Source organism: Rattus rattus, chromosome 12, assembly GCF_011064425.1.
Source record: "Rattus rattus isolate New Zealand chromosome 12, Rrattus_CSIRO_v1, whole genome shotgun sequence".
Classification (NCBI taxonomy): domain Eukaryota; kingdom Metazoa; phylum Chordata; class Mammalia; order Rodentia; family Muridae; genus Rattus; species Rattus rattus.
Window position 1 is genome coordinate 84,167,303 of NC_046165.1, and position 72,089 is coordinate 84,239,391.

At 42.1% G+C, this 72,089-nt stretch overlaps 8 gene segments (V, D, J or C); all 8 read right to left on the bottom strand.

The window, feature by feature from the left end:
* Positions 1–8,860: 8,860 nt before the first annotated feature.
* LOC116913254 lies at positions 8,861–9,450 on the bottom strand. The segment is given in 2 exon segments: positions 8,861–9,180; positions 9,402–9,450. Coding segments are annotated over 2 exon segments (369 nt in total).
* A 6,959-nt stretch (positions 9,451–16,409) lies between these two features.
* LOC116913255 lies at positions 16,410–17,018 on the bottom strand. The segment is given in 2 exon segments: positions 16,410–16,840; positions 16,967–17,018. Coding segments are annotated over 2 exon segments (483 nt in total).
* An 11,036-nt stretch (positions 17,019–28,054) lies between these two features.
* LOC116913628 lies at positions 28,055–28,696 on the bottom strand. The segment is given in 2 exon segments: positions 28,055–28,388; positions 28,535–28,696. Coding segments are annotated over 2 exon segments (354 nt in total).
* A 7,375-nt stretch (positions 28,697–36,071) lies between these two features.
* Positions 36,072–36,748, bottom strand: LOC116913256. The segment is given in 2 exon segments: positions 36,072–36,373; positions 36,551–36,748. Coding segments are annotated over 2 exon segments (354 nt in total).
* Positions 36,749–44,765: 8,017 nt separating this feature from the next.
* On the bottom strand, positions 44,766–45,396 carry LOC116913257. The segment is given in 2 exon segments: positions 44,766–45,256; positions 45,351–45,396. Coding segments are annotated over 2 exon segments (537 nt in total).
* A 7,376-nt stretch (positions 45,397–52,772) lies between these two features.
* On the bottom strand, positions 52,773–53,361 carry LOC116913258. The segment is given in 2 exon segments: positions 52,773–53,092; positions 53,313–53,361. Coding segments are annotated over 2 exon segments (369 nt in total).
* A 4,192-nt stretch (positions 53,362–57,553) lies between these two features.
* LOC116913664 lies at positions 57,554–58,172 on the bottom strand. The segment is given in 2 exon segments: positions 57,554–57,939; positions 58,078–58,172. Coding segments are annotated over 2 exon segments (438 nt in total).
* Positions 58,173–64,125: 5,953 nt separating this feature from the next.
* On the bottom strand, positions 64,126–65,845 carry LOC116913259. The segment is given in 3 exon segments: positions 64,126–64,184; positions 65,138–65,565; positions 65,747–65,845. Coding segments are annotated over 3 exon segments (539 nt in total).
* Between the last annotated feature and the right edge of the window lie 6,244 nt (positions 65,846–72,089).

Here is a 72,089-nt window from a genome sequence, read left to right on the forward strand (position 1 = left end):
TTGTCAAAACAAAACACAACAAAAAGAAAACCAACCAAACACAATCCTCTCTCCATCTAGAAAAAGACAAGGGCCAGATGAATTCAGCACAGAGTTCTACCAGACCTTCAGAGAACTAACACTGGTATTCCATAAATCCACAAGAAAGGGATATTTCCAAATTATTTTATGATTGCAGTATTACCCTGATACCAAATCTAGTAAAAAATCAACAAAAAGAGAAAATTTTGACAAATTTCCATAATGCACATACAAGCAAAACTCTCAATAAAGGACTTTCAAATCAAACTTAAGAACTCTTCAAAAAGAACACATCAACCATGATAGATAGGCTTTATCCTACAAACTATAATTAGATCCTTGTATTTCACTCTGGACAAAGCTCAATTCCAAGTGTATGGAGAGCCTCAGCATAAGACCTGATGCCCTGAACTGTTAGAAGGGAAAGTAGGGATTTGCTTCAACTTAAAGGCACTTTCTGAACAGGGCTCCAGTGGCACAGGCACCAAGACTGTCAATCAATGATCAGGACTCTGTGACACTGGAACCTTCTATACCGCACAGAAGACCATCATGTGAGTGAAGAGGCAGCCTAGGGAATGGAAACACCTTTCTCAGACGCATACTGCTGAAGACAAGTACTAAATAGCAAGACAGAAGCAACCTAATTAAAAAATGAGATTTGAAATAAAGATAGTTTTTAAAGGAAGAAATACAAATATAAAATTTTTATATATCAAAATCATTACCCATCAGGGGAATGAAAATTAAAACTACTTTCTTGTTTTTTTTCTTGGATATTTTGTGTATTTACATTTCAAATGTTATCCCCTTTCCCCCTCTCCCCTACCTCCTCCTCCCCCTGCTTCTATGAGGATGTTCCCACTCCCACCCACCCACTCCAACCTCAACACCCTGGCATTGCCCTACATTGGGGAAACAAGACCTTATAGGAGAAAGGGCTTTTCCTTCTATTGATGCTGGACAATGGCATCTTCTGTTACACATGCGGCTGGAACTATGGGTTCCTCCATGTGTATTCATTAGTTGGTGGTTTGGTCCCTGGGAGCTCTGGTGGGGTCTGGTTGGTTGATATTGTGGTTCTTCCTATGGGTTGCAAACCCCTTCAGCTCCTTCAATCTTTTCTCTAACTCCTCCACTGGGGTCCCCATGCTCTGTCCAGTGGTCAGCTGCAAGCATCCTCATCTGTATCAGTAAGGCTCTGGTAGAACCTCTCAGGAGACATCCATATCAGGCTTCTGTCATCAAGCACTTCTTGGCATCAGCAATAGTGACTGGGTTTGGTGGCTGCATATGGGATGGATCCCCAGGTGGGGCAGTCTCTGGGTGACCTTTTCTTCAGTCTGTGCTCCATTCTTTTCCCTGTATTTCCTCCTGTGTGTATTGCTCTCCCTTCTAAGGAGGACTAAAGCGCCCACATTTTGGCCTTCCTTCTCCTTGAGCTTCATATGATCTGTTAATTTTTTCTCAGGTGTTCCTAGTTTCTGGGCTAATATTCACTTTTCAGTGACATGTATGTTCTTTTCTACTGGGTTGTCTCACTTAGGATGATATTTAAATTAAAACTATTTCACAGTTTAGTCTTATTCCATTCAGAATGGCAAAGATAAAAATGACAGATGATGATGTGGAGACAGGGGGATTCTTAATCACTGTTGGTAGTGTAAACTAGTGTCACCACTATGGAGACTAATGTGGGTGTTACTCAGAAAAGTAAAAATAGACCGACCATATGATCCAGCTTTACCACTTCAGGGCAGAGTCTCAAAGGACACTATATCTTACTACAAAGAGACTTGTTTATCCGTGTTCATTGCTACACTGGTCACAATAGCTAGGATGTGGAAACAGATTAAGTATCAGTTAGTGATTAGTGATTGAATGGATAATTGGCTGTGACACATGCACAGGATCTATGCAATCAAGCCATCCAAAATTACCACATACATGGGGGGAAAGCTCATGGAGTTCCACCCTAATTGACAAGCTATTGACAACCAATAGATGCTGGAGAAGGAGAGTCAGTGTTCTTCAGTCATGTTGCCATGGACACTATATTTGGTATATGGTTCCACATTCATCTACATACTGAAAATTCTAAGTAGACTCAGTAGCTCTAAACAAAAACAGGACTTGAGGTTTACGGGGAGGGTGTTATGAGTTGAATATAAAAGGATTTAGAAATTAGGGAATGAGGATTGGATATATATATGTATAATATATATATATATATAATGAAAAGATAGGTAAGATAAAAATAAAACAGAATCATCAAATAAATAATGTTAATGATGCACCTCAAGGTTCTAAAAAAAGAACAAAACAAAACATCAAAGCAGAAGAAGTAATAAAAGAGAAGTAATATAGTGCAGAACATGAAATGGAAGTTATAGGACAAAAAAATTAAAAATAAACCAAAGATAGTTTGCTAAAGGAAAAGATTGAAAATCCTACCCCAATTACACAAGAGATGCACTAACACTAATTCATAAAGCTATAGGTAAAAATGTTAGAACAGTTGTAAATAAATCCCATAGGCTGTTAAGGCTGTTTATTTTGAAAATATACTTCAAGAAGCTGAAAATATAAAATTAGATGAAAATATAAAAGTAGATAAATTCCTGGATATATATGAATTGCCAAATTTACTTCAGGAAAACATAAACCACATAAATAGATCCACAGCAGGCAGTGAGAGTGAAGCAGCCAGAGCCTCCACACAGAGAAATGGTCAGGACGGGGCACTGAACCCCAGATTCTCCCAGACCTTTAATGAACTATAGCCATGCTTTTCACAGTGCTTCACGTGTAGAAACTGAAGGAACTCTATGAAAATATCCTATGACATTTGCTTTATCTGCTACAAAACACAGGTAACACACACACACACACACACACTCACACACACATGCACACACACACCAGTGGTATTGGACTTGAGGACTTAGAAGTAAAACAACACAACTCAAGCACATGCAATGGTGAAAAGACACTTTCTTCAGTAAATGGTGCTGGTGAAAAATATTATGTAGAAGAAGGAAATGATGGCTGCCAGTCTGTGCAAAATTAAGTAAAAATGAACCAAATTTAAGTCAAGACCTTCAAACACTAATTACTGAAAAGATAAAGCAAGGGAAATCACATTAAGCATAACCAGGGATTTTTACTATGGTTGTATCATATGTACATTCTGGTTTTTGGTAGAATAGCAAGTTTTACAAGATTAATTCATATAAACCTTAAACAAAATTTCAAATCCATTTTTCATAGACAAAGAGAGAAAAATGATCTACAAGATTTGTATGGAGGTACGAAGAATCAAAGAGTGCTAAAGCATCACAAACAAAAACGATGGTGAGGGAGTTACAGATTTCAAATGAACTACAGAACCAAACAATTGAAACGGCAGGATGAAGATGTGTATACATAATTTCACTGGGGATCCAAGATTAAAGGAGACAATGGTGAACAGCACGGAGGACTTTAATGAGGGTGTAGCCTCAGCAGAAGTAGAGACTCTGACATGTTGAAGACATTAGGACTTGGGACTGTGGGACAGTCAGTCATCAGGTACAGTGGCAGCTGTAGGGTGGGCCCACCTTGAGCCTATGAAAGAAGCCACATGTGCTGTGCATGGCAAACCTGTTGAAGTGGGGATAGCCAAGCCCCTTGGAGCTCAGAAAATCATGAGTGAGTTCCGGACACCAATAATGAGCATTCATGCTGCTGGGCCTATCTTTAATCTGATTGTAGCTGTTCCCTGGCTTTAATTTGTTCTCATTGTTCAAGAATCCATCCTTAAGATATTCAGATGGATTCTTAAGAGCATTTAAAGGGTCTCTGAAAATGTAAAGTGTGAATTGTTTAAAGACGGTGAGCATTTTAAAGTCACACTCTGTTTTAGATTATGATATTAACATGAAATCCTAGGAATTGCCAAGAAACGAAAGCTTATGATTTTGTACTGATATGTTTATGTCAAATTGATGAGTGTTCAACTGTGGCATGTATATTTGGCAACATGATACAATCTACAGTCATTTGGGAAGAAAGACACTTTAACTGAGTAATCTCTTCACTCAGAATGGTGTGTAACCATATCTGTGTAGCATTTTCTTGATTAATAATGTCTGTGAGTAGGCCCAGTCCACTATAGGTAGTCCTCCCTTGGACAGGTAGTCCTGGCTTCTCTAAGAAAGCTGAGTGGGCCAGAAAGCCAGAAAGCCAGAAAACAAATTTTTTCTATAATGTTTATATATGATGCATATGTATATGATATATATGTATGTGTCATGAATGAATATATATATATATATATATATATATATATAAGGAGAGACAAATACAGACTGGGAACATTTGGAGGAAGATAACACTAGCAGGAGTAGGGATGGTACAAGGGATAATGTTGGGGTAAATATAAGCAAACGATATATTTGGATGAAAATGTCATAAAAACACATTATTGGGCACATTGACTAAAATAATTGAGATTCTCTTAGTGACTGTAGTTTCTTCCCCTGTGAGAACTCTAACTAGAATTTCATTGCAAAGTAATGCAGCTAAGCACATATGTGTCATTCATTAAGACAGCATACTTATACAAGAGCACAGGAAAGCCAAACTGTGATGGGCTTTTGTGGAACTTGACAAGTATTCATTTCCTGATACACACAATTTCAGTTTCTGTAATTGACTTTTTCCTCTTTATGACATGGGCATAATGAATTGGCAGCCCTCATAGTGAACTTTGCAGTAGATATTACCAATAATCACATGCAGGAATGAGGAAATCAAGCACAAAATTCGTGAAGCAGTCTGCTCAAGTCCCCTCAGCTATTAAGTGGATGGTTCAGAACTTGAACCCAAGCCCTATTCTCCTGAACATTGCTATGCTGTACCAGGACGAAAGATTCAACAACTTTGGCATGTCTACTAAGTACTAAACAAGAAAGCACATGGAAACCACACAGCTCAGAAGCACCCCTACTTCAAAAACTTAACTGGATTTGCTTACCATGTACTCCATATAGACTAACAGGCATGCTCTGAAGTTCCAGTGTCTCTCATAAGATAAACTCATAGAGTCTTCTGAGGTCTGTTTGACAGTGCAACCTAATGACAGCTTTCATGGCTTCTCACAGATATCTGTGATCAGTCTCCTGTCCTACTGCCAATGGGGAAACTGTTCATTAAGTTGGAAGGGTAGATGCAAGATAGAAGGCAATAAGAGCTCACTATGATACACTACCTACAGCAGCTTCTTCTCTATCAGTGCATTGTTCCTAGATCTCAGGATATTTCTGTAGTACAAAGAAGGTCAAAATATAGGCATGAATTTTACTTAGCAAAGAAAAATGCCCCACCTTGGACAACAAGGCAAGCCCCATATCTTAAGTAGTCTTCTGCTAACCAGCCAGTGCAGAACATAGATGAGTCATACTTGACACTCCATGATTGTCACAAAATTCTAATTTCCAATCAGCAATGATAGCTACTGCTACCACTAGGTGTTCTTCCAGTGTAACTTATGAGCACTAGAGGGCAGCCAAGAGCTCAGCTCAAATATCAACAACTTCAGTTCGAGGTCTGGTGGTAGATTTGGTCAAAAACATATTTCTTTGTCAGAACAAACACTGTGTGATTTTTTAATGGATATTTTTATTTACATTTCATATGTTATCCCCTTTCCCCCACCCAACCACCCAACACTCCCCATCGCCCCACCCTGACATTCCCCTACACAGGGGGATCCAGCCTTGGCAGGACCAAGGGCTTCTCCTTCCTTTGGTGTCCAACAAGGCCATCCTCTCCATATGCAGAGGAGCAATGGGTCTGTCCATGTGTACTCTTTGGATGGTGATTTAGTCCCTGGGGGCTCTTGTTGGTTGGTATTTTTGTTCTGGGGTGACCAGCCCCTTCAGCTCCTTCAATCCTTATTCTAACTCCTCCAATGGGGACCCCATTCTCAGTTCAATGGTTTTGTTCAATGGTTGGCTGAGAGCATTTGCCACTCTACTTGTCATGATCTGGCAAAGACTCTCAGGAGACAGCTATATCAGACTCCTGTCAGAATCACTTCTTGGCATCAGTAATATTGTCTGGTTTTCGTGGCTATATGTTTATGGGATGGATCCGCAGTCTCTGGATGGCCTTTCCTTCAGTCTCTGCTCCAAATGTTGTCTCCATATCTCTTCCTGTGAATAATTTTGTTCCCCCTTCTAAGAAGAACTGAAGTATATGCACTTTGGTTATCCTTATATTGAACTTCATGTGTTCTGTGGATTGTATCTTGGGTAATCCAAGCTTTGGGCTTATATCCACTTGCCACTGAGTGCATACCGTGTGTGTGTGTGTGTGTGTGTGTGTGTGTGTGTTTCTATTTTTATGTGTGTGTGTGTGATTGGGTTACCTCACTCAGGGTATTTTCTAGTTCCATCCATTTGCCAATGAATTTCATGAAGTCATTGTTTTTAATAGCTGAGTAGTACTCCAGTGTATAAATGTACCACATTTCCTGTATCCATTCCTCTGTTGAGGGACATCTGGGTTGTTTCTAGCCTCTGGATATTATAAATAAGGCTGCTATGAACAAAGTGGAGCCCTGTGCTTGTTTTATGTTGGAGGATCTTTTGGGAATATGCCCAGGAGTGGTGTAGCTACGTTCTCAGGTAAAGCTATGTCCAATTTTCTGGGACATCGAATCACTGAAAAGCACCTTAGTTATCAGGGAAATGCAAATCAAAACAACCCTGAGATTCCACCTCACACCAGTTAGAATGGCTAAGATAAAGAACTCAGGTGACAACAGATGCTGGCGAGGATGTAGAGAAAGAGGAACACTATTCCGTTTTTGGTGGATTTCAAGCTGGTACAACTACTCTGGAAATCCATCTAGAGGTTCCTTAGAAAATTGGAAACAGTGCTACCTGCGGACCCAGCTATACCACTCCTGAGGAATCTTTAAAAAGGACAACTACTAACAAATTCATAGGATGTTACACTTATTTATTCATTAAAACATTCTTTAACATTTGTGTCCCTTGTTGACTGATCAGGCTTTTGCTTCTTACAGTAAAGAACATAAATTTTACATCTGCTAAGATTCTGTTGCTTGCATTCAGTGAGTTCTCTGAGTGCACATTGGCTTCCCTTCCCTGCCTGGGATTCTCCTGCCAAACTCAGAGAGGTGGACTTGCAGAATCTCTTGCTCTGAAGTTTCCTTGTTGGTTTTTAATTTAGGAAGACTTGCTAAAGTCACAGTGAAACATTGAAGTCTAAGATCATCACTGATTAGGGGCCCATGTGACATTTTCTGTCAATTAGAGTTTATTTTGTTGAACTGGGAGCCATGCTCCGTGTTCTCACATGCACAAGACTTACCCTCTGTGGCTATGCAGTGGCTCTCCTCAGATCTCTGACCAGCTGTGGCCTGAAGTCTCCTTTGTCAAATATGAGACGTGCAGTGCCATGTTTACAGCTGTCAATTACTTCCGATGCTGATCTCTATGGTTTGACTTTCAGTGTTTGATGTTCTTAGCTGTGGGAAGTGTTTCCTGGAGACACAGATAGTATTCTTTGTTAATGCCCCCAGGTAGCCTATGGTTTTTAATTGGTGAATTGAAGTTATTTACCTCCTTTATCATGTACAGTTTATGCAAATTACCTACAAATAGGACCTGGAACATACACTCCCTAATTAAAAGCAGTCACTGCTTTAGCAGAGGACTTAGATTCAGTGCCTGATATCCACATGGTAAATCCTTTCCTTCTATAACTCCAATTTCCAGAATCTAATATCCCCTTCTGGCCTCCATGAGCACCAGACTTCACCCAGTACACATATATACATGCTGACAAAAAGGTTACACACATGATATAAAAAATAAATCTTTAAAAACATATCTGGAAACACATTTCTCAGAATTTCCTTCTCCATGTTGCTGTGTTTTGGGGGTGGACATGGAAATGGCAACTGTAGAAGAATTAAGGAACAGGTGTGATATATTTAATTATTTTTATACAGCCCTGCAGATTCAGGCCCCATAAATATTTGATGTCCATTAGATTCCAGCTCACTTTACCATTAACTCTCTACTCCTCACTTCTACAGCTTTTCTTTATTCAGGTGGAGTCTGTGTGTATCACGTTGGCAAATGGCACGACTTCTTCTGATGCTCCCCCAAACCAGAGGGACTGAGGAGGTGAGGGAGGTTTATCCTTCTAGATTCCATTGGCTTTCTGGGTCTCACTGAATTCTCACAAATCTCAGGACAGCCAGGTGCTATGCTCATGTACCTGTCCTCCTCAACTGCTGGTTAAGCTGACCTTCAGTACCTCAGGCTCAGTACTAAATACAAAGGTAAAGATTGGTGGAGTAACCCAGTCACCACCAGTATTTCATGGAGAGAAATCCTTATAGTCTGTCTCTTACTACCACATTCATGCTGGATCTCCTTCTGAGTGTAACTTTCCCAGGAAATTATGTTCTTTGCTATTCCAGATGCCTCCTCTGAGGTATGTTCTGTTAACAAATTAAAGAGAAACTTCAAATTATTGTGGTGCAAGATCCCCAAGTGCAGAAAATATTACACATATTCTCAGCGGTCTATTTTTAGCTCTGTTTTAAGTCAGTGTAGTATACAAAGCCGCTCACGATAATTATTTCTAAATTGCATGCCCTGAGGTTTTACTTAGAAGCACAGTTCTGATGCAGACCACAGACGGAGCATCCACAGTTGAGATCTTCTTCAGGATGTGCAGGTGTGCGTCTCAGCTGGGCTCCCTCTCTCAGGGAGCCTCTGCTTAAGGAGCCCCAGTTTTTGTTCAGCTTGTGCCGTCACTTCAAACACTGTGTCAATTCACTGAGAGCACAGAAATACTTCCCCAAATCCTCTGGTCGAGAGGCTGAAATGACAAGGCTGATGGACTTGAGTGATTTCTGGAAGACTACAGAATAGCGGCCGCTCCTCTGGTTCTGAGAATCAAAAAAAGGTTGGCGGATAAGGAAAACCATCTCTCCACTATGAAGCTGCTTGTACCAGAAAAGATCATATACGTTCTGACTTGTCTCATATGAACAGTCCAGGGTGACTTCTTCCCCCTCCTGCCTGCTTGCTGTTGACTGAACCTGAGTCACTTTCTGGGCCATATTACATCCTGCAAAACAACCAGAAGAACGAATTAAAAGCTTACCCCGTGACAGTGTGAACCAAACACTGTTGGCATTGGGCACCTCAGGACCCACAGAGAAAGCTGACTGAGTGCACATTGTCTGGCTTCCCTCCCATCCTTCCTGCCCCCCGTGTCTATAGGAACCGTCATATGCCTGGGGCAATGCTTCCTGTTGGATACCCTTAGTTATACACGATGCATCATACCAGACCAAGCCAGGGCCACCAGCACACAGAGCAGGCTCCGAGGAGGCATGTGGCACTTGTCCCTCTGCAGGAGTGTGTCTGTTCTGCCTCAGCTCAGCTCTCAGTCTGAGCAACAGGCACTGTGCACATGAACTGCCTGTGTGTCTTTCATTACCTCAAGCAGGAAATGGGGTTTTGTGTGATCATAGGCCTCAAGTTCCATACACGGAGATCAAATGTGTAGCTCACCACAGACCTTTACTTGCTTCCTTGTTTTTCTTAGTAGTCAAAAGAGGCAGCACTTAGAAAAGGGAGCTTCAGAAAACTCGTGCCTACTGAGGGTGTAGCTGCTTTACACACGTGGGTGCTACTCTATTGTCAAATTAAGCTTAATAAAGAAAAAAGGTTCTCAAGGATCTCATAAATTACCCCATGAACCTTTGGGATCTGAAATAATCTTCCTCTCTTAGTGAGTGTGTTGATCTATCTAAATTCTGCAATGAACAAAGTTAGTTTAAAATCACATGGTGAAGGATATTAGATCAGAATTATTAAAGATCCCTCTGTTTATATTCTGTAAAATAGTAAGAGGAATGTCATAATAATCTTTAGAGGCTAAGTAGATGCTCAGTGTGTCAGGGGTCAGTTATGAATCATGAGTCCTCTCCAGCAGTCACACATGAATTCAGTTGCTGTGGGGGCCCCTGAAGTCTGAGCACTAAGAAGCAGAGACGAGAGAATCCTGGAATCTCACTGTCAGTCAGTCGGTGGGCTTCAGTCTCAGTGAAAGCCTCAACCAAAGAAACCAACCAACCAATCAATCAATCAATCAATCAAACAATTATTCAATCAATAAATGTAGAAAGCAATAGAGGAAGATACCCAATGTTGTCCACTGGTTTATACACACACACAGACACACACACACACACACACACACACACACACACACACAAACACAAATATACACAGACAGGGAGAAAGATGAACAGAGAGACAGAGATACACACACACACACACACACACACAAACATACACAAACACACATATGCACACAGAGAGACAGATGCACAGAGAAAGAGAAACATACATACAGAGATGGGGCAGGGAAGATTGACAGACAGACATTATACCAATTAAAAAACCCTCCGTTACAAAAAATGATTAGGTTTTTAAAGTCTAACATCAAGTTTTATTCAGAAGGTATGTTCATTTCTCTCCAAACAGAGAACTACACTTATTACATGTCCTTGAAGTTTCTGTCCCACTGACATGAAATATTCAGTCTTGCTTGTTAAATTCTGTGTATTTTAATTTACAAATGGTCTCATAATAAGCTTGCCAGGTCTCTCTGTGACTCAAACCTATTACATGTCCATGCTACACATAAACCTGTACTTAGAAACATGCTAATTCCAGGTGACTTGGTGGTGGAATTTTTGTGTACTGCTGTATCCTATTCTGAATGTAGCTCTTCATCTTCCAGTTGTAGTTGTTAATCCAATGGGTGAATTAAAATAACCCAGGAAGCAATCAAAAGAGAAAATACAAATAAGGTCTCTGAAACAGCTCCAGGCCTCTCTATGAGATTAAATGATCAAAAAGCAAATACATTGGGGACTACAGTTTGGACTCTGAGGTATCCTCCTCTGTCCATTTCACTGCTGAGAGCTGAGATCACATGCCCTGGACTGCAGTCCCTGTACTTAGCAGGAGACCATGGGAGCCACAGCAGCCTGGGGAGCTCAGGATGGCAGGGCTCTGCCCCTGCTCTAGTTCTCCACAGAGCAGGGGGATGTTCTGCTGCATGGCCGCAGCCTCTGAGATGTGGCTTTGGAGTGCACTGGGTTTGAGTCCTGGGCTGAACAACAGGTGTTATTCTAAATGCTCCTATGTCTTTCCTTGTGATTTATTGATAGACAATACTTCCTAGTGAAGATAAAGTTTAAGATTGGTAGAGAGAAAGCTCATCAGTGAACAGCACTTGCTGCTAATGGTAAAGGTAGAAGCTCAGCTCTCAGGACATTTGACAAGCTAAGCATCCTGCAAAAACTCAAACTCCAGCCTTGAGGGATTGGACACCATCTTTTGTCCTTCACATGCACACAGGAGTGACTAACCAAGTATATACACAAGTCTTTGTATACTCACACTGATGTGGGTGCCAGCACACACACACACACACACACACACACACACACACACACACACACACACAATCAATCAATCAATCAATCAATCAAATCTTTTAAAAAGAATAAAGCTTAACATTCAAAAGTCATAAAAAGAAGTTAATGATTCAGGAAAATTTGGATAATAGTGTGCTTAGTTCAGAAGTGGAAAGGAAGTTTAATACAGATGGAGAGAGAGAGAGAGAGAGAGAGAGAGAGAGAGAGAGAGAGAGAGAGAGAGACAGTATAAATGCCACTGAGGATGTTTGAAATAGCCTTAAAGATACTTATTGTTTCATGTTTACCTGAACTACATTCTGTATTTTTTAAGGAAGTTATCACACTCAAGGTGGCAATACCCCTCAAGAGACAGATCATCTAATAAGAAACCAAATGCCAGGCATGAGAACTTTCTTTCCATATGTGGATCATGGGAATCCAAGAGGCTCTAGGAAGAGTGCTGGCTATTCTGGTTGCCCTTGGATCCCAGAGATTGAAGTTAAGTCCCATTGAAGATACCATGCACGTTGTTCATAGGACTTTAAAGACTTGAACTGGATCTGACCTGAAAACCTCACTGCTGACCGCTAACTTTCATAACATCAAAAGGTGCCATTCAAGTTCCAAAGAAGGGAAGACACCAATAGTTCTACCTTGATGTGATCCTTATGAATCACATTAGTGAACAACCCTGCAAGGTACTTAGAAAGGTGCAATGGCGGCACTAGTATCTTGGTTGTAAACAATGCCTCTCTAGTGGGACTTATGACCCACTCAACAAGAGGGAAATCAGGTTTGGTACTAAAATGTAGCTAACTACTCAGACCTCAGGACGTTATGGGTCTCAGAGGAGAATCTACTATTACCACTTACTAAATCAGAGACCTTTTAAACTGTAATCTAAATACTCCTCCTTATGCCCATGAGTAAGTGTAGCTCTCCTATTTCTCAAGGAAGCTTTCCTTTGCAGCAGATGGAGACTGTTATAGGAAACCACCCCTGGTCAAAATATAGAGAACAAGCCATGGGACAGCCAGCCCCTTGAATACATCTACAGCAAGACACTGTCTCTCTCTCTCTCCATCTACATCTATGCTGAATGCTCAGAAAACACTGGAGAAAAGAAGGCAGCAAGAAAGTCTAAGAGTCCGAAGGCCAGGAAGTCTGCTGTAAGACCGTCTGTTAGAAATGACAGGGAAGCGATGCTCTTGGTTGATACCACAACAGATTGCATAAATAGTCCTGAACAATGATGGTGCCCATAGACATAGTAAATGTCATGGGGCTCCATCCCTAGACAAAGAACTACAGACAACTGAGTACAGGGACAAATGGACATCCCCAGGGAGGAGCATTTGATGAATGCTACAGCATCAAGTGGTCAGCACAGAAATCACACAAGCAACACCAGACACAACAGGTTGTCTTTATATAGTCATGTACACACACTAGTGGGGTGTGTGTGTGTGTGTGTGTGTGTGTGTGTGTGTGTGTGCGTGTGTGTGTGTGAGAAAGGGTAACCATAGAAACAGTGGCCATGGATTTGAAGTTACTATTGGAGAGCTTAAGTGAAGCTGGAGGTGGAGGACACAGAAGGTGTTTCAGGGAGGGAAGAGAAGGGGAAAATGAAGTAAATATGTTTTAATTAAAATAAAAATAATAACTTAAAATATCAAAGTTAATAAATCAATCTGTGATCTGTGATAAGGCCTGAGGGGCCATCTCAGAACAAAATTTTTTAATTTTTATTTATTGCCTCATAAAACAAGTTTTTCATGCAATATTTTTTCTTTTTCTTTTCTTTTTCTTTTTTCTTTTTTTCGGAACTGGAGACCGAACCCAGGGCCATGCCCTTGCTAGGCAAGCGCTCTACCACTGAGCTAAATCCCCAACCCCTCATGCAATATTTTTAATCATATTTTTCCCCTTACCCCAACACCTCCAAAGTCCTTCCCCCTACCTTCTACCTAACCCAACTCCATGATCTCTCTCTCTCTCTGTCTCAAAACCATTTTTTTTAAAAAATGTAACAGATTAAAAAAAACAGTGAAAAGACAAAACCAAACCAAAAATAAAAAGAGTATTGTAATCCATTATGTGTTAGGGGTCCTGCCCTGTAGTGTAGGTGGAATGCAGACTACCATGCTAATTAGGGTAATCAAGATTATAAGAGCCCTCTAATTTTTGGCCAGTGACTAATAAAATGGTAATGCCTTAGAGTCTCTTGGTGTCAAAGGTGTCAAAGTTCAGGACAGCATTTTTATAAAAACAATGAATGAAAAAGTTATATCAAAGTTCAGCTAGTGTCTTAGTAACATTGTAACTTCTATTTTGACAGAACATAGTAGGAATTTCAGGCACAACACAACATTTATTTTGACTCTGTCTTCAATTATTTTATCTCATATTTAGTCAGTATGAATATCATTTTGGTTAATATGTCTGGACCAAGGTCAGGGCTACAGAGATTCCCAATGTGTGGTCAAGGCAGATGTGACTGAGAAATGTGAATACGGACATAAAATGGAGTTAGGAGACAGAGCTGCCTCGCTGATGTCGTGGTTGACATGGAAGAAAAGTGGTTTCATTTAGCACCAGGAATCAATTACAATAGCTTTTTACAATCAACGCTTTTGTTCATATAGCATATTTATTCAGGTTTTCCCCTCCCATTACGCCTGCCATGTCGGTTTTGCTTTGTTTTGGCATGTTTAAATTTATTGGCCTGCTTGTTGTTTTGATCATTATTTGGTGGGTTTTGTTTTTGTTGTTTGGGGTGGGTGATACTTTTGTTTAATTTTGTTTTTTGAAGCTGAGAGATGGAGAAAGAACATGAAATTGTTAGACTGGAAAGAGGAGTTGGGAAGATAAGCATGAGTCCCCACTCTATTGCCTATACTCACTCAACTTTCAACTGTTCTGACGCCAGTCTGATTACAGGTGAAACATGATCACCAATCCTGGCTTCCCTGCAGAGACAAACCAGAAATCCTTACCCTTCCTTCCTCCTTACCCCCAAACCACTGGGAATTCACATCCGCAAAACATCACAGAAAAGTAAAATCAAAACAGATTTGTAAGACTGAACTGTTGTGTTGGGTCCTGAAGAGCCAATGGCCCCGACAAAGGCTTATCCGATGACACAGCTCTGGGAATCTTGGCAGGAGTCTGGAGAAGGAGAAGCATGAGAGTGAGGAGCTTCTGTATCTAGATGTTCAGTGATGCCATTCACTGTCACAGGAGCATGACCATAGTTGGTGTTGTTCTTCAGTTATTGTTAGAGTTTTCAGAAAAAGAAAACTCCTCTGTAAATCATCTTTCTCTCATAAAACCATGACTATGTCAGCATCGCCCCTAATAACATTTCTCTCTCTACACAGGGGTGAGTGGCCAGCAGAAGGAGAGACACTGAAGCATGGAGACCCCCACACACAATTGACTGCAGACTGAAAATGCATCTGGAAAAGGAATTTATTTCAAACCTCAAACCCCAAAAGCAGACGTTTGCTTGCCCACTGCAGGAAGACACCGAAGTGGTTATTGTTATGTTATACTTCATCAATCTGTCATAACTCTCTCTCAGCTCTCTTTAAATAATTCCCAGCCTTTCATTCCAGAGGAAGCTCAGGGTTTGGCCTTAAGGTACCCAGAGTTTCCAAATTCTCTGTGGTACATCCTTAAGTATGCATTCCCTCTCCTGCTGATGTCCAGCTCAGTGTTTGCATTCTGTGACTCCTACCCCAATCAGATGCAAATACTGTTTCCAATTTCTGACTCTAGTTTAAAATGTGACAAGGATGGAAGATTTTGAAGGACATGGGAAGGTCACTTACTGGTATTTTGAGATATATCTCCTAAGCTTAATGCCAACTGGCTTTATTTTCCTTTGTAAGTTTCCCTTTTTGATACTGAAAATCTATTCACTGTGGATGAGAAAGAGAATTTATAGCGTTCACATTCTTAAATTAAATATCTTCCACAGTGCTTTTGATCATTTTGTTTTCCTGAGACAGAGGTCCACTGTGTTGCTAAGTCTAGATTCCCAATCCTAGGTACACATTCCTCCTCACTTGGCTTCCATCTTGTCACATCAACTCTGTGACAAGAAAATATTTAAACATATAAGACAATGAAAGTTATTCCATTAGAAATCTGGTTGGCATTTATTTCTACAGCACCAAATGAGTAAACCCAGCAAAGTGTTATGTGATGAGAGGTCCTTTTTCAATTCTGTGCATTGCAGATGGCCATAAAGATGGGAGCTGATTTTATACGATAGAAATTTTACATCCATTTGATATTTTGTTCATCTATGAAATATACATGTGAAATTATTTCTTTAGTGAAGGTTATGGATTTTCAGTATATGAGGAAATTGAATTCTTCCTTCTCCACTGATGTCTTCTGTCTGTTATAGACAGGACTGCATCCTTGTGAAAACCTCCTGCTTTGCCTACTTGAATTTTTTGGAGGTAGATGAGGATATGAGAGGCAAAACAAGAGGAAGTGGTCATGTGAATCACTGCTTCTCTGGTAATCAGAGGAAACTAAGGTAAAAGAAAACTCTGTGATTCCTATCCCAGGAGCCAAAGTCAAAATCTCTTGACACTGCACTGTAACACCACACATTCAGAACACTGTTGACAAGAGTGCAGGGAGACAGGGACTCTGTAATTTATAGTTGCCGCAAACCAATCACACAGAGAACTATTTATACAACCACTCATCTAAACTAGCTAAGGGAATAGATGGAAGACGCCAGCTGCTCTTGAGGGAGACGGGAGAAAGCAAGCCATGACTCCAGCTTGGTCTGTCTCTGGACCAATGGTCTAATCCTCACACTCACTGAGTGACCTCTTCACCTGCTCCTGCAAATGACAACTCCTGTGCATCTCTGCCAGGCTCGGCCTGCAGCAAGGCTTTGCTGGAGCCTCAGCTGCAGGTTTGGGTCTGGGCTGCAGGTGTGTGGAGAGCACTGTGCCCTTGCTGCACAGAAGTAGGTGGCTGAGTCTCCAGGCTGAGAGTCTTCGATGTGCAAGGAGAGCCGTTTCTCACTTTTCCTGAAGAAGATTGTGAATCTTCCGTCTTCCTTTTTATTGGACACTGAACTTATGGCCATCAGGAGTACAGGGCCTTCCCCAGGGAACTGCCGATACCATGGGAAGTAGCTAAAAGTGCTGTCCTCATAACTGCAGTTCAGAACTGTGGTTTCTCCTTCCCAGACTGTCAGAGATTGGGGACTTTGTTTCACCTGCTGCTGGTCACGTCTCTCCTGCTGGCCACTCACCCCTGTGTAGAGAAATAACAACTGTTGTTAGCTTCCCAGGAATGTACTTCCTGCTTATGATATCATGACTTCCTGGTGCCCCGGTATTCTTGTGCCTCCACATTAATCCCATATCCTCCATGACTCACCAGCCAGGTGAAGGCCTAGGAGTAAAAACAATGCTGTCAGGATCTTGTCCATTCCTCCTAGACTGAAGCTTGTGGGGAACTCAGGTGGCCTTTTATCTCCCCACAGAGCACTGTCTCTGACTTCACAGGCTCCTCAGTCCTTTCAGCAGGCTCCACCCTTCACAATCACTTTGTCTGAAGCTCTTTCTGACACAGGAAGTACTTCCCATTTTGCTCAAGAGATACCTGCATATGCGCATTTATTTTAGCACTAAAACCATTGCCAAAATGGAGGTGCACCTCATGCACCACCTGTCTACTGATGAATGGAGAAACCTTGTACCTAAAACAGCAGAGTGATATTCATCCACGAGGAAATAGCAACTCACAATATCTGTAGGAACATGGATGGTATTGAAGGACGTGATATTATAAGTAAAGCAGACATATAGGGATACACAACACATAAGTATTCTCCTGTATGAAAACACACACACACACACACACACACACACACACACACACACACACACACACACACACACACTCACAAATAAAAAAAGAAGGGGGAAAGTAAAGATGACCTAAAACTGTAAGTTAGACAAATGAGTAAGTGGAGGGGAACAGGGGCAGAGAAAAAAAAGAGGACAATGGAGAGTGAAGGCAAGATGAATATGAAAAATCTCACCACATATGTGTATATTAAAATTTCACAAGTCAGTAATTTGTACAATTAATGTGTGCTGATAGCGTTGATGATGATATGATGAAAGAAAGCATATCCTAGAAGCATAGACACACACACATGAGGTAAGAAGAATGCTCCTACAAGACACCACAGGCTAGCAAATAAAAAAGCCAGCGCAAAGAATGGGCTGCCTCTTTTGGTGTGTGAATTAGCTTTTTTTTCTACTGCCAAGATAAATATAATGACCAGAAGCAACTTGGAGAGGAAATAATTTCTGAGGTTTCCATTTCAGATTATTGTGTATCCCTAAATAAGTCAAGTCAGGATTTCAGGCTGAAATCGTGTCAGGAAACATAAACAGAAAGCGCTCACTGGCTTGCTCACCTCGCTTGCACATCTTGTTTTTTATACAATCAAGGACCTCTTGCCCAGGGGTGACAGTGCTAACAGTGAGCTGGGCACTTCCAAATCAATTATTTTTATTTATTCTTCCTTCATATATAACATCCCATGTACAGTTACCCCTTACCCTCTCTTCTCAGCCCCTCTCCCCACCTTCTTGTTCTCCAGATTCTCTCCTCCTGCATCTAACTTTGGAAAAGGCAAGCTTCCCAGGGATATCTACCAAAATGGATGTCAAACATGGATGTCAAGCTCATATCAATTGTCAATGAAGAAAATGTTCACAGACATGCCTCCAAACCGTTAGTAAGTCAAATACAAGATTTGGATTGTGGTTCCTTCTTCCTGGGTATCTACTTTGTGTCAAGTTGACAAAAATTATCATCACAACTTACTACTTGTCAACATGATACATAAAAATCATTATTAAATCATAATCTTTCTTTTCTTGTTGAGCTCCAAGTTCTCATTTTAGTATCACAATATAAAACAAAAGATAACTTTTAAATAACCAGTCTTTTAAAATTTCAAAGACTTTAAAGGTTCAAAACCTTTTTAATATCTAAACTTCTCTAACACTCTGTTCCTGTAAAATCCAAACAAGTCACAAACTTCTTACTCCAAGTGGTAAGAACCAGAGTCCACTTAGAGCAGACAAAGTAAATTCCTGGTGCTAAGCCTTAGCTTCTTCCATGTTCCCTTCTGTCCTGCAGCTTCTGCTCTGCAAACGGTGTCATATGTGAGACTCTTACACATTGATTGCCATGTTGAAGCCCTGATGTCCCCAGACCACAGTTTCTGTGTGTAGAACCTTAGGAGAGAATTCCAAGAAGATTTGCTTCAGTTAATCCCAAATCCATTACAACTGACTCTTCAGGCCTAGCTCATCAGAACCAATGGTCCCCCAAAAGCAGAGGTTTCATTTGCACAGATTCTTAATTCAAAGCATCTAATCAACCATCCTGGTAGGGTGTTTTCTTCTCTTTTAAATCTTCTAAGCCAGGCCTACACTGTCTGTACATCTCACATCATTCTTGTGTCCTAACACCCCAGCAGTAGAGCTCATTACATTCTGAGCACTTATGGTCTTTCTCTTCCAAAATTCCAAAACACTCCCATAATCTTCCCAAAAGGCAGCATAGTCAGGTTCGACATAGCAACACCCTCATGTTCCTGGGATTAATTTCTGTATTAATTACTTCCTGCTGGGATGAAACTCTTACCCCAAACAACAAAGGGTTATTCCATTTTACCAGTCCTACATTACAGTCTCGCACCGAGGGTCGTTAGGACAGGATCTGAAGCAGAGAAAATGGAGTCACACAGCACAGTGATACCTGAACAGTCCTTATGGTGACACATGGCTGCTTGGTAAAAAAAAAAAAAGTCCTATAACATGCACAGCAGGGAGACGTTGGCCAAAGATGCTTCATATCAATGGTGAGGGGTCTCTGATACTGCCAGAAAGGATGGGTGATTTCAACTGTCTCTAAGATTCTCATTGGATATTTTAAGACTGTGACTGAATACAGAGACTTGAAAACTGAAAAAGTCAAGCAAGGATAAGGAAGAAGTGCTATCATTTGCTGAGTGCCTAACGTCCAACTCTCTGGGTTGTGTTTCCGCGTCTTTCCATGACAGGCACAGTTCTAGACTTTGAAGTAGCCTCAGCACTCAGGAACAGAAAACTGAAGACGACCACAGATACCTGTGTGTCTAGAGAAGATGGTGAAGGAAAGGGTGTGGAGATCGCCTGCCCATCAGTCACAAAAGATCCTGATGGAGAAGAGTGAACTGGCTTCAAATGAAGAACAGATTTCCCAGTGGAAAGCACATGTAACAGACTTGTAGGCACAGGTCATATCAGTGTGGCATGAGAAGGACCACATGTGGGTGACAACCTTAGAGATGGACAATAGAGAAGTTAATGTGGCCTTGGCCTTGAAGGATAACGTGCATCTTCATAGTGTTCACTTGCAAATTCCTATTTGTTGACAAGGTGGGCCCAGGATTAACTAGATTTACTATAGGTAAATGACTGGATAGATCCATGGATTTGATCTCTAAGTAACCTTAGGCAACATAGGAGATAAGGCTTTACTTATTTTAAACAATTTAAATTCCATCTTACTGAGGGGTGCAGAAGAGCCAGAGCCCTCAGCTGCTCTGAAGCAGCACTGCCCCCCTGTGGCCACATAGGAAAGTCTTCCCTCAGCAGTTTTTTTGAGCTTAAGGCTCAGGCTTGAGGAAATGCATGGACACTCTGGGGGACAATATTTCTGAGAAGGAACGAGATTTTGCCTATTTTGAGGTCAGCTACAGGATGGTTTTCTTTCCTTCCCTTCCAGCCTTTTCTCCAAGTCTCCATCTCCCTATCTTGCCTAAAACCACTTCCTTCTAGAAAAATGAGAGGAACCACTCATAAGAACAAGGAAATGGAAATGCACATTAATTATATTAAACCATCATAAAATAAGTAAATGGTTGAATTTGACATGAGTTATATTTTATTTACCCTGTATACAGACCATGTGTACAAACGACGCTTATTAAATTATAAACATACCTTTTCCACTAATTTTTATGTTTCTCTTAGTTTTGAGGATTATATATAATCACATCAACCCTCCTTCCCTTCCCTCTTCCCCAAACTGCCCGTCTCTTTCTCCCTGCTATTTTGAATTTATGGTGTCTGTTTTCATTAAATGTTGTTACTGTTACATATGTGTGTATATACATGCTTATTCGTGCATACATAAATACAACTTCTTCAGTTCATATGTTAATTGTGTATATTCCTCAGGACTGACCAATCAGTATTGGATAACCAATTGGTGTGCTCGTCTCAGGGAAAGACCATTTCCCCACCATCGGCATTCCTGGTGTCCAGTAGTTCATTGTCTAGAATGGAGACTGTGTGTGCTTTCCCCGTCCACTTTAGCTGCTGTGTTTCAGCTCCTGTTGAGGCAGTTATGTTGGTGAGACCTCATCTGTGCGGCTTCCAACATTCTGAGGAGACACAGTGAGTTACACAGTGTCACCTGATCCTCTGACTCCCGCCATCTCTCCTGCTGTCTTCTCCAGGGTTTCCTGAGCCTCTGCAGGAGCAGGGGTTGTACTGTAGACACGTCCACCGTCACTAGGATCCACAGCTCCTCACTTTGATTTGCTGTGGTTTTCGGCAATGGCCTCCATCTTCTAGTAAAGTCATGGAGACCCCACAACCACGCTGTACTAAACCAGACAATCCCTAGCTGCATTCCAAGTATATGTCCTTATCCCGCACATGTGCATTTAGAGTCTGCTCATTTTGTTCAGTATAGAATGAGTCAATCATTCTCTTTTATTAAGTTGTAAAAACTTTAAAAACATTCTATTTAAAGTTATTTAAACTATGTGTAATAGTGTTATATATACTGTTTAATAACAATACATGGTTGAGTTCTTTTTTCATATTTTCTAGTTATTTTCTTGAAGATCTTCAGATGTCTGTCTAGAAAAGCTCAAAGCAGTGACAAGTAAAGTTAAATGAATGAAAAGATGACTCAAAATCATGAATTGGAAGGTTCAATAGCTTCAATATACCCTAAAGTTTTCTGTAAATTTAATAAAATAGCACTATAACGCCAAGCAGCATTTTTTGATGTATTGGAGACCAGCCCACTGAGGGTGCCACCATTTTGTGGGAAAGTGCCCAGGTCTCTGTAAGGACGCTAATGAAGAATGCGTCTGTGAGTGAGCTAGCAACAGACTTTCTCCACGGTTTCTATTTGAATCTCCTGTTTGAGTTCCTGCCTTGGTTACCACCAATGATGAACTATGACCTGGAAGCAAAAGTACAATAACATTCTTTCACCCTCTCGGTTGCATTTATTTCATAGCAGCAGTAAGAATGCTGGAGCACCCAGCTTTCTGTGCATCCTGTAGCTTACATGGCTTGACCTGGCTGTTGCTGCAGTTTGATTTCTCCTCACTAACCCTGACCCCATCCACAGCAGTTCTACCTGGGTGCCTGCCTTTGATTTCCACTCCTTTTCTCCTTACCACTTCTTGCCCTTTTACCCCTGATTAGAAACAGAGAAAGAAACACAGATGGCTGTCATTGCAGCATCCGTGAGTCCTGTAAACACTCCCATGTCCTCTGAGAAGGTGGGAGCTCTGCAGAACAATGGAGCAGCTTTCCCCACCTCTCCATTTCCTGAGCCAGATCCTCTCAGGATCCCTGAATGCTGACAGCCAGACTCACAGCAAACCCGGGTGCTCAGAAGCCCAGCAGAGAGCACAGCAGCTGTCTTTGCAGTGTGGCTTAAATGAGCACATTGATTCAATCCTCCTGTCAGCTTCTCTGTTAGTTCTAGAATGGACATTTATGCCTCAGAACAAAGCATGTATTGAACAATAAAGATAAAAACCAAAGTCCTGAACCTCATAGGCCAAAGCTTACCTGAAGTTAAAATTCTACAAATATAAATATAAAAAAATGATATTAAACCTGGCAGACATTCTGTGGTGGCTTCCTGATGTCTTGTGACTGCTAAGGCACTAACCCACCCAGCTGAAGGTTTGTGCACAGGCTGCAGGTGTGTGGGGAGCACTGTGGATTCATAGCACAGAAATAAGTGCCTGAGTCTGTGATCTGGGAGGAGAAAATGTGCAAAGAGCTGCTTTGTTCCTTAACCACTGTCGTGGATGTCAGTCTTCCCCTCTGCTTTGTCCCGGAAGGATTGTTCAACAGGCTGACCAGGCTTCCCCCAGGACGTTGGAAAAACCACTGCAGCTCAGTTGCTGTGGTGGAAAAAGTGCACTGCAGCTCGGCTTTCTCTCCCTCCTGCAGAACCAAGGACACAGGACTCTGCTGCACTTGCTGCCCCTTCACCCCTGATTAGAAACAGAGAAAGAGACACTGATGACTGTCATTGCAGTGCCCACAGAGCCAGGAACATGTCCCCTGAGAAGGTGGGAGCTCTGTCCTAAGCTGCTCTCCCCACCCCTCCATGTGCTGAGCCAGATCCTCTCAGGAGCCCTGAATGCTGACAGCCAGACTCACAGCAAACCTGGGTGCACAGAAGCCCCAGCAGAGAGCACAGCAGCCTCTTCATGGTGCTTGTGTGGCTGCTGGAGACAGAAACAAATAACCAACCCCTGGGCTGTGGTGACAGTGGGGATGGTGAAGTGACCCCTCCTCCTGAGACCAGTCAGCTCCACCCAGGAACCCTACCAGGCCACACCCTGTGGTGTTCCCTCCCTGACTTCAGAGCCTGAAGCTCCTCACAAACCAGATCTGCCTAGAATCTGGGTGGAGAACAGTGAGGGGAGGGTACATTTTGAGACGACCCTGGGGTTCTGTGTACTTAGGAAACCAGGAGCGGGGAGGACCGGGCACATCAGAGAGAACACGCTTCAGCCGCTCAGTAGCCTGGAAACTCAGAGAAACAACAACCAGGGAACAGGTGCATGCTCTCCCGAAAGAGCCCGAACTGGGGTCTGAAAGATGGGTCAGCAGATAATGGTGCCTGCTGTCCTTGTAGGACCTTAGTTCCCTTCCTAACATCTGCATCAGGTGCCTCACAGCTGCCTGTATCTCCAGCTCCAGGGATTCTGATGCTCTCTTCTGTCTTCCTCAGAACCTCTACATGGTTGACATTGACATAGACTCACTCTCACAAACCTTACAAAAGACGGTCTCCACTGAGAAATAATTTAAATGAAATCACTGCAGGAGGGAGAATAAAAGGGAGAACGAAAGGAGAAAGAAAGAAAGAAAGAAAGAAAGAAAGAAAGAAAGAAAGAAAGAAATAGAGATATAGCACAAGTGTAATGGTTTCCTAGCTTTGGAATGCATTTTAAAATGTGGGACACTCCTGTAACAGTCAAGATGTGTTCTAAATGCTGGAGAAAATGGCGACTGTGTACGAAGGAGGAACACTGGGGAAAGTAATGCAGGAGTGTGCAGTCTAGAGTGACAGGGGCAGGGTGGGGCAGCAGCCCTGGTGTGCTGGTTCACATGGTGACTGCAGGAAACCATGGGCTTGCGTTCATAACAACACAGGAGTGCATTTTAAAGTTTCACCATAACAAAGATTACTTAAGAAATGAAACTAGTAACAACACATACACACACACACACACACACACACACACACAATCTTCTCCAAACTAGCTCACAGTAAACTCATGACATCTAAGTTGTCTCATACAGTATTAAAAGAATTAATGACCTCTAATTTGATCAGAATTCAGTAGTGTAATTTTGTACAATTTTTACCCTTGGGTGAAAATGTTCCTCAAGAATCAGATTTTTTTTTCTAACAAGACACAAGTAAATGGCAGCTCAGATTTATCCCATAGGAATGAAGCACTTCCCAAGATTCCACTTTCTCTGCTTGTTGCTTTCAGGGACCATGCCAACTCCCTGACAGTGCCTGAGGCTGGGACCCTGGTCTCTTCTCTGCAAGGCTCAGGTTGTGTCCAGCTCAGCACTTGTGACTCAGGGCAGAGGAGCACCCAGCTCCCTTGGTCCCATTGTCAGGGGATCCTCAGGTGGAGAGATGTTCACCCTTCCTGCACTGAACATGAAAGCTCCCCACGCCTGAGACAAACCCAATTCCTGTGTGAGCTTCAGGAGGCACTGCTGACCCAGATGAGAGTGTCACACATGCAGGGAAGGATCCTGAGGGAGAAGGGATGAGCAGCTGCTCTACATGCACAGGTGCAGCCCTCATGCTAGGGCACCTCTTGGCTCTTTACCCTCCTACAGCGTTAGTTCTGTGTGGGGAACTCAGCCACAGTAAGGTCTCTGTTCAGACTGAAGCCACACACTGTTCTTTCTGTAAAGAACACCTACTGAGGCAGAGTGACAGTCACAGAGCTCTCCAAGCTTTTGTGTACACAGCAAGGTCACCAAGGTGAGCAGAAAGCAGCTCACTCCTTCCTGAGAGATTCCCAGGAAGCAAATAAAGTTTGACGAGGTAGACAGAGGTTGCTCCGAGCTGAAGGAGCTTTAGAAACCTTCATCCTAATAACACTGAAGAAACAACTAGGAAGAGACATTTTCTTTCTCTTGGCCTGCCTCTACCCTCTGTATAAGGTAGAGTAAATGTTCTATTAGAACATTTCCATATGAAGTGAATTTAGAAGTATATATTCAAATAAACATTGTGAAAGTACATTTAAAATAACAAGTCCAGCACAGACAATCTTCACTTTGGTGAACTCTAAGTCCCATCAACAAATGGTCAAGTGATGAGAGCCTTAGTTACCTGTGCAGTGCCTTCCTTTCTTATGAATTCAACATAACTTAGGATTGCCACCTGCCATACTGTAGGTCCTGCCTACAGGAGGAAACTATGCAGAGCATGGACACCAGGGGGCAGTGGTTATGAGAATCGACCTCCAGTTCCAGTACCACAACTCTCACTCTAGCAAGGGTTAATTTGTAACTCTTTCTCCCTCTCCCTCTCCCTCTCCTTCTCCTGCCTGCCTCCCCCAGTGTGTGTGTGTGTGTGTGTGTGTGTGTGTGTGTGTGTGTGTGTGTGTGTGTGTCCCTGTCATCAATCAAAATGAGGGCATTGAGAACCTTAACAGGTCCATTCTGTGAGGCAATTTTTGCAAAGGCAGCACACAAAGGACAAAATCCTCCTTGGACAGATCAGAGAGCACATAGTGTTGAAGCCCTGAACAGTGAGAGCAGAAAAGCTTATTAGAAGCAGTTAGGGAGGAGGGAGAGATACAGGTTCCAACACCAGACACTGTCTGGAAATAAACCACTTTGATTTGAGTTAAGGAACCAGGAAGCAAATACTCATAATGTAACCCAGCGTTGGCTAAAAACTGAGAAATGATGTTGGCAGCACCTAGGTGCACAATGAAGAGACCATGGGTCACACGAATACGTCCAACTCAGCCATGCAACCAAGCCAGATCCGAAATATGTTTATGGCCACTTCCTCATCACCTGGTGGGTGAAATTGTAATTGAGGGGTATTTGGTGAAGCACAGTCTTCAAAATGTTATACTTTTTAATCACAGTTTAAAACTCAAGACTATGCCATGTGACCACACCACTGGCACTTCTTATACCTGGAATCTATCTGGATAAGGGACTCTGGAGCACAACTGGGACTAGAGACCTCACAGCCACTTGCTCTCTGCATTCGGGTCAGTCGTCATTGCTGTAGTGGCCTCATCTGCATCAAAATGAAAGTTCTTTGATGAGGGCTGAAAACTACATTTGTCTGTGTGTGTAATTATAAATATTTTGAATACAGTTAGGAGCTATACTGACTTAGGAAAGCGGCTGTAGTGGGTTCTCCTTTAGCATCTATGACATTCTCAGCCATGGGGAGTTTACTAGGTTTAGAGTTTTAGGCTGAAGTTCCTTCCTACTGAACGTGCCTTAAGTTCAGTAAGGCATATGTTAGTTTCTCCCAATGTGGAAGTGCTGCTATTACACCCTTGTGGATATCCTGACATGTTGGTCATTGTTTTTTCTCAGAGACTTTACATTTTGTTATGATTATTCATTGCTTTTCTCCAGTGTAGTCTTACAGAGCACCTCTGCACACTGTGAGAACTCACCTCAGGGAGGAGTCTTCAGGGCAGTTCTAGTTATATATTCCTCCAAGCCCTATGTCTGAAGTACATGGTGTCCTAAACAAAATGGTCTTACCTTCATGTTCTATGAGGCAATCAATGGCAGTGATAGAAGTAATTGTATTTGGAAGAAACTCTTGAAAACCCCTGACCAACAACTTGAAAGGAGGGTTCCCTTGCCTGACACTGGAACTTTTATTAGATTTAGCTCTCATTCCAGTCTTAAGAAGCTCTCACTTGAGAGACTCTGTTCTATGCTGGGCCATTAGTAAGAGGTTTTTGAGTAGAAACACAATTTGACATTCCATTTTGCTCCATAAACGGTAAGATAACATGCACTTCTTTGTGTACAGAAAACTGAGTCTCTCTTAACACATACCACAGTTTTGTTTTGTTTTGTTTTTATTGTTAATTTCAGGCCTTTCTTCCCTTAGGAAGAGATAAATATGAATACTAGAGCATTTTAGTTTAAACTAGTATTTTGTTTAGAGAATTGAGAAGAACCAAAACCTTGGTCTCCTTTCCCATATTATCAGAGAACCCAAATCCCAGGTGAGTGACTACACCACATCGTCAGGATTTAGTCAAAGTGCAATGGAGGAAGAGAGTGGTTGTTAATGGGGAGAGCTTTCTTGATACACAAGCTCCCTCCTACACAAGATGTAGAACTGGGAAGGGAGGGAAGGAGCTCCCTCTCGGGCATCATCTTGAAAGCTCCACCCGCTGTATTTCATGAGCTCATTCACTAAGTGAAGACTGTCACGGAGTGTGGTGGTTTGAATGAGAATGGTCCCAATAGGCTAAAACATGTGGATGATTTGTTCTTAGCTGTAGACTGTTTAGGGAGGATCATGGGTGACTGCTATAATCCCCACCATAATGATCACCCTCTGATACTGTGATTAATCCTTCAATTAAATGCTCTTTTTGTAAATTGTCTTGATTGTGGTGTCTCTTCACAGCAATAGACAAGTAACTGAGACAGGGAATAAGGAGGAAATCGTTGTAAGATGTACCTAGGAGAGGAAGAATGTACATAACTTATGGAGTGAGACTGAAGCAGATTTTGAAAGCTAGAGTCTATGTTCTTCATTAGTCATAAATTCGTGGGGTAATAACAGAAGATTGTTGGAAAACTTAAATCACTCAATTTTGTAAGACTGCCAGGTAGAGCTAAATTCCATGTTAGGGTGTCCCTGGAGGTATTTGCTGGGAGAGGTCTGGCACTATTTCTGGGGATCAAAACCTGGGTTCTTTCTAGCACTGACATCTATCCTATCTTGTCAAAATAACCACAAATACCTACATTTCTAGCAATTTGACCTGTGACTTGTAGGTATTTTTCAAGCAGCTAGGAAAACAATCACTTAGCAAAACACATAGCCTTCCTCCCCCGGCCTTCCCTCTCCTCAGCCCTCCTGCACCCTTGGTTCATGTGCAGCTTCCCCTGCCGTCTCCCTCACTGTGTCTCCACAGCACAGTAGTACAGGGCAGAGTCTGACAGCTGTGCTGAGGGCTTCTGCAGATGGAAGGAGCGGCTGCTCTTGTGGAGAGTGGCGTGGAACCCTTGGTGCTCCGTCTTCTTGTTGTCTGTAGAGCTCCTCAGGAGTAGCTCAGGAGCTTTATTGAGATGTTGCACATACCAGAACAGGGAAATATCTGAATAAGTAGTCTGATAGGTACAGTTCAGCACCACAGGTGACCCCTCTGTGGGAGTGACCAGGCCTTCTGTCTGAGTCACTGAGTCTCCATTGCTCCTCCCTGAAAATAAATAATAAAAATGAATGAATAAGTATATAAATGCATAAATACAGAGGGATTACTTTTTTATTTGAGAAGGAACACTAAAGACTTCTAGAGTTGTAAGAAACGGACATCATTAACCCTTAGAGTTGAACATAACTTACTGAGCATTAGGAGGAGCACAAGAACAGAGCAGGTGTCAGGAAGCATGTTCATAGAAGAAATGACACTTGGTCCTTGAGTGCACCAAAGTCACAGGGCAAGTCCTCTGCAGGATCTCCTCAAACTCCTCACTCAGAGACAAGGACTTCTGTCTGCACAGTGAGTCTGTCATGTTAAGTCACCACGAGTCACATCTGAAGCGGCAGCGCCCTCTGCTGATTTCCCTCCAACCTGCACCACAGAGTTCTGCACAGCACATTATAAATATGGAATTTCACCCAAAGGAGGCAGGTCTCAAGTCCCCAGTGGATGCCTGAAATCACTAGTGTTAATGAACTATGTGTGTCCTACCGTATTTAGTGTGGTGAGTGTACATAAAAGAAAATGCACACACACATAGACTTCTGATATAATTTATGTACTTTTTGATTTTTATTAGTTCTTACAGAATATTATGCATAGAGTTTTGATTATTATACTCTGCTCCTTCCAGTCCTGAATTGTGTCCCATAATCCCATTTAAAATATAATACAGCTAGTTTTGTGTTATAGGTTGTACTGCCCATGTACTCTTGGATATGTGGCCTTCATTGGAAGGTAATCTTTGCACCAGGACCTGCAACTTCAATAAAAACAGGTAGGAACATCCGTCTTCCTTCTCTGTGATGGAATCTTTCTGGCTTGATCCTTTGCAAGACTTGTGTGTACTGTCAACCTCTGTGAATTCACATGTGCAGCTGCCCTGCTATGTGCAGGAAACACTGCTTCTGTGTAGTCATCCACCACTCTCACAGTTTGTCCACACCCTCTTCCTCGAAGATTTCAGAGCCAAGGGAGGAGAGTGTGGGATGTAGATGTTCCACATGGGGCTGAGTCAGCTACAGTCTTTTTGTCTCTGCAGCATAATGAGTTCTGTTCTCTCATAGGCTCCACGTGCTGCCAGAAGGAAAGTATTAAAATTATATTTCAATTTGAAAACTATTTTTAAAAAGAAGGATAGAGAAAATTGTCCTAAATGGATTGAGTTGAAACTGACATTCGAATTTTCTGTTTTTAGGTCTACACTGTAGCTGCCACTTAAAAGGAACCCCTGGCAAATGCTGCACTGGAAGGCCTGTGACACAGGATGTGGATGGGGCTCCAGGCCCCATGGCAGGTTTGAGGACGGAATACAGGAGCCATTGAATAGTGTGCACTTTCGGCACAGAAGCACATGGCTGAGTCTCAATGGCTTGTGCAGAGTGAAATGTTTGGCTTTCTTATTCAGCAAAACTATCAATCTTTGGGGCCGCTTTCTTTCCATATTTGAACGAATGTCAATGAGGAGCTTAGGATGCTTCCCAGGTTCTTGCTTGTACCAAGGGAAATAGAGCAGGGCACTGTCTACACAAGTGCAGTTGATTTGAGTACTGGTCCTCTCCTCGACTCTCAGGATGGAATGGAGCTGCTCTCCACCTGCTCACCTTAGCTCATCCCTATGCAGAGAGATGGAAATGATGGAGAAAGACTGTGAGGCCATCACTTTACAGACGTCTTCTTTTCTACAGTAGCTAGAGAAAGCCTGAGTAAGATAGCATACGCCTAGATGTCCCATTGATTACTCTGTGGGCCTAGAATATTAACTCATCATACAATACAGCCACAGAAATAGCAATAATGTAGGAATTATGTCTCCATTGTTCTTCCCAAATAAGGTAAAAGCCAATGTAGATCGTGATGACTAGTGGGTAATATACAGCTGTCAGGGTGTTGTTCATTGTTTTTTATTTAGTTTAGTTTAGTTTTTTTTAGGATTTTTTATTCATTTTTATTGGATATTTTCTTTATCTACATTTCAAATATTATCTCCCTTTCAGTTTTCCCTCCAGTACCCTCCCATTCTATCCCCCCATCCCCTGCATCTATGTGGGTGCTCCCCATACATCCACCCCTCCCTCCCACCCTTCCCCCTGCCCTGGCTTTCCCCTCCAATGGGCATCCAGCCTTGACAGGCCTCTCCTCCAACTGATGCAGCAAGGCCATCCTCTGCTCCATAAGTGCCTGGATCCATAGGTTCATCCCTGTGTATTCTCAGGATGGTGGTGTAGTCCCTGGGAATTCTGGGGGATCTGGTGGTTGATATTGTTGTTCTTATGGGACTGCAAACCCCTTCAGCTCCTTCAGTCCTTCCCCTAACTCCTCCATTGGGGACACCATTCTCAGTCCAATGGTTCGCTGTGTCCCAGTGTTAATCATAGGAGGTCAACATGATGCCCCTCTCAAATCAGGAAACCATCTCCAATTAACAACTGCTCACAAAAAAATTAGTTTTGCCGAGAGTCTCACTTAAGACTCACTTACACAAACCACACTGCGCAGTGGCAGATGGGCAAATTTTCAAGATTGTTTTATCATAATGCTTTATCTGGTCATTGTCTAAGGGAGGCGTCATTTGCCTGTACATTATATTTTCCAAGTTTGGTTTTTATGGATTCTTTATGGAGGCATGGGTATCATATGTGTGTGTGCTTCGTGTGATTTTCTTTTTATCTAATCTCTATTCTGGTTTGTTTGTTTGTTTGCCTGTATATTTTCTAAACAGAGAGAACTAAGGCATGGAATTGTTTCTGTGGGGAAGTGGGGAGGATCTGGAAGGAGATGAGGGAGGGGAAACACTGAGCAGAAAGTATTGCATGAAAAAAATCCACTTCCAATTAAAAACAAAAAGAGCAGTCGGGTGCAGCCTGATTCTTGCTGGCTCAAAACTCGCATGTTACACAGATTTGAGCTGTTGATGCTTGTGGTCAGACAGATTATACATTTCCTTTCCAGATTCTGCATTCAGAGCTGAAAATGGTGGATTTTCTACAGGATGATTGTTCCTGCAGGAATGAAGTGGAGACATAATGCTAATGAGGAAATCTGGAATAATTTTCTCATAATTTCTGTTTTGTAATGGAATTGGATAAGGGACTTCTATGAATTTTTCTGGCTCTGAAATTCTTTTGTACTACTGAACATAGAAAATATCCAAAGAAAGTAGTGTCAGGCATAGAGTATAATGGGACTGGGAGAAAGTGTCACATAATATGGAAATCTAAGACCATTCGTTCACATTTTTATGCATCTAACAAACCTGCTATTTCACTGACATGACTGTGGGCCCCTGAATTATCCGACAGGATCCTATCCACATTTCTAAATCTCCCACAACATAAAGGGATTGATAGTGGATCATTGGGAGATTAATATTTATAGTCAAAAAAATATAATTTGCTAAAAAATAATGATCATATGTGATATGATGTGGGGGTGGACTCTGTAGCCTAAACAGAGATAGGCAGAATGTTCCTTTATGGGGTGGTTCAATCACTAAATCTAACAGACCTTTCTTGTAAGAAATATATGTACCCTGCAACTTTAAAAACCTGAGAATGGCATATTGTTTATTAATTTAGGAGCAAAATCACGCTGGCGGTCTCATAGCTTTCTCGAGTTATGTACCCTCTTCACAAGGGCAACAATTTGGCTCAGATTCGCAACTGATAAAGCTTGTGATACCTGATGCAAAACAAAAAATTGTTTCTCTCTGCAGATCCAGAAAAAAAACAACCTTTTAAAACACAACAGAATTTGTACTCAGGAAAATTAGCTTATACACTGAAAATTCGGGATTGTAATTTATATAAAAATATTTATGAAGGGAAATGTGTCACCTGCAAGCCACCATTCGTTAGATTGTTCAGCCAGAGTGGGTGGGACCTGAGTGTGTGATGAGGGCTACAGGAAGAGAGAGACTGAGCCAGGGATAACCTAGAGAGGGGGCTGTTGTCAATGTGTGACTGCAGCCATTTGCAAGCCTCGGTGTAGAAGGTGAAAGACGGTGAAAGAATTTAAGATGCTCACTAATATAGACTGAGAACCATCACATTTGATCCAGATGTCCTGCCACTTCAAGAAAAGTTGGCAGATAAATTATTGATTGCTTCATCAAGAGTAGAAATAAATGAACTAAATATGAAGATGGAGCAAACATGGCGCATCTATTCATAATTATTCAGTCACTAATGAAGGTGACAGCTCAAGAGGCAGCCCTGGCTTTGGAGAAGATGAAAATTCTGGAAAATCAACTAAAGACTAAAGTAGTGAAATTGAAGATAGTCTAGTAGTCTGCAGGTGGACATGGTACTCGTTTTATGTGATGAAATTTGTTGACTTGAAAAACAATTGCAATAAAAAGATAAAAACTTATAGAGTGTGGAAAATTGTTGAATAGAAAAAAGTTAATGCAAACTTGGCTCTGTGAATGGGGATGCAGAAAATGGAAACAGCTAATTAAGAAGATAAACAGCAGCTTTGTCGGACATTACTGAGGACCAGAAATATGTAGATTCATAAAAGTAATCCCTTTGATCAGGAAGAGAAGACAGTGACAGCCACTTCTAAAAAGAAGTGTAAACTTGTTCAATATTTGGTTGAAGTTCAGACCTTAATGGAAGCTAATGAGAAAACTGAAATTCAAAAATAAGAAATGAGAAAAAGAATCAATACAAGAAATGGAACAGAGAACAGATGACTATAACGGGACGGTGTTAATTGTGCATCACACAGACTCTATTTATGGTAATCCAGATTTAACAAGAGAATGAGTGTTAATCACCTTCAAGTGTGAGAGCTCACAGACCTTCTGAGAGCACGGGATGAAAGGGACGCAGTCACGATGATGGTCGATGGGAACAGCAGAATAGAAAGTGCTTTTCTCAATAAATAAAACCTTCTCTCATTTTCTATTTTTTATTAATGTTAATTTTGATTTTATTTTAATGATTTCCAGAGACCATAACATTTATATTGCTTTTCAAAATTCAATTGTATGTCTTGACTAGAAAAAGTCTTAAACTGCTGTCTGCAGTTCTCAGGCATATTTGTATATTAAACAGGAATCTCTGAGTACAAAATAATTAGGAATGGGATTAGGAAAAAGTTCTAGCAAGATCAGTTAGAACGCCTTATCACTGTATCCCTGTGTACACCTAATTGCCACATCACCATCTCATCTAATTCCACAGTCATACCTTATAAAGGAACTAGGATTGGGGAGGTGGCAATTTGGGAACTCTCTGAGATGACTGAATCAACAATTCTTACTGCAAAGGCTGCCACTGTAGTGACACAACTTCTAGACACGCTTCCATAAATCTTACTGGTAAATAGGAATTGTTTATCATCTGGGAAGCTCAGATAATCTGTATTTTAAACAAGGGTTGTAGAGAGAATCTCTCATAAACATCACCTGTCAATAAAAAGATGATGGCCAATGAACTGAGGCAGGAAATAGGAGGTGGGATCCTGACAGGAAGAGAGGATTCTGGGAAATAGCAAGAGATCAAATGGAGACATGGAGAGAGCTGAGAGGGATGAGATGAGAGATGGACCTAGGAGATGGATGTGAACTAGAAGGGAGACGCTGAGGAGAAATGAAGGAAGAAGCAGGCAGGGACTGAAGGCGAGGTAACTAACCACATGGCAGACATAGAATAGTTTAAATGGGTAAATAAGTTCTGAGCTAGTCAGGGAATGAGCAAAAGCTTGTGGCCTAGGAATTTATTAATAGATAGTTAGCCTCAGAGTTGTCATTCCAGGAGCAGGACTGGGAAAGAAAATCAGCTATAATTTTTTAACATATGGTGCCGTACATGGAGCACCATATGTAGGCTTGGATTTTTTCAAAACCTCCTTTAATTGGAGTTCTTTAACATTTCAGCTTCCCTTCTAGGCCATGAACGGAAAGAGAAAGATAGTTACTAAGGCAAGGATGTGGACCTGTTTAGAAGTCGTTCTTTGGGTGCTTCCAGTCTTTGTTCTCAGGATCTCAGCAATCCAGTCCAATAGCAAACATCAACCATGAGTCAGTAATGGGGTCCAGCAACAGCAGCTCGATCCAGCAGAAACCTTGAGTGAGGCTCTGTCAAATCAGCACAAGTCAGCAGAAATTTCAAGAAGCAGTCAGAATACCACGAGAAGTTCTTTAGCACATTTCTCTATAAAATCAGGAAAACCAAGACCAATCAACAAAGACCAATGAGGCATTACAAGGTACACCAATGCAAGAGTGTTCTTGGTGAAGCCCAGTGAAGCCCTGCTAAGTGTGGGACACTAAGAGAAGACAGTCCAGTGAAGACCAGTGAAGTGTTTCAAGGCATATCAATGCAAGAGTATTCTCTTACTGTTTATTGGGTACCATTTAGACTCTTCCAAATATCACAAAACCTCTCAAGTGTCCACTCCAGCAAAACACCCTCTCACATGTCTGCTTCAACAAAGAATCCTCTCATAAGACAGCTTCCAGAAAAGCATCACATAACACAATCGAGTCTCCAAAGAACCAGAAATTTTCACTTCAAAATACAATTGCAATGGGGAAGAATCTGAGTGAATCACAAGGGGTAAATTAGTTAGTGAAGCTCAAGAAAGGAGATGTTTCGATCAATCAACTCACTGTTGGAGCCACTCAGCTCCTGGTTCTAAATGACAACAGCAATGGACAGACAATACCTGAGTGAGTGAATGGCATGGCTGTCTCTAGTTCCTTACAGAGACTAGGATAGGCAAGGTTCCTTCAACTGCAGTATGAAGTCAGCCACCACTTAGGAAAAACAATTGTTTGTCTCGCACTTAATTATGATATAATGACTTAATCCCCTATTGTGATATTTAGAAAGTTTTCAGTTTTCTTTTGAAAACAGTGTTTTAATGAGAAGTTTTATATATCTATTACATTGCAAATGTATAAATATTTCAGAAGAGTCAATTGCTGTAAATACTACTGTGATAGGAATTGCAAATACATCACTCTCTAGTGAGTCATTTGTCTTTCGGCTCTCATAATTTTTATGTGAAATATTTGTTTCATATTACATAATTAAATGTATTATTTTTTTCTAAATGCAAAGACATGGTAGAAATGATGTCTTTTTTTTTCTTTTTCTTTTTTTTCGGAGCTGGAGACTGAACCCAGGGCCTTGCGCTTGCTAGGCAAGAGCTCTGCCACTGAGCTAAATCCCCAACCTGAAATGATGTCTTGATTAAATAAGAAGATTAGTTTACTCTCCCTTTCTACAGCTTAAATTATTAGATCTAAATATTAAACTTTTATCAACTTCATATTTGACAAATTATCTGAGAGTTGGTCAGGTGCTCTCTAAACAAAGGACAGAAACAGTTGCTCTCTGTTTCTGATCCTGAGAAATGACCCAAATGATTCTGGAGTATATATGGGGAAGTGTTATTTTGTGACATTAGCACAAGTAAAATGAAGTGTGTATTTTAGTGTTGCGGGCTGATGATGATTCTGAGCATTTGACATACAAGCAGTCAGTGTCTCGTAAGTCTGAATTTAGGTAAATCTAAGTATGAACTTCTGCAAAGATGTTATGTTTCCTCACATCTTCTCTGTAATTGGTGGAGATCTGATAAGGCCACAGCTGTACAAAGCCTCCTGCACAGTCTTCCATGGCAGGGGTTGGAGCTGCACACCCAGCTGCAGTTTGGAGCCAGGCTTTAAGCTTTCTGAGAGCACTGTGCATAAGCAGCACAGAAGTAGGTGCCTGAGTCCTCCAGCTGGGCATCACTGATGTGCAGGGTGCTGTAGCGCTCCTTAGCATCGAATGTTGACTTTAACCTCCCGTTCTCCTTTGTTCCTGGAGCCAGGAAGAACAGATTGATGAGGCTGCCCCTGGGATCCTGTCGGAACCACTGCACAGTTGTCATGGCAATAGAAAAATTGCATCTCAGAGAAGAATTGGTTCCCTCATGGAGACTCAAGAATGATGGACTCTGCTCCACATTATTTCCTCTCACCCCTGTTAGAAACAGAAAAAGAAATCAGAATTAAAGAGAGGTATCTACCCATATCACTGAAATACCCCATGAAACACCCATGAGGAAGAAAGCACAGTAGATTTTCATCTTCTTTCTCCCCCTCCACCACCGACATTTCTGGAGAATCCCACATAGGAACTTAGCTTAGCACAACTCACAGCAAATCTGCACCCACAGAATCCCCAGCACAGCTCCCAGGTTCCTCTCCATGGCCCCTGTCCACTTGCTGGGATGTCTTCTCTCCAGCTCTGAAGGGGGTCAGCCTTGTGCCCAGACAACTTGTGCTCACAGACTACAGGTTCTCTCTGAGTCACTGAGCTCCCTCATTCATCTGAACAAGGAACTCCACCCACCTCCACCTCAAGACTCTGCATTGTAATTGCTCCAGGACATTGATGTAGAGCCCAGGACACTGTGTTTCTAATGTAACACGTAATATAAGAGAGTGTGAGGGAAATGTGTGAGGAACGGGAACACATCAATGACGAATGCCAATAGGAAAACCAATGGCTCAGTGGGTAAAGCAGGGCCTTTAGAGTCCTAGCGAGACGGTTTGACCTTTTCTGTCTTAATGGTTTTTACACACTGTAGTCTGATCATTCTCTTCCCTTCTCTATCACCTCCAAATCTTTCCCAAACCTCAAGTACAGCCCTTTCTTTTCCTCTCTTTAGAAAGCAAACACGTAAACAAACAGCCCTCAGACAGAAGTAAATGAAAATTAACAAAGATGAAATGCACACACACACAGACACACACACACACACACACAGACACACACACACACACACACACACACACACACACACACACACACACCACAAGACAAGAAACTATAAAATACGGACAAAGGACCATTAAAACAAAACATGTTCAAACTAAGTGATAAGGCATTGTGTGCTGGCCATCTTCTGCTGTGTGGTCAATAGAAAAGACATACACAAGGAAGTCCTGGCAGGACTCTTAAATTACACAATCAGGCAAATCAGCATATAATCTACTACACCGAATAAAAAGAATATCTTGCAATTAAGATCATCAAAACAGTCTTGTTGGTTATAAGAAGAACAAGGCACGCCCTGTTTCAGCCCTGGTTTCTTTTCTGTCTCTGGACGTCTGCTCTGCTGCTCTGCTGGGTTCTGCAGGGAAGCACAGCTAAGGACGCCGGCTCAGGTTCAGGGAGGCTCGCTCCCTTCTAGTTTCCATACCTTATATCTTGTTTTCTTTCTTTTAAAGCAATTATTTTTTCTTTCCAGTTTAAAATACAACACACACACACACACACACACACACACACACACACACACACACACAGTATGTGATTTTATGGAATTATAGATGAAATTCTAAGATACGGAAAAAAAACAGTGATAAAAGTTGCTCTTGTGTGTCATCCTCAGGGAGCCTCTGTTTTGTTTACATCTCATCAGAGAATTGTTCTTTAAAGAGATTTATACACATATGAGATCCAGTGAACAGGCTCTGGATATCTGTGGTTCTATTAAGTGACAAGGAGCTAAGGGTCTGTATATCTCTGCACCATCACCACTATTCCTTGCTTTGTGAGTGGATTGCCTTATGTCCTGTGTCTCAGCTCAGCCCTTCAGATGTCTGAACATCTTAAGAATCAGTAATTTCTAGGAACCCTGCAGTGCCCCCTAGTGGACTGACACCACCAACAAATGTGACTTCAGGCCATCTCCTCAAGCCTCATTAAACCAGCCAGTCACTTCCTGATGAAGGAAATGTCAATGGTCAGAAGACAAGAGTGTCTAGATGGAGTTCTCCATAGAAGAAACAAAAATGGCTTTTAAAAAATCTCAAAATTGTTCATTATTCTTAGTAATTAGGAGAGTGCAATTTAAAACAACTTTGTGATTTCAACTTACACCAGTTAGAATGTCTGAAATAAAACAACTGACAACAAATGCTGAGGTGGGTGTTGGGAGAAAGGAACCCACATTCATTGTGAGGGAACTTGAAAATGTGTGGAGCTGCTTTGGATCCTGTGGAAAATCTTCAAAAACCTAAAGACAGATGTACCACACGACCCAGCTCTTCTACTTCAGTGTGGTCCAGACTCTCCATCCTGCTCCACAGATTCCTGCTTTTGTTCATCGCTGCTCCACTCACGGGAAGTAGGAAATGGAAACAGCCTACTGTCCTCCTCCTGGTGAGTGCAGAATGAAAATGTGGCACTTATAAGTTCTGGAGAACTTTTCAGTGTAAAGAAAAACATCCCCACAAATTTTGCAGATAGATAGACGGAACTAGAAGTGACAATTTCAAATGAGTTGTCTGAGACCCAGAGAAACAAAGCCCACACATTCCGACACTGAGCTAACGGCAGTGGAAATTGCAGAGACTCCCAGCTTCACATTTTCAGATGGACAGATAGAACCTGGAGGAACCACAGAGGCCGGAAAGGTACAAAGGGGAACACGGGTCGGGGAGAAGCACCAGAGAAAGTAAGGGCAAGATAAGCATAAGTTAATGGGAACAATGGGAAAAAAGAACAGAGGTAGCTGGGAAGGGATGGGAGGTCAGCACAGAAAATGGGGTGCATGTGCACAATTGAGTATTCCTCAGTTTTAAAACAATGACATCATGAAACCTGCAGGCAAGTAGACGGAGCAAGAAAAAGAATCATTTGCAGTGAGGCAATCCAGACTCAGAAAGACAAACACAGTGTGGGCTCACTTATAAGTGGACATTAGCCATGAAGTGAAGAATAATCATGCTACAATCCACAGACACAATGAGGCTAAGTAACAAGGAGGATGAGCGGGGGACAGGGGGGACACATGATTCTCACTGAGAGAGGGGAATACAATAGTCATGGTGGGTGGACGTGGAGCTGGGACAGAATGGGGGTGAGGGTAGGAAAGCGAACATAAACAATCACATTGAGAGAAGAAAAAGAGAGAGAATAATGGGAAAGACAATTGGAATTGAAAGGGGATGTCTGGAATGACCTAGAAACCTGGGGCAATGGAAGCTCCCAGAAATCTATGAGATGATATCATATAAGACTCCTAGCAAAGGAGGACATGGAGCCTGAACTGGCCATCTCCTGTAACCAGGAAAGACATCCAATGAAGGGATTAAGACATCAACCAAGCCACAAATCCTTCAACTTATAATTTTTCCTACCTACAAAGTGTGCAGGGGTAAAGATGGAGCAGAGATGAGGGGGGATTTCCTAACCAGTTACTTGTCCAGCCTGGTAACCATGCCATGAGGCTGCCCACCTGACATGCTATGCTTCCCATAGCTGTGCCTAGCATAACCATCGTCAGAGAGGCTTCATGGAGCAGCTAGTGGAAACCGATGCAGAGACCCACAGCCGAACATTAGGTGGAGCTTGGGGAGTCCTGTGGAAGATGGGGAGGAAGGACAGAAGCCATGAGATCAAAAGCACAACAAGAAAACCTACACAATCAACTACCCTGGGCCCATAGTGTTTTATAGAGGCTGTGCCATCAACCGGAGAGCTTGCGTGGGACTGACTTAAGCCCTCTGCATTTATGGAACTTAAGTTGTGTAGCTTGGCCTTCATGTGGCGGTCTCCTAACAGCAGAAGCAGGGGCCTGTCTCTGACTCTGTTGTCTGTCTTTGGGATTATGTCCCCTAAGTGAGTGGCCTCCTTGAGCCTCAACAGGAGAAGATGAGCCTAGCCTTACTGTAACTTTACGTGTCAAGACTGTTTGATACTTATGTGAGGTATCCCATTTACTGAAGGGAAAGCAAGGAGGAATGACTGGGAGTGAGGATGGAGGTGGAAGGACGGAGGATTGTGAGGAGAAGAGAGAGGGGAAACTGCAGTCAGGGTGCAAAATTAATTGATTAATTAATTTTTAAAGGTGTATCGATCCCAAAGGCTCTCTGCTAGTTGCAAACTCTCTGGTTCCAGCTGCTCAGGGAAATCAGGGCTCTAGAAGTCCAGCATGGGCTGGCCTATCATGGGTCTCTGCCACAGACTCTGCTCACACTCCCAACAACCCAGTGAAACCATGACTCAATAAGTTGTAATTTATCAATCAGAATTATATGTTAAATTCTCAATCCACAATACATCTTGACAATGAATTCACAACCAATTAATAAGCATACAAACCTCCCACCTAGATAAGCTCAATTTGCCCACAGAAATTCATTCTAACTACCTTGACAGTTCAAGACCACACAGATCTGGGTCATCATTCTCCATCTCCATCTTGATTCTCCACTCCTCCCCCTTCTCCCCTGAATTGCAAAAGCTTTGTCCCTGCCTTATTTTTTTTACTGTCCAGTCATGGCCTTGACCTAACTTGAGCCAATCCTCACCTTCATATAGACATCAGCTTACAAAGAATCATAATTTAAAAGTTTTGAAAAAAATTAAAGTTATAGTAATGTTACATTGTAAAACTCTAAAGAGAAACAAAGAATGCTGAAGGCAACATAGGACACGTTTCTCCTGCTGTCCTTGTGGAAGATTGAAGCCGTCTCTCTAACCCACTCACCACAACCACCACAGCCTTCTCCACAGCAGGTCTGTTCTGCTCTCAGGTGGAGAGAGAGGACTGCCTAGGAGAGAGTCAAGTTTGTCAGGTGAATCAGCTCATGCTGCACAGAAACCGTGTTTCTGAGAGGTGTGAGTGGGGGTTGACTTAACATTTAGATCAAAGAGAAAATGGGAAATAGGCAGAGGGGAAAGACCAAGAATAAATGAAGCAGAAAAGAATGAAGCTAAACTGAGAAATTTTCATGTACTGAGAGGATAGAGAGCTGCATAGCCAATTCTGGATAAAGTCCTTCTGTTCAGTTACTATTGTGGCTCCATTTTCCTTCCATTCTTTCACAATTACCTCATTTTATTTTGTTTCAGGTTCTTCTAGAAACATGCAAGTGATTGTGTGTAAATGCAATCATCAAACTTACATGTGATTCAGCTTGACTCACTATTAGACTTACATACATTCAAGCTTATACACATACACACATACATATACACTGGCACACACACATATATAATATATACAATATATATGTATATATACTTCACACATGTATACATTCGCATGCTTATACACATATATACACCGAATGGAATAAAATTACATTAAAAGGTGACTGTTTTGCTGAATTATCAAATTAAGTATTGCAATGCACTACTTTAGAATAATATAAATTAAAACAACCCAAAATTTGAGCATATATGATAGAATTTGTCCAGGTGTGTGTGTGTGTGTGTGTGTGTGTGCATGCACACATGAATGCATGTGTCTGTGTGTATGTGTATTTATGTGCACAGCAGAACTCCATATAATATCATACAGAAAACATTACTATTCTTTAAATGTTGTTAAAGGCTGAATTATGTGCCACGCAAAATATATATGCTGGAGTGCTCACGCCAAGGACTCCAGTGTGATGACACTTGAAGACAGTTGGTTAAAAGTTAACTGAAGTAAAATGAATGTACACACGAGGGCCAGACCAATCAGACTGATGATGAGCACAGACCTGCACATCCTCTGAGAGGGACCTTGTGAGGACTCACTACTGTGGACTTCTGTGACCACAGAAAGAGAGAGAGAGAGAGAGAGAGAGAGAGAGAGAGAGAGAGAGAGAGAGAGAGAGAGAGAGAGAGGTGTCTCAGAAAAAGTGGGTCCTGCTCACAACTCCATCTTGGACTGTCCCCTCTAGGACTTCAAGAAAAGAAGTTTTGTTCTCTCAGCCACACACCCTGTGGGGTGCTGTGAAATTCCCCCCTCCACATGAATATAGTTGGCCATTTTTAGATTCTACTGCACAAGCACAGCCAAAAAAACCTTCTGAAGACATAACTCTACAGATGAAATAATTCAACAGTTTATCATTCTATTTTATTTTGTTTTAGAGCTATTGTCTCCCAAGTAATACTTCCCCATTCTTGCCAAAATCCTCCTGAGAATTCTACCTAAAGGTCTGATGGCCTCACCAATTTGTCAAGACGCTGAGAAGACTGGGTCTGCATTTCCTGCACTGAGCTCCCAATGCCAATGTAAAGGAGTGAAATCGCCCCTGTAGGTTTCTAACAAGGCTTTGGATATTTTCACACCCAGTGCTTGTATCACAGCACCAGGACATCTTAGGTTTGCTCGGAACACAAATGGAGAAGGAAAATCTGCTTGGCATAAATCTTATAAATCTTCAGAGTGTGCAGGGGCTATTTCTAAAATTTTTGCAACTTCTGTATATCTCAACCACAAAAAAATCTGTAAACATGTACAACTGTGTAGGTTTACAGTTAACATTAAATCATTTTGGTTCAGACAGGCTCTATTGCTTATGTCCCACTGAAGTTATTCTCAGTTCAAAGTGTGAGGTAAGCCTTTCAGAATTCTCCTTCCAGGGGTTTCCAGATGCCATTTTAAATAAAGACAATGACAGAAGAAACTGAAATTCTGTTGACAACAACATGATAAATACACAAAGCATCATCACATTTCATAGGAAATATCACATGGTAGGTTTCGCTAGCAAGAGAAGAAGCATGTTGCATAGTATAGCCTGTACCTAGACCCACTAATAACCAAATATTTAATCCCTAACAATTCCTTCTCTAGCCACTGTGAGACACAATGTAACAGAGTGGAGTACATTTGTCTATGAGGTACTGTACTGCAACGACAGTGATGGATGATGATGATGAGGAGGAGGATGAGGATGAGGATGGTGGTGGTGGTGGTGGTGGTGGTGATGGTGATAATGATGACGATGCACAGAAGAACATGTGGATCTATCAACTGCATGCGGGTGAGCAGAATGAGAAACAGAGGAAGTCCTGCCACATAACTCCACAGACCTGAAGTTCTCAGCCAGGCCAAATGTGCAGTGGCAAGAATGGGGAACCCTATCGCTTGCAGCAGGTGAGTAGACTGGAAAGGCAGACATGAGCATTCCTGGGCTGGTGTAGGTTCTGTGTCTTACAACTGTATACACTGTCCCTGCCTTCTCATTTCATTTTAAAGAAAGTCAAAACCAAGAGAGAAACAGTAATGTATGGGGTAGATTACTTAATATTAGAATCTTCAGATAACTTGTGTTTGTGTTCTATGTTAAAATATTTATGTGTACATGTATGTGCTCTTGGTGTGTGGGTACAACTGAGTGGGGCATGTAAAACCACATGTGTATGTGTACATGTAGAGAATAGAGAAAAAACTTCAATGTTCTTCCTCATGTTCTAAAGAGCTTCTCTCTCTCTCTCTCTCTCTCTCTCTCTCTCTCTTCCTCTTTCTCTCTGTGTGTTTGTGTGTGTGTGTGTGTCTATCTGTATGCCTGTTTAAGTGCACAAATGTGCACATGCATGTGGATGCCAGAAGTCAATCTTGGATGTCGTTTTTCTGAAGCTATCTGCCTTGTTTGTTGGAGAAAGCTCTCTCACTGTTACCTGGAGGTCACGGTTAGTCTAGGCTGGCTGGAGAGCACAGCCTCCATGCCCAGCTTTGATGTGTGCACTGAAAATCGTACTTAGGTGCTCATGGTTCGTGGTGCCTGACTACTTCCATTTCGGAGCTGAGCAGCACTAGAAAAATCTTCCTTTCTTTCTCTCTTATCCTGACTATTCACCCTCCTCTGCTGTATGCAAGAGAGTATAAGATCTTCTACAATCCTCCCATTCAGATGGAGAAGAAACTAAAATTCCTCACTGTAGTCAGAGAGCATTAACTTTCCCTATGACTCTTGCCTAACTCTTGTCAGAAGGGCAGGACTATGTTAGGGTCAAAGAATCTATCATTAATATTCTCTAAAATCATACACACCAGAGTCAAAGCAGTGAGCAGTTATAAAAGATGAAGAAGATATCAGACCACGGAGTCTCAAGGAGATGAGAAGATTTGAAGATGACAACAAAAACAAGATAGTACATTTACAATTGCGATGGATTCTTTGGGAAAAAAAAAAACAATGAGCTCGAATTCCTTATTCTCCTGTTTTGTTTTTAATGGTGGCTAGAACATATATAATTATGACAGATGTCAAAACTTTTGTATCACTGATGAAATCGTATATTAACTAATAAGGCATCAAATTATTTCCGAGATGATGGTACTTAAATATTATGACCAATTTGACCAATTCTGATCAGTCCATTTAACAGCAAAAGAGTTTATAGGGAAATTAGCACAAAAGATTGAGAAGAGGAAGAAAATTCCAGGACAAAAGCTGTAGAGTACACATCTCACTGTCTGGGTAAGTAATACATAAAGTGACAAAATCAAAGTCCAGCTTCTGGTATTTCCCCATCATCTGCTTAGTCTAGTCACAGTCCAAGCAATGTCCACTCAGTAAATAGCATTCAGGATAACAACACAGTCGCCTCCAATCCACAGCATGAGCTCATTCTACGATTGAGCATTAGATATAATGGATGGTTTAGCTGGAAATGAGTTGCAGACAGGCAGCTGGGACAGCACAACTTCCCTTCTTTCCTCTCCAAGTCCGAAGAGATGCTTCAGAGACCACAGGAGAGATCTTGTGTCTGAGCACCCACGGCCATGGGTGTTTGTGATCAGCTCCCCCTGCAGCCCCAGACACTGTGCGCTCAGAGCACAGAAGTACACAGCCGAGTCGCTCCAGTGCACAGAGGCTTTCCGCAGGTGGAAGGAAGAGTCGCTCTTTTTGAACTCAGCCTCAAAGCCGTTCACTCCTTGAACCACGGGGTCTCCTGAATAGTACTTGAGGAGCATCTCCAGCCCCTGCTGTGGGTACTGGACAAACCAGAACAGGGAAGGTGTCCCAGGGTAGGAATAGTTGCATCTCAGCTGCAGAGAGGCTTCTTCAGAGACAGTGACACGAACATCAGGTTGAGTCACTGACTGAGCCTGGGCATCTCCTGGAAAGGAATATTAGGTCAGTAAGTGCAGTGCAGATTCAGTGAGGACAGTCAGAATGCAGAGATGCAGAGACCACAAGGAAGCTGTACTCACTCAGGAGAAAGTTTATCCCCAGCACTGGGAGGAGCACCAGGAACATGGTTGAGTCTTGGGAAGGCTGCAGCTCAGTCGTGGAGGAACTTTTGAACAGGACAAGCAGGAAAGTGACTGAGGAAAGCAAGAGCTTAAAAGCAGGTGTAGGGAAGAGTCTGCCGGAGAAGTCTCCCGGTCAGATAAAAAAAAAAAAACTGAGACTGCAAATAAGAACCTGAAAAGAGTTTTGAATATCTGATTCTTGTCACTTTCCTTTGCTAAATACTCAGGCAGCTGCAGGAAGGACGAGGTGAGCAAGTGGAGATCTTCAAAGGAAGAAGGAACAGTAGTGAGTGCAGCAGCGCCCTCTGGAGGCCACATGAGGAACCAAGTGTCTTGAGGGTCCCCATTCTGCTTCCTGATGTGTTCTTGTTTCACAGATGTAGAAAATTTTGGCAAAGCACAATGTAGTGTTGCCACCACATCTCGGAACAAATAAGACGCACAAGATTAGGGTTTCAGCAGTGGTGATTTGTGTGTCAAGAAGAAAATGTGTCAACTTCTTCTGCCTTTTCCCAACTTGACGTGTGCAAGAGTCATCTGGAAGAAAGGAAACTCAAATGAAAAAAAAAAAGCAAAAGACAAAAACCCTATCAATCTGCATGTATGAAAATGTATGGAGCATTTTCTTGGTGATCAATGTGAGATTGCCAAGCCAACTCTGGCAGTGTGACCTCTGGTATAGTCCCAATCTTCAACAAGATCACACAAGAAAACTCCTCTAAGACGAGGAAAGACACATGCATACAATACAAGGACGCAAAATACCAAATAAGACACAAAACAAACTACATGATATATAAAATAATATGATGCTAGCATTAAAACGGACCAATAGAAAACAAAGATTCAAATACTAGTGCACAAAAGATTAGCCATTTAGTAGTTGATAAAGATGCTAAAAAGACACACTGGGAAAAAAAATACAGGATGTTTAATAGATGATTCTGGAAAACTCTGATGTCCACATAGATAAGAATAAACTTACCTATTGCCTTGTATAAAACCTAAGTCCAAAGAGATCAAAGAACTTCTTGTGAACCTGGAACACTAAAATTGCTAGAAGAAAACATAGACAGTGCCATAGTTCATGTAGATGTAGGAAAAGACTTTCTTAAGAGGATTCCTGTAAGATGATGTCATTATGCAGCAAGGCAGGTTCAGGATAAGGCAAAGCCTATCATTGGATGAGAAGGAAGGGTAGGCGGGGGGAAAGTCTAGGAAAGAGAGAGGAGGAAAAGAAGCAGAAAAAAAAAAATCAAGACGGAGACGACAGAGCAGGATGATCCAGATCCAGGCGGACTGGGACAATTTTATCTGGTCTAGGTGTGCCGTTAATATCTTTATTAATTGGCAATGAGTTTGCTGTGTGCATGTATTGTGGACTGAGAATTTAACATATAAATCTGATTGATAAATTACAAGTTTCTAGAACTTTGATTTTACCAGGCACAGGGGATGTGAGCAAAGTTCCAGGTGGGCAGAGAGAGAGCCCGGAGAAGTTGGCTATAGAATGCCTGGGGCTAGAATGGTCCATGGAATGGATGTGTGTCAGGCGTGGTAACAACCCACCAAGGGAAAAGTGTGAGAAAGTGGCTGGCAGAGAGAGAGAGAGAGATGCTATCGCATCCCTGTATCACTGAAGTATGAAGCCCGGACAGTACTAAGGTGCTCTCCTCCCATTGATGCCAGATAAGGCAACCTCTGCTACCTATGTGCCTGGAGCCATGGGTCGCTCTTTGTGTACTCTGGTTAGTGCTTTAGTTCCTGTGATCTCTGAGGGATTCTGGTGGTTGATATTCTTGTTCTTCCTATGGGGTGCAGTCCCCTTCAGTTCCTTGAGTCTCTTCCATTGGGGTCCCCAGGGTCAGTCCAAAGGTTGGCTTTAGGGATCTGCAGCTTTGCAGCCTCTCACAAACATCTGTGTTCTGCCACATGTCCTACTGGTGATGGGAGTGCATCATGTTGGGAGGGTGGAAGGCAGAGTGGAAGGTAGTGACCGCTCTCTGTCGTGCTACCTAAAGGGGCTTCTTATGCATCGATAACTTGTTTCTACAACTCAGGATATTTCTGTAGTTCACAAAGGGTCAGAATATAGGCATAAATTTCACCTAGCAAAGAAAAACTATCCCAACTTAGGCAACAAGGCTGAGCTCTGTGAACTTTTGTTGACCCATGCATATCTTGTCTGCTGGCTCTGGACTTTGAGGACCTGAATGTTTGTAGTGGACTACAATCTAATGCTGTATACATTATTACAGCTTCAGCACACTTTTATACATGAATGTACAAAGAAAGCAATGATGAGAGGAAGGTTGTTTTGAGTTCAAAAACATATATATAAGCACCAGAAAGCACAGACTAAATATTAATAAAGCAGCCCTTTTTCAGAACTTTTTCAAGATGGACCAATTTAAACACAGCTTCCTGGCATGCAGTATAGGTTATATCTGGGAAGGTAATGAAAACAAAGCAGAAAGCCATATCCAGATTCAGGGTACACTGACCAGATTGGGTTCTATAAATATGTTCTGGTAGCGAACAAGAATAAATATACCTTATAAGTTGAATGTGTTTGTCATACAAGGCACAAAACTACATCCAAGAACAGTCCAGGGAACATAATGTACCTGGCTATTCCTTAGACCACATCTGAACAAGCTCCACATCTTAAGCAATCTTCTGTTCTCCAGCTCAAAACACCCATGAATCACATTTGACACTCCTGCATGAATCACCATTGCATCTGACAGCTGAAGGTCAAATACCACAACCTTCTTACTGAATCTTGCCGGCCATGATTATTCCAAATTCTATCTTCAGATCATCAAGGATAGCTGTGTCAACCACTAGGCTTTTTCCATTTTAACTCCTGAACACTAGAGGGCAGCCAGGAGCTCAGCTCAAATATCAAATACTTCAGTTAGATGTCTGGTGGCAGATTCAGTCAAAAACTATTTCCCTTTGGGTTTCAGAAAGACAAATATTGCATTAATTTTTCTTTTTCTATTGGATATTTTATTAGAATTTAAAATGTTATCCCCTTTCCCAGTTTCCCATCCATAAATGCTCATCCCGTTCCCCTCCCCCTTCTTCTATGAGGGTGTTCCTGACCCATCTACCCACCCCTTCCTGCCTCCTCACACTGACTCCCCTACACTGGGGGCTGGGGGAGGTCAAGCATACGCAGGTCCTGGATTTTAAGGTGTATATATACATAGATGTGTGGAGAAATGTCATTGACTATTGGCTAGTAAAGGATATGAGAGAGTGAAAACAAGCTCTTAATGGAGTGCTGAAAGTTGAAGATAAGCAGAAAGACAGAGTAACAGTATACAGGAAACAGGGAACTGGAAGGGTCTCGAAGGGGGAGTCAGGGAGCCAGCAGCAGGAGGGGCACAATGGAGGGGTTTGATTTTATATGCTTCTTTATTGAGTCACGTAATGTGAAAGGCTGCCTGTCAGCCAGAGTCAAGACAAGTCTTGGTCTGCTGGCAGATTCCCTGGCCTGCTGACATATGGAATGATAAGAGGAGATATAATTTAAGCTCACTGTGAGGGGCTGAACATTCTATTACTCTTGGTGGAAGGAACAGGGAGGCCTCCGGGTAGGAAGAGATACCCTGTGTACATTGGCCATTGTCTGTGCTAGCTTGTGACTTTGTTTGCCAACCTACTGTAAAGTTTATAAAGGTGATGAGAAATACATTCGCTGCTGGCATGGTACATCCCTGCAGCCCTCCCAATTTCTAATTTTGTCTCATAGTCTTCTTTCCGATTTTCCTATAATCATCCTCACTCTCCCCCTCAGAGGACTGTTCGACTTCACACGGGCAGGCCTGGTGCAGGAGAATTTGTGAAATGGCCAAGCTTTACTATTTTTATTGATTCTTATGTTCCTGGATTTATAAACTTCTTATATACTCGGTATTTGAATTAATTTCAAAAATGCACAATGCAGACACAGACACCGTGGCTCTTGCCTATAGTACACAGGATGAGAAAAGAGGACCGTCTGAGCACAGAGTAACAGTTTGTGGTCAGAAAGGGTAGCATGGCAAAACTATTTCTTTAAAGACAGTAAAAAAAAACTATTCATAGCAAAAATAAGTTTGCAGTGTGCCAATGCAATTTATTGTTGTTTTATTTTAGGGAGGTTGTAGCTATTGTATTTGACTCCGATTCAGGTGTATAGGTTACTTAAACCTGCAGTCAGGTGTGGGGCAGTGGACAGTGCCAGGAAATTTGGGAAGGTTGAGTGGGTTGTACGCCCTGGGAACCTCTGAGAGGACAGTAGGAGCTTCACCTGCTTCTGACCAGGCCCCTGTCATGTGACCACACTCCCTACAAAGGAACTTGACAGGTCAGGTCAATCAGAATAGAGTTCTCCATGCTAATGAGGTATCTAGAGGCCCTGGGGGTTTAGCCAATAAGCTTCCCTTCCTGGACACAGCTTCCTGCAAAAGGTATTTAGTCTCTGGTCCACCCTGAGAAGGTGGTTTGCACACAATTTCCAGGATGAACAACCAATAAACAGTTTAGAACCAAGGACTTTCTCTTTCATCGAAAACACATTGTGGGGAGCATGGAGAAGGCCTTCATCTGCAGAGCTGCACCCACAGAAGGCCCCTCTGCACTCCCAGACTCACCACGACTGACTGAGCTAAGCAGAGTTCCCTCTCCTCCCATTCCTGGTCTCCTCAGCCCATTTCCCCAACTTCATTCCCAATCCGCAAAACACAGTAGTATCTGGATGTCCAGGAAACTGGGAGCCCCTGGACACCTCATCGCTGGCCTGTGGACCCAGACCCTCCATTTCGAACTCTCTGCAGTTTCCTGTGGTAATTAGATGTCCAAAGTCAGGGGACCCTAGCTTCAGCCTCCCACATCTCAGACTGTGTTTTCCACTCCTTGAGCTGTGTATCAGGTGCTTCACTCAAGCCCAGCACCTGATGGCAGTGCAGGGTAAATGCAGGCTTAGGCTCCATATTCTCTCTGCCCAGAAGCATTCCCACACCCCAGGGACAGAGCAGAACTCGAAACCACAGTCAGGTGCCATGAAGTCTAATCAAGTAACCCTTAAGAAGAATTCATTCCAAATCATTGCTAGCATCTTCCTTTATGTACAGTTGGTGCAGACAATTCCAGCACGCTTCACCTTCCTACTCTTAATTTAATAACAACCCATTTACTTTTAGCTTTAATTTCTATCGCAGCCTGCCGTCTGCCATGATTGTGCTGACGTTTTGGTGGCATGGATCATTGGTGCCTTCGCATCCTTTCATGGTCATATTAGGGGTCTGTTGGTTGTCTGTCTTGGACATGATAGGTTCCTTCCTGGCTCTCCTCCTTTTATCCCTTCTTTTCATGAAATTTATTATGTGTGTGTTCTTTCCCCTTCCATTTATAGAGTTGCTCTAAAGAATTTCTGCAGTGTTATCTTAGTTGTTGTGAATTGTTTAAATTTATGCTTTTCTAAAAATTTTTTCATTTCTCTATGGAATTGAAAAGATCACTTGACAAGTATAATCACCTTGACTGATAGTTAAGTACTCTCAGGCTTTAAAATATATCAGCCCATTTTTAATTGGCTCTTGTGAGTAACCTTGTCTTTTCTGATGCTTCTGGTTTGAATTTCTATATCGGCGTTTTTCACTTATCGTTCTTAATGTCATTTTTACATGTCATGGAGTGGTTCTTCTTTGGTCATGGCTGTTTAAGTTTTCAATGCTCTCTAGTTTAGATCTCCTTATTTTCACTTGGTTTAAAGACTCTTCAGCTATCATTTGATTGAATAAATTCTGTACTCAGACTTTTTCTAAATTCCTTCTTCTGCCCCATTAATTCTTGGATTTGGCCTTTTGGATGTGTCCAACAGTCTTGGAGTTTGGGTATCTTCACTCTACTTCTATATATTTTTCTAGTTGTATTGCTATGTCAACCTCATCCTTCTTCTCTGAAATTCATCCATCTTACCTGTTAATGCCACTCTCTGCTGTTTCTCTTTTATCTAATTGGTTCATTCAGAGTCTCAATTTTCTTGCTGACACTTTCTTACATTTTTGTTTGTTTTATTTTGCTTTGTTTTTTATGTTGCTAAGATACTGACTATTTTGTTCACTTTTATAACTTTCTTATCCAGACCCTGAGTTGACTTTTCTAAATTGTTCTTATGTGTACTTGACTCTCCCATATATGGTCATTTATATTATTTCAAAGGAGATCACTATGTCTTTATCTGATATGCTGGCTGTCTCCTTCCATGTCTATTACTGGGGAGCTATAACTTTGGGTGGATGTCACAGTGGGCAGCTGTGTCATGTATTTTGTTTATTCATTAAGCATTGTGCAATTGATGGATGAGTCTTCTAAGTTTTTTCTTCCTCTGTTTTTTTTTTATTTCAGTTTGTCATATATGATTTCTCCTGGTGATTTGTGTTACCTATGGCTGTTCAGCAGAGAATATGTCTGTACTACCAGACATAATGACTTAGCCAAATTTCCAGTGATGACTTGCAGTAGAAAACACTACAACATTTTTCCAAATCCCCAATAGAGTTTAATGACATTTGGATGAAAATGTTCAGATTTTGAACTAATATTTAACTAGTGAAATGATTAGGAAATGCAAAAGAGAAGGACTTAAATGAGAAAGGAAGCATGAAAGTCATAGTTTTGGGCAATAGAGCTGTTGTAAGACTAGAGTCATAAAAGATTTGTAACAACATTAAATTACAAGACAACAAGGTAACAAAATATAAAACTACACATACTAATAACAAATATGCAGTCTTCTAGGAAGGATGTTGAGGATGAAATCATGAATTTACAAAAGCCATGGATACATACACAATATTGGACCTCTTAATAGTCTTTGATTGCCATGATGCAAAGACAAAGTTTTGTGGTAATAACCCAGTCACCACCAATGATTTCATGGGGAAAACTCCTTATAATCTGTCTCTGCCTACCTCACTCATGCTGCATCTCCTTCTCTGAGTGGAACTTTTACCAGGAAATAAGCTCTGCTATTCCAGATACCACATGTGAGGTATGTGCTATTCTCAACTTAAGGAGAAACTGATACTTAACAAATTACTGTGGTGCAAGATTCCCAACTGTGGAAAATACAACACCTGTTCTCTGTGATCTAATTTTAACTCTGGGTAAAGACAAAGTATTATAGAAAGCCGCTCACCAAAATTCTTTCTAAATTGCATGGTCTGAGGTTTTACTTAGAAGCACAGTTCTGATGCAGACACAGACGGAGCGTCCACAGGTGAGATCTTCTTGTTCAGGATGTGCAGGTGTGCGTCTCAGCTGGGCTCCCTCCCTCAGAGGGGCTCTGTTTAAGGAGCCCCAGTTTTTGTTCAGCTTGTGCTGTCACTTCAAACACTGTGCCAACTCCCAGAGAGCACAGAAATACTTCCCGGAGTCCTCTGGCTGAGAGGCTGAAATGACAAGGCTGATGGACTTGAGTGATTTCTGGAAGACTACAGAATAGCGGCCGCTCCTCTGGTTCTGAGAATCATAAGAAGGTTGGCGAATAAGGAAAACCATCTCTCCACTAAGAAGCTGCTTGTACCAGAAAAGATGATATACGTTCTGACTTGTCTCATATGAACAGTCCAGGGTGACTTCTTCTCCCTCCTGCCTGCTTGCTGTTGACTGGACCTGAGTCACTTCCTGGGCCACATTAGATCCTGAAAAGCAATCAAAAGAAAAATTAAAAGCTTACCCCGTGACAGTGTGAACCAAACACTGTTGGCATTGGGCACCTCAGGACCCACAGAGAAAGCTGACTGAATGCACATTGTCTGGCTTCCCTCCCATCCTTCCTGCCCCCCGTGTCTATAGGAACCGTCATATGCCTGGGGCAATGCTTCCTGTTGGATACCCTTAGTTATACACGATGCATCATACCAGACAAAGCCAGGGCCACCAGCACACAGAGCAGGCTCCGAGGAGGCATGTGGCACTTGTCCCTCTGCAGGAGTGTGTCCGTTCTCTCTCAGCTCAGAGAGCAGTGTCTGAGTGCCTGACAGTGTACATGTTCACTGCTTACATTCTTACATAGCACCCCAAACAGGAAATGGGTTTTTGTAAGATCATAGGCCACAAGTTCTACGTAGAGAGAGAAAAGGTGTAGCTCTCCGCAGACTTTTACTTACTTCCTTCTCTTTCTTCTTAGATAAATGAGGCAGAGCTTTAAAGGGAGCATAGGAAAATCCATTCTGAGGACAAACCTGCATTACACACATGGGTATTATTCAGTGGGATAATTCATCATGAACCATATGTGATAAGGAATGTACTTACAGACCATTATCATATGTTTTCTTCTCTACATCAATTTGCTAATAAAGGTTAACAAGGAAAAAGTCCTCACAGGCCCTTGCATCTCCCCATGAAACACTGATCTGAAGTAACCTTCCTCCTTTAATGAGTGCTAGGGTTTATTTAAATTCTGTAATCAACAAAGCTAGTTCTAAATCCTGTAGTAAAGGGCAGTCCATTCGGGTTCCAGAAGACCTCTGTCTGCTTAAGTTCTGTGAAACTGTAACAGTAATAGAATGATAGTCTTTGGAGGTCTCAGAGATACTCATTGAGTCAGTACTTTCTGTACACCATGAGGACCTATGTGTGGATCACCAGCAGCCACATAAGAATCCAGATGTTGTAGCGTTCACCTGCAGTTCCAGACCGGGAAAGCGAAGACAGAAATATTCTCGGGTTTCACAAGTCAGTCAGTGTAGTTGAGTTGGTGACATTCAAGTTCAGTGAGAGTGTCTAACCCAACCCCAAATAAAAAGGTGGACGGCCATAGAGAAAGATAGCAAATGTTGACCATAAGCACAGGTTAATACACACAGACACAGACAGACAACACACACACACACACACACACACACACACACACACACACACAGAGACAGAGACAGAGACAGAGACAGAATGAGAAAGAGAGACAGAGAGAGATAGCATGAGAAAGAGAGACAGAGAGAGAGAGAGACAGACAGACAAATAGGGAGGCAGAGGCAGGCAGACAGACACAGGAACACAGAGACACAGAGACAGACAGAGGCAAAGAGATAGAATCCAAGAAACACAAGCAGAGATAAAGAATGATAATTTAAAAACCCATATTTACAAACACAGATTAACTTTTAAAAGTCTAAAAATAAGGTTCATTCAGAAGATGGTTCTTGCACTCTTAGATAGAGAACTCTACATATTATATGTCCTAAAAGTTTCCATACCATTGCCCTGAAGTCTTTATTGTTAAATTCTATTTAATTTTCATTTACAAAATGGTCATTGATAAGCTTGCCATGTCTCTCCTGACTCAAGACTATTACATGAGCACAGTACAAATAACCTGCAATCACTGAGGGGCATGTTAATGCCATGTAAATTGGTGTTTGGATTTTTGTGTACTATGGTATTGCCATATAGAATGCAGTTCATAATCTTTCACTTGCTCTCTTTATCCCAATGAATGAAAAAACTCAAAAGAGACTCGAAAGAGAAAATACAAACAAGGTCTCTGAAAGACTTTCAGACCTCTCTGAGATCAAGTACATCAGAGACTACTGAGGACTCTGAGGTATCCTCCTCTGCCCACTTCACTGCTGAGAGCTGAGACCACATGCCCTGGACTGCAGTCCCTGTACTTAGCAGGAGAACATGGGAGCCACAGCAGCCTGGGGAGCTCAGGATGGCAGGGCTCTGCCCCTGCTCTAGTTCTCCACAGAGCAGGGGGATGTTCTGCTGCATGGCCGCAGCCTCTGAGATGTGGCTTTGGAGTGCATTGGGTTTGGGTCCTGGGCTGGACAATCTGTCTCATTCTAAATGCTCCTTGGTCTTTCCTTGAGATTTAATTGACTGACAATACTTCAGTGAAGATAAAGCTTAAGAGAAATTGCTCAACAATGAAAAGCACTTGCTGCTCATGGTAAAGGCAGAAGCTCAGCTCTCACGACCCATTTGACAAGCTAGTGTCCTGCAAAACCTGCAACTCTAGCTTTGAGGGAGTAGACACAATCTTCTGGCCTTCACATGCACACATGTGTGCCTACACATGTCTGAGTATGCTCATACATACATATACAAACAAAAATAAAATCTTTTAAAAACAATAAAGCTTAATATTTAAGGAATTATTAAAAACAAATCAATAATTCAGGAAAATAAGGATAATGGTGTACTTAATTCAAAAGTGGGATGGTTGGCCAATAAAGGAGAGGAGAGAAGATAAATACTAAGGGCCTCCCCAGCTGGAATGGGTTGAGCAAAACGGCATTAGATGAGAGCCAAAAGATTGATGGTTCATTGCCTTGCATGAAACTTAACTCTTTCTTACTGTTCTGTGCTAGAAACTTAAATTTTTATTACGGTTCTGTGTTTCATTAAACACTGGGGAAACTTAAGTCTCTACCTCTCTCATTATTTACTTTATAATTCTCTATTCTTGCCTAAGTACTGGAATTCTTAACTTGTTATAATTTACTTTATAATTCTCAGTGCTTAAATAAATGCTGGGAATCATAACTCTTACTTTATAAATTTAGTATATAGTTCTCTGGCAATTAGCATATGCTTTATAGCAGTGCAGGATTAAGTAAAGAAATTCTTTGTTCTTTTCTCTCCTGCCTGGAAGTCCAGCCTCTTACTAGAGGGAAGCTTGGAGCATTAACTTTTAGTGAATCAGGAAAAGAAAGTCATGCTCACAGAAAGAAGTACTTTTACACAAGCAAAATGCATAGACATACATACACATTCATACACACATTCATGCACAAACAAACACATCAGGTCTGATCACCTGTCTCATCAACTGTGCATGTATTTATGCATACATACATACACACTCCTATACTTGCGTATGCATATGCATGGAGCAAAAGCCCCCATGAGCAAGTTCCATAGAGTAAATGCCAATACAGGAAAACCTCATACATTCTGGAAGAAAAATAAGCTTTAACCTTTATTGCTTAGAGAAAGAAAAACTTCTTTTGATTGAGTATGAAAAGCCCTGTCCTGGTCAGCAAGAAGAAACCTGCTGTTAAAGAAGAAAGCTGCCCCTCATGGTTAGAAGAAGCCTGACTTCTTTCTCTGCTGTCTTTACTAGGTCTCTTCTCTCTGCTCTCTCTGCTCTCTCTGCCCACTCTGCTCTCTGCTCTCTGCTCTCTGCTCTCTCTGATCACTGTGTTTCAAACATCTTCAATGGTATTTATCTGTCAGGAGCCAGCTAAGGAAGGCTAACACATACAAGTGACCTTCTGGAGATAACACATCATATTACATGGCTGCGATGGATAATTCTGAATTGCAAGGCTTTCAGAAATCTGACCTCAGGATTGAGTCTTATTGCTGATAAGCTTTTCAGTCATTATTAGATCAATATAACAATTCCTGAGCATTATCCCACATTATTGGTCAGATTTTCTGCAGATCAACTAGGACGTGCTTTTTTTGTAGCAATGCTATGAAGACAAATTGATGATTCCATAATTCCTAATAATTATTCCATAGAATTCCCAAATTTATACAAGTAATGTTAAGCCCTCTGTAATATGAAAGCTGGAATTGGGGCTCTGTAAGCTTTCATTATGTGAGTAAATTGAATTCTTCTTTCCCGTCTGACGTCATTTGTCTGTTGTAGATACACCTTCATCCTTGTGAGGAGCTCCTGCTTTACATACTTGAGTTTGTTGAAGGTAGATGTGGATATGAGAGGCAAAGCTAGAGGAAGTAGAAGAGGTGAGAGGTCATGTAAATCACCACTTCTCTGGTAACAAGACAAAATTAAGGTAAAACAAACATCTATGTGATTTCGATCCCAGAAGTCAAAGTCAAGGTCTCCTGACCCTGGGTTGTAACATCCACACATTAACACCATTGACAATAGAGTAGGTAGATGGGGCCTTTATAACTTACAGTTAGTACAAACCAACCACACAGAGAACTAGTTGTACAACTACTCAGAAGAGCCATTCATCTAAACTGGTTAAAGCCATGGAAAACTCCAGCTGTTTCTGAGGAACGAGGGGAGTAGAGAAAAGGAAGCTGTGACTTTAGCTTGGGCAGTCTCCGGACTGAATGAGTCTAATCCTTACACCCACTGTTCCCACAAATGACAACTCCTGTGCATCTCTGCAGGCTCAGCCCGCAGCAGGGCTTTGCTGGAGCCTCAGCTGCAGATTTGGGTCTGGGCTGCAGGTGTGTGGAGAGCACTGTGCCCCTGCTGCACAGAAGTAGGTGGCTGAGTCTCCAGGCTGAGAGTCTTCGATGTGCAAGGAGAGCTGTTTCTCACTTTTCCTGAGGAAGACTGTGAATCGACCGTCTTCCTTTTTACTGGACACTGATCGTATGGCCATCAGGAGTGCAGGGCCTTCCCCAGGGAACTGCCGATACCATGGGAAGTAGTCAAAAGTGCTATCCTCATAACTGCAGTTCAGAACTGTGGGTCCTCCTTCCCAGACTGTCAGAGATTGGGGACTTTGTTTCACCTGCTGCTGGTCACGTCTCTCCTGCTGGCCACTCACCCCTGTGTAGAGAAATAACAACTGTTGTTAGCTTCCCAGGAATGTACTTCCTGCTTATGATATCATGACTTCCTGGTGCCCTAATTCTCCTGTGCCTACACATTAATCCCATATCCTAGGTTTTCTCCTCCATGACTCACCAGCCAGGTGAAGGCCTAGGAGTAAAAAGGATGCTGTCAGGATCTTGTCCATTCCTCCTAGACTGAAGCTTGTGGGGAACTCAGGTGGCCTTTTATCTCCCCACAGCACTGTCTCCAACTTCACAGGCACCTCAGTTCTTTCAGCAGGCTCCACCCTTCACAAACACTTTTTCTTCTAAAGCTCTTTCTGACCTATGAAGCACTTTCCATTCTGCTCAAATTTAGTACTGCTGTAAGCAGGGTCCTGAGACTCAGGAACCCTGACATTGTAATTCTGCCATCATATGTTGTTGGTAAAATTTTGTGTTGATAAAGTCACCAAGTATAACAGTGTGGATTTTCTGAAATAAAAAGAAAAGAAAAGGAAGAAAGAAATGAAGACATACAGACAGAAGAAAGGAAGGAAGGAAGGAAGAAAAGCAAGCAAGAAAGAGAGAGAAAGAAAGAAAGAAAGAAGGAAAGAAAGAAGACAGACAGACAGAAAGAAAGAAAGAAAGAAAGAAAGAAAGAAAGAAAGAAAGAAAGAAAGAAAGGAAGGAAGGAAGGAAGGAAGGAAGGAAGGAAGAAAGAAAGGGAGGACCAATGATCCAGCTAATGTAATACCATTTATATACATTTATCTAGGGAACTGAGGTCACCATAAAAGACAGATACCTGTGTCTGTATGTTATTCTAGGACCATTGACCATTGCCAACATAAGTATGCAACCTAGTCAGACAATGGATGAGCAAAACATTAATTATATCTGAAACAAGAGAGTAATATGCAGCCACAAGGAAATATGAACATCTATAGAAAAATTAATGTTATTGAAGGACATGATGTCAAGCAAAATAAACCAGATGTGTAGAGATACACATACATATGCATTCTCCGGTGTAAAAACAAAAAGAAAATGAAAGAAGGGGAAAATGAAAGTAAAGAAAATAGAAATTAGATAAATGAGTAGAAGAGGGGATTTGGAGGGGGAAAGGAGAGGACAGCAAAAGGGAAGGCAAGGAGATGGGAACCACTACAAATGCATATATTAAAGTGTTACTGCAAACCTACTAACTTGTACAATTAATGTGTGCTAATAGTTATGATATTTATGATTAAGAATGGATGAATTTTTCTCCATTCTAAAAGCTTATATACACACATACATAAAAAGACTTAAAATGGAATTACTATACATGGGTCACGAATAGGCCGACCAGACACCACAGGCTAATGAACAAAAAGGCAGTGCCAGAAATGGGTGACCTCTTTGGGTGTTTGAGTAAATTTTCTATCTATTACTGAGATAAATAACTAAGAAGCCACTGAGATGGGGAATAAAATTCATTCAGTTTACATCCAAATCATCGATGGCTCAGGAGAAAGTCAAATCAGGGATTCAAGCTGGAAAACTGGCAGGAAACAGATGAGTGCCACTTACTGGCCTGCTCCCCCTGGCCTGCTCATCTTATTGGTTTACACAACCCAGGACCTCCCACCTAGGGGTGACAATGCCCACAGTTGTCTGGGCCCTCTCACGTCAATAATTCATGAAGATTATATCCACAGTTATGTCCCCAAAACAGTAAGACAAATAAAACCATTTGACTGAGGCTCTCTTCCCTTGGGTATCTCTAGTTTGTGTCAAGTTAATAAAAATTAATCATCTAATCATCACAACTTACCACTTGTCAACATGACATATAAAAACAGCATTATTTTACCATAATCTTTATTTGCTTGTTGATTCCCCAAGACCTCATTTTTGGAACACAAAGTACAAACAGTTATAAATTTTAAGTAACCAGTCTTATAAAAAAAACTCAAAGACTTTAACATTTAAAGTCTTCTACCACTGGATTCCTATAAAACCCAAAACAAGCTACAAACTTCTTAATCCAACTGATAAGAACCAGGCACACTTGAAATCAAACAAAGCAAATTCCCGGTGCCCAGCCTTAGCTTCTACCCATGTTCCCTTCAGTCCTGCAGCTTTCACTCTGCAAAACCTGTGTCATACGGAGACTCTTACACATTACCAGGTTGGGTTTACAGATTGAAGTGAAATCCTGACCTCCCCAGGCCTCGGTTTCTATATGTGGGACCTTAGATAACTCCCAGAAGATTGGCTTCCAGTTAATCTAATTCATTATAGCTGATTCTTCAGCCACAGCCAATCAGGGTCAGTTGATCCAGGTTTCATATCCAGATTATCCATTCAAAATAACTCTTCAATTGTCCTGATCACAGTTTTTATCATCTACTCATCTACCTCAAGCTTTACAAACCAAGCCCCATTATGTGTCCCTCATTCAACATACTTATGTTCCAACTGCCCAGAAGAGCTCATTAAATCTGATCTCTCTATGGTATTTTCTAGCCCCAAATTCCAAAACATTTTCACAGTCTTTCCAAAAGGCAACGTGGTCAGGATCATCATCATATCTAGATACTAATTTCTATATTAATCACGTTCTGCTGCCGTGATGAAAATCTGACCAAAACCAACAAAGAGTTTATTACATTTTACTAGTCCCAGATTATAATTCATCACTGAAGGAAGTCAAGAATTGAAGCAGAAGTCAAGAATGGAAAAACATTAATTAATGGCTTGCAATCCATGACTTAGCTTTATTTCTAATACAACCCATGACTACCTGCTGGGAAGTGACACTGCACGACTGGACTGGGCCCTACCATATCATGCCCAATGCTAATCTGAGGGGAATAATTTCTCAGGAGATGTTATCTTTCCCTGAATATCTATATTTGAAAACATGTAACCAGAACATTGCTGTTGACCAATAGACCCATAGACCACCCCGGCCAAACACTAAAATACTCTTGGTTACCAGCAGTAACTTGTTGGTAAGAATATATTCCTTAAGATATTACACCCTTGAGTCATAGAACATAGATAAATCCACCTGGTACTGATCTGGAAACTTCACCCCTACTGGAGAGCTTTCATATTGCTGGAAAGCACTAAGCATGCTACCAGGGGAGAAAAGTGATTATCAGTCTCACCTGGCTGTGAGCACTGTGAGCTATAATAAAAACCGCCCTGACAAGACACACCCATTGGGGCAATAGTTGTGCAAATATCATGGCACTAACCAACCACTCTCTGATAATACTCCATAAGAGATACCCCACTCCTGCCATTGATGCTCCACAAGGCCATCCTCTGTTACATATGCTGATCGAGCCATAGGTCCGTCCCTGTATTCTCTTGGGATGGTACTTTAGTTCCTGTGAACTCTGGGAAGCAGGTCCTGTCAAGGCTCCATGCCCCAGTGTAGGGGATGTCAGGTGGGGAGGTGGGAGGGAGTGGGTTGGTGGGTGAGGGAGAACCCTCATAGAAGCAGGGGGTAGGGGTGGGATAGCAGGTTTCTGGAGGGGAAACTAGGAAAGGAGATAACATTTAAAATGTAAATTTTAAAAATCCAATAAAAGAAAAAAGAAAAAAAAAAAAGAGATACCCCACACCTGACACCATTATTATATCAAGAATCTCTAACTGCGCATATCGTTCCCTAGGGGAGAACTTATTACTATTCTACTAAGTACACATAGTACAAATCCGACCACTAATCACTTAGCATTGTGCACATAGATTAATGGAAATCTCAATCCTCATTAGAGGAACCAATTGCAGTAGTTTATAATTAACACTGTGTCCCACGATTGGCCCATATGCAGCGAATGTCTGTGTTATAGTCAGCCCTAATGAGACATTTGTACCACATCCTGTCCTCCCAAGGTTAGGGATTATTGTCGAATAAAAAGTAGAAAAGGTGTCAGAGGTGGTCGATGACTCTAAGTAAACAGTGTCTTCTGGGTATAGCAGGAAAGTTGCCTAGATGAAGTCACAGTTTCAGTGATAGCCTGCAGGAGGCCTGTGCAAGGTAAAGGCAGACAAAGTCCTAGCATGGACAGTCAACATAAGCATGAATACAGCAAGTACACTTAACCACTGAGCCATCTCTTCATGCACTGAGCATTGGGGATTTTTTGCAATTATGAATCATACATATTCAAGACAATAATTAATTATAATATCTTATTACTAGTCCTGGTTATGAACCAGATGAACCAAAGAAAACATATGGTCCTTTCAATTCAGGGAATTTAAATTTTGTAATTATCATTTACAGGTGTCCACATTTTATATCCTCTTACAAATGTAGGTTTAAATTTACTTAATTTCATTGTATCTTTATAAAACAAAGACTGGGTTAACTAAATGTATCTGAAAATATGCCTGCGAACAATAAATTAGGAGTTAGTGGATGATCCACCATGGAAAGTCTGTGGTCTCCATATCAGTGAGAGAGGATAGAAAACACTCTGCACCACTCTTGAGCATACACCCAAAAGATCCTCCAACATATAACAAGGACGCATGCTCCACTATGTTCATATAAGCCTTATTTATAACAGCCAGAAGCTGGAAAGAACCCAGACTTCCTTCAACCAAAGAATGGACAGAAAAAAATGTGGTACATTTACACAGTGGAGTACTACTCAGCTATTAAATACAATAACATCATGAAATTCTTATGCAAATGGATGGGACTGGAAAATATCTCCCTGATATTTTTGCGAGCTAACCTACTCACAAAAGAACACACATGATATGCACTCACTGATAAGTGGATATTAACCCCAAATATCAGAATACCCAAGATACAATTCACAGACTTTATGAAGTTCAAGAAGAAAACCAAAATATGGGTACATCAGTCCTTCTTAGAAGGGGAAACAAAGTACTCACAGAAGGAAATATAGGGACAAAGAGTGGAGCAGAGATTGAAGGAAAGGCCATCCAGAGACTGCCACACATGAGAATCCATCCCCTATGTAGCCACTCAGAGCTCTGTGGTTCCTGAGCTCCCATGTCTCAGAATGCCCTTCCTTGTGATACTGTTCCACCTCAGAGACGTGTGGTTTCTGGGCTCCCATGTATCTGGATTCCCTCCCATTGGGATACCTTATCCCTCAGAGCTGTGTGGTTCCTGAGCTTCTAGGTCTCAGGCAACCCTTCCATCTGAGCAGAAGCATAGCCCTGGCCTTCAGGGAGAGCAGGCATCTTCATGGTGTTCACTTGCAAATTCCTATTTGTCAACACTATGGGCCCAGGATAAACAGATATATATAGGTAAATGACTGGATAGATACATGAATTTGATCTCTAATTCAACTTAGGCACCATAGAAAACAATTCTTGAATTATCTTAATAATTTTAAATCCTAGTTTACTGAGAAACACGTTGAAGAGCCAGGGCCTTCAGCCGCTCTGAAGCAGCACTGCCCCTCCGTGGCCACACAGGAAGTCTTCACTCAACAGTTTCCTGACTTAAGGCCTAGGCCTTGAGGAAATGCATTAAATATTTCTCTGGGGAAAATATTTCTGAAAAGGAAAGAGAATTTGTCTATGTTGAGGTCAGTTATAGGGTGGTTTTCTTTCCTTCCCTCCCAGCCTTTTCTCCATGCAACAACATGAGTCCCCATCTTTCTATCCTGCCTAAAACCAATTCCTTCTGGGAAATGAGAAAATCCACTCATACAAAACGAAAACATGAAAATGCTCACTACTTACAATAGAGCTTTATGTAATAAGCAAATGACTGCATTTGACACAGGAGTTATATTTTATTAACCCCTTATTTAGACAATTTGTACCCATGGTGATTATTAAGCCACAAATATTCTTTTTCACTAAAATCCTTATATTTTATTCTTTGAGATTATAATATAATCACACAAATTCCCTCTTCCTATCATCTCTTCAAAACCTTCCATATAGTCCTCCATGCTGTCTTTTGAAAGTTATGGCTTCTTCTTTTATTAATCATTGATATATATATATATATATATATATATATATATATATATATATATATATTCCTCAGGACTGACCAAACCATGTTGAATAACCAATTGGTATGGTATGCTCATTTCAGGGAAAGACCATTTCCCCACCATCGGCATTCCTGGTTTCCAGTAGTTCATTGTCTAGAATGGAGACTGTGTGTGCTTTCCCCGTCCACTTTAGCTGCTGTGTTTCAGCTCCTGTTGAGGCAGTTATGTTGGTGAGACCTCATCTGTGCGGCTTCCAACATTCCTAGGAGACACAGTGAGTTACACAGCGTCACCTGATCCTCTGACTCCCGCCATCTTTCCTCCTGTCCTCTCCAGGGTTTCCTGAGCTTCAGCAGGAGCAGGGGTTGTTCTGTAGACACACCCGTCACTAGGATCCAGAGTTCCTCACTTTGATTTGCTGTGGTTTTCTGCAATGGCCTCCATGTCCTAGTAAAGTCATGGAGACTCCACAACCACGCTGTACTAAACCAGACAATCCCTAGCTGCACTCTAAGTTCTTGTCCTTATCCCGCACATGTGCATTTAGAGAGTCTGCTCATTTTGCTCATTATAGAATGAGTCAATCATTCTCTTTGAGTTGTAAAAGCTTTTAAGATATTTAAAGTTATTCGAAAATTTTAAAAGTAATGATGAATAAAGTTAATAAATTAGAAGATTCAAAAGCCACTGTGGGTGCCACCTTTCTGTGGGAAAGTGGTCCTGGGTTGTATAAGGAAGCTAATTAAGGATGCGTCTGTGAGTGAACTAACAACAGCCTTCCTCCATGGTTTCTGTTTTGTCCCTGCCTTGATTAGCACCAAGGGTGGACTATGACTTGGAAGTGAAACCTACATAAATCTGACCCCTTCTAGGTTGACTTTACTCAGTGTTTATCATAGCAGCAAGAAGGAGACTTGAGCGGGCAGGTATCTGTGCATCCTCCATCTAGCATGGTTCACTGTTTTTACTGTTGCTGAGGTTGTCTCCTCGCTAACCCTGTCAGAGCAGTTCTACCTGGAAGCCTGCTTTCCCTTCCACTCCTTTTTCTCCTCATCATTTATGATTTCTGCACACTGTGGCTTAAATGATCACATTGATTCTGTCCCCCATCAGCTCCTCTGCTAGTTCTAAGATGGACATTGATGCTTTGGGAGGGTGTGTATTGAGTAATGAAGATAAACACCAATGTCCTGATCATACGAGGCCAAAGCTTACCTGAGGTTACAACTCTACCAATACAGGAAAGGAATATTAAATCGGACAGATATTCTTTGGGGTTTCCTGATGTCTTGTGACTAAGAAGAGACATAACCACAGGCTGAAGGTTTGTGCACAGGCTGCAGGTGTGTGTGGAGCACTGTGGATCCATAGCACAGAAATAAGTGCCTGAGTCTGTGGTCTGGGAGGAGGAGATGTGCAAAGAGCTTCGACGTTCTTTAGGGACTGTCGTGGATGTCAGTCTTCCACTCTTCTTTGTCCCAGATGGATTGTAAGAACAGGCTGATGAGGCTTCCCCCAGGACGTCTGGTAAAACCATTGCAGTTGGTTTGTGGAGGTGGAAAAGTTGCACTGCAGCTCTGCGTTCTCTCCCTCCTGCAGAACCAAGGACACGGGACTCTGCTGCACTTGCTGCCCTTTCACCCCTGATTAGAAACAGAGAAAGAGACACAGTTGGCTGCCATTGCAGTGTCCACAGAGCCCTGAGCACACCCATGTCCTCTGAGAAGGTGGAAGGTCTGCAGGACTCCTAAGCTGCCCTCCCCACCCCTCCTTGTGCTGAGCCAGATCCTCTCAGGTGCCCTGAATGCTGACAGCCAGACTCACAGCAAACCTGGGTGCACAGAAGCCCCAGCAGAGAGCACAGCAGCCTCTTCATGGTGCTTGTGTGGCTGCTGGAGACAGAAGCAAGTAACTAATCCCTGGGCTGTGGTGTTAGCCTGGCTGTTGAAGTGTCCCGCCCCACCCCCAACCTCTGCCCCAGTCCTGCAACCAGTCAGCTCCACCCAGGAACCCTGCCAGGCCACACCCTGCTGAGTTCCCTCAGAGCCTGAAGCTCCTCCCAAACCAGACCTGACTAAGAGTCCTGGTGAAGGACAGCGATGGGAGGGGACATTTAGAGATGACCCTGGAGTTTTATGGGGTTAGGAAACCAGGAGCCAGGGAGGGGGAGGACTAGGCCATTCCAAGAGAACATGCCTCAGCTGTGTACAGAGCCTGGCAAACTCAGGAAAAAACAAAGTTTTAACTCAGGAAACAGGTGCTTGTTCTAAGTAAAGACCTTTTACTGGGGCCTCAAAGATGGCTGGGCAGTGAAGGGTACTTTTCTTTCCAGAGTCCTTAGCTCCCTTGCTAGCATCCACATCAGGTGACACATGGCTGCATGTCACTCCAGTTCCAGAGGATTAGATGCTGTCTCCTGTCCTCCTCAGAACCTGGACACAGGTACCAGATGTTTACGTAGACCCGCACTCATACCCATGACAAAAAAAGGAAAGTCTTTACCAGTGAAATAATTTAAGTGAGATCAGTGTTGTAGAAAAAGAAAGAGGAACACAAAGATCCAGCCAAGTGTAATGGTTCCCTAGCTTTGGAGTGCATTTTAAACTGTGGGACACTCCTGCAACAGTCACGTGTGTTCTAAATGCTGGTGAAAAATGTGACCCCATAAGAAAGAAGTGCACAGGGGAAATCTAACACAGGAGTGCTGCATTCTAGAGTGACAGGGGCAGGGTGGGCAGCAGCCCTGGTGCGGTGGTGCACATGGTGAGTGCAGGAAACACTGTGCTGTGCAGAGGAATGCATTTTAAAAGTTTCACCATGAAGAGACTGGATGGGAAAGGAGACTAGTGATAAAAGACAAATCACATAATCTGATCAAAAACAGCTCACAGCCAACCTCCTGCCCTCTGAGCCCATCACTCCCTCAAACAATATTAGAACAACGAATGATTTCTACTTTGATCAGAATCCTATGGCACAATGAGGGTAAAATTTTCCCCTTGAGTAAAAACGTTGTTTCTCAGGCTCAATCAGATCGTTCCAATTCTAAACAAGTGAGTGACAATTAACAGCTATCCCATGGGAATGAAGCACTTCCCACCATTCTACTTCCTCTGTCCTGTTGTCTTTGTAGAACATGCCAACTCCCTGACAGTGCCTGAGGCTGGGACCCTGGTCTCCTACTCTGCAAGGCTCAGGTTGTGTCCAGCTCAGCACTTGTGACTCAGGGCACAGGAGCACCTAGCTCCCTTGGTCCCATTGTCAGGGGATCCTCAGGTGGAGAGATGTTCACCCTTCCTGCACTGAACCTGAAAGCTCCCCACGCCTGAGACAAACCGAATTCCTGTGTGAGCTTCAGGAGTCACTGGTGACACAGATGAGAGTGTCACACATGCAGGGAAGGATCCTGAGGGACAAGGGATGAGCAGCTGCTGAGCATGCACAGGTGCAGCCATCATGGTGGGGCACCCCTGGGTCTGCACTCTCCTACAGAGTCAGTGCTGTGTGGAGAACTCAGCCACAGGAGGGTCTCTGTTCAGACTGAAGCCACACACTGTTCTTTCTGTGAAGAACACCCCCTGAGGCAGAGTGACACTCACAGAGCTCTCCAAGCTTTTGGGTACACAGCAAGGTCACCAAGGTGAGCAGAAAGCAGCTCACTCCTTCCTGAGAGATTCCCAGGAAGCAAATAAAGGCTGAAGAGTAGGAGAGGTAGACAGCGGGTGCTCTGAGCTTGAGGAGGCTTAGATAATTTCACCCTAATAACATCAGAGAGACAATTAGGAAGAGACACTTACCTTTCGCTCGGCCTGCCTCTGGCATCTGTGTAAAATGTGCTCTGTCAGAACACCTACTGAGGCAGTAGAGGAGGTTTTAAAATGATATAATAAATTAATATAAGAACATAATGTATTCAGACCAAGTCCACCACCACCCTGCTTCCTCTACAACTGCTCCTAGAACTCATTATGTACTACCCCTCCCTCCACCTCCCCCCACTACCAAAGCCTGAAACTAAAAATAGGGCATTGGAGGAGAAGGAAGTTTAAGAGTACAAGATGGGGTAGTAGAATACTGAAAGTTTAATGTCAAAAGGGGGCCGTGAAGGAGTGTGTAAGTGGGAAGCAGGGCAGGATGGCAGGGTAGGGCTTAGACAGAGGTTTGTGTGAGTTTATTCTAATCAATGAAGGAGCCATATACTCTTTTAAAGGGAGTGTCCTTTGGTGGCCCAATAAACAAAGGAGAACTTCACAGCTACAGTGGTCTTCCCACTGCCCTTGCTATCTCCCCAGGGTGAATGCCAAGGGATTCTGATCATGCACAGAGGAAGGCTTATGATTTCTAAGTGCAAAACTTGTGAGTTTTTTTAAAAGAAGAGTATAAAGTTATGAACAGGAATGGAGAAAACATTTTAGAGTGATAAAATTACAGCGTCTTTCTGTATTGCAAATCAAGAGCCAGGATGATAGAATCCAGACACTGAGGAGTTACTGGACTTCTACACAATGCCGTCAAAATGCCTGGGGAAAGATGTGATTGATGTTGCCAAGAACACTGCAGGTGCATTACAATATGGAGACTGAATTAAGAAGTATAAGTTTGAATAAACATTGGGAACGAGCATTAAAGAAAAACAAGCCCGCCAGAGACGATCTTCATTCATGAACTCAATTCATCAGAAATCAAATTCATGAGAGCCTCGGTTACCTATTCCGAGTATTATAACAACTCATGAGTGTCACCTGCTGTATTCTAGGCCCTGCCCACAGGAGAGATTATGCAGTGCATGGGCACCAGGGGGCAGGAACTTTATGAGCATCTTCTTCTAATTCCAGTACCACAATTCTTACTCTAGCTGGTATTCTGAGGGTTAACAAGTCCCAGTAATCCATCCCCCCTCCGTGTATTTGTGTGTGTGTGTGTGTGTGTGTGTGTGTGTGTGTGTGTGTGTCTGCATGTGTCCACTATGTTCATAGCAGACTTAATTATTATAGTCAAAAGCCAGAATGAACCCAGATGTCTTTCAACAGAGGAATGGAAACAGAAAATGTGATACATTTACACAATGGAGTATTACTCGGCTATTAAAAGCAATGACTACATGAAATTTTTAGGCAAATGCATGGGACTAGAAAATATCAGCCTGAGTGAGGTAACCCTGTCATAAAAGAACACACATCGTATGCACTCACTGATAAATGGATATTACCCAAAAGCTTGGAATACCCAAGAAGCAATTCACAGAGCATGTGAAGCTTAAGAAGAAGGAAGACCAAAATGTGGATACTTCAGTCCTTCTTAGAAGGGGGAATAAAATGCTCATGGGAGGAAATATAGGAACAAAGTGCGAGGCAGAGACTGAAGAAAAGGTCACCCTGAGACTGCCCCACCTAGGGATTAATCCCATATGCAGTCAGCAAACTCAGTCACTACTGCTGATGCCAAAAAAGTGCTTGCTGACAGGAGCCTGGTGTAGATGTCTCCTGAGAGACTCTCCTTACTGATACAGATGAGGATGCTTGCAGCTAATCTGAGCATGGGGACCCCAATGGAGGAATTAGAGAAAGGAGTGAAGAAGCCGAAGGTATTTTCAACCACATAGGAAGAACAACAATATCAGGCAAGCAGACACCCCAGAGCTTCCAGGGACTAAACCGTCAACCAATGAGTACACATGAAGGGACCTATGGCTCCAGCCACATATGTAGCAGAGGGTGGTATTGTCTGGCATCAATAGGAGACGCCCATGATCATTTCCACAATGTAGGGGAATACCAGGGTGTTGAGGTGCGAGTTGGTGGATGGGAGTGGAAGCATCTTCACAGAAGCAAGGGCAGGAGGTGTGGGAGAGGGGGAAAGGGATAACATTTTGAATGTAAATACCTAAAATATCAAAAAAGACATGTCTTTTATGAGAGTGGGAACTACACTGATCTGTGTGTATAATTATAAATATATAGAATACAGTAGGAACTACATTGATTTAGTAAAGTGGCCGTAGTAAGTCCTCCCCTAAGGCCTCTGACCTTTCTATCTATGTGAGTTAATTAGGTTTATGGGCAGATGTTAGTTTCCCCCAAGATAAAAGTGCTACTGTTGCATCCCTGTGGACATATTGCCATGGTGCCCATTGTTATGGTTAATTGTACTTTATTGTCTTTATTCATCTTGGTAGGATTAATTATTGCTCTTTTCCCTTGGACTCATGCATAGCACCATTGGTTACTATGAGAACTTGTCCTCAGAGAGGAATCTTCAAGTTAGTTCTAACCAAATCCCTCCAGGATCTATGTCTGAAGCATGTAGTTTCCTTAAAAACAGGGTCTTAACTTCAAATTCGGGGAGGGCAACCAAGGGCCTGTTTCATATAAAGGAGTCTCTTGACGCCCCCAGGTAACAACCGAGAGAAGGGTTCCATACCTGGCACTGGCGCGTTCATTAGATCTGATATTCCATCCACGATTGAGGATTGCTCATCTGACAGATGCTATTCTATGTTGTGCCATTTGAAGTAGATTTGGCATTTATAAATTCAATTAGGGGGCTGGAGAGATGGTTCGGCAGTTAACAGCACTGACTCCTCTTCCTGGGGTCCTGATTTCAATTCCCAGCAACCACACACGGTGGCTCACACCCATCTGTAAATGAGATCTGATGCCCTCTTCTGGTGTGTCTGAAGACAGCTACAGTGTACTCACACACATAAAGTAAATAAGTAAATCTTTAAAAAAAAGAAACTTAATTAGACATTCCACTTTGCTCCCTAACCAGTAAGATAATGAGGATATCTTCTTTGTGTACACAAACACGAGTCTTTCTTGAGAGACTCTATGGCACTGTAGTCTTTGATTTCAGATCTTTCTTCCTTTACAGATATAAATATGACTACTAGAGCATTTTATTTTTAACCCAGTATTTTTTTTCAGAAACCTTGGCCTTCTTTCTCAAGTTTCAGATCAATTGTCAGAGGATCTAATTCTAATATCAGATGACGGAGGATACCAGGATGTCAGGATTTAACAAAAGTCAGACAAGAGCAGACTTTAAGAGGAAGGGACTTCTGGACAGTCTTTTAGGACCAGGCTGCACTATACACAGTGCTTAGGACAAAGAAGGACCTGCATCTCAGGGCATCATTTTGCGAGTTCCAAAGGCTGTGTTTCATGAGCAGCTTCTCTAAGTGAAGGCTGTCAGGGAGTGCGGTGGTTTGAAAGAGAATGGCTCATAGGTTCAAATATCTGAAAGTTTGATTCAAGCTTTGACATGAGGTGTGAGGTGTGGTTTTTGTCAATGGAGAAGGCAGGTGGTGAGCTCTGTTCTCAAAGCCCAAGCCAGGCCCAGTCTCTCCTCTCTCTGCATCTGAGGTGATCAGATATGAGCTCTCAGCTACGGCTCCAGGGCCGTCCTGCCTGCTACTGTGCTGCCCACCATGACAGTCATGGGCTCACCGTCTAAACCCTAATCAAGTCCTCATTTAATGGTTTCTTTTATGAGCTGATTTGATCATGGCATCTGTTTACATCAATAAACAGAAACCTCAGATGTGAAGTCAGGCTGAACTCTCTGTAAGAACCAAGGAAAAGAAGAATATAAGTAACTTACAGAGGGAAACTCAAACAGATTTTTAAAGACTAGAGCCTATGTTTCTTATTTCAGTCATAAATTTGAGGGGTAATAGAAGGAGATTGTTGGAGAATTTAAATCACTATATTTTGTAAGACATCTTGGTAGAGATAAATCCCATGTCAGAGTTTTCCTGGAAATCCTTGCTGTGAGAGTTTCCCCACCTAGGGAGAGTACTTTAGTTCTGAGGATCAAAGCTTGGATTATCTCTAGTAATGACTTCCATTCTATCCTGTCAGAATATCCACTAATTCCTAGATTTCTAGATGTCTGATCTGACATTTGTTCATGTTTTCAGGCAGCTAGGTAAACACCACTTAGTGAAAGCACTTAGCCTCCCTCCCAGAGCTTCCCCACCCTCAGCCTTCCTGCACCCTTGGTTCATGTGCAGCTTCCCCTGCTGTCTCCCTCACTGTGTCTCCACAGCACAGTAGTAGAGGGCAGAGTCTGACAGCTGTGCTGAGGGCTTCTGCAGATGGAAGGAGCTGTTGCTCTTATGGAAAGTGGCGTGGAACCCTTGGTGCTCGATCCTCTTGTTGTCTGT